Source organism: Mya arenaria, chromosome 3, assembly GCF_026914265.1.
Source record: "Mya arenaria isolate MELC-2E11 chromosome 3, ASM2691426v1".
Lineage (NCBI taxonomy): Eukaryota > Metazoa > Mollusca > Bivalvia > Myida > Myidae > Mya > Mya arenaria.
The window spans coordinates 11,516,167-11,567,752 of record NC_069124.1 but is presented as its reverse complement, the minus strand read 5'-3'; the positions used below and the strand labels follow the sequence as shown (position 1 = coordinate 11,567,752).

The 51,586-nt window shown below is 37.0% G+C and overlaps 4 protein-coding genes across 6 annotated transcripts; 1 reads left to right on the top strand and 3 right to left on the bottom strand.

Annotated features, from left to right (window-relative positions):
• Positions 1–701: 701 nt before the first annotated feature.
• On the bottom strand, positions 702–11,640 carry LOC128227488 (hsc70-interacting protein-like). 3 transcript variants are annotated; one of them, XM_052938091.1, is made up of 11 exons: positions 11,529–11,640; positions 10,837–10,974; positions 10,178–10,262; positions 9,464–9,574; positions 8,641–8,743; positions 5,838–5,954; positions 3,418–3,502; positions 3,328–3,357; positions 2,691–2,818; positions 2,239–2,473; positions 702–1,629 (listed from the first exon to the last, which is right to left on the bottom strand). In XM_052938091.1, exons 1-10 carry the CDS (start codon positions 11,620–11,622, stop codon positions 2,255–2,257), a joined length of 1,110 nt encoding a protein of 369 aa, XP_052794051.1. In that variant the 5' UTR covers positions 11,623–11,640; the 3' UTR covers positions 702–1,629; positions 2,239–2,254. The 3 variants fall into 3 exon arrangements, with proteins under 3 accessions (XP_052794051.1, XP_052794050.1, XP_052794052.1); XM_052938090.1 differs by having other exon boundaries at positions 3,328–3,502; XM_052938092.1 differs by lacking the exon at positions 3,328–3,357 and having other exon boundaries at positions 3,484–3,502.
• Positions 11,641–16,836: 5,196 nt separating this feature from the next.
• On the bottom strand, positions 16,837–23,443 carry LOC128225665 (CUB and sushi domain-containing protein 3-like). The gene is made up of 8 exons (XM_052935575.1): positions 22,878–23,443; positions 21,776–21,875; positions 21,173–21,291; positions 20,129–20,278; positions 19,150–19,243; positions 17,665–17,762; positions 17,340–17,462; positions 16,837–17,078 (listed from the first exon to the last, which is right to left on the bottom strand). The coding sequence occupies exons 1-8, from the start codon at positions 22,918–22,920 to the stop codon at positions 16,837–16,839; spliced, it is 969 nt and encodes a 322-aa protein (XP_052791535.1). The 5' UTR covers positions 22,921–23,443.
• LOC128228671 (arylacetamide deacetylase-like) lies at positions 22,421–35,193 on the top strand. The gene is made up of 7 exons (XM_052940114.1): positions 22,421–22,544; positions 27,151–27,296; positions 30,372–30,470; positions 30,737–30,857; positions 31,991–32,054; positions 32,667–32,788; positions 33,426–35,193. Exons 2-7 carry the CDS (start codon positions 27,156–27,158, stop codon positions 34,088–34,090), a joined length of 1,212 nt encoding a protein of 403 aa, XP_052796074.1. The 5' UTR covers positions 22,421–22,544; positions 27,151–27,155; the 3' UTR covers positions 34,091–35,193.
• A 12-nt stretch (positions 35,194–35,205) lies between these two features.
• On the bottom strand, positions 35,206–40,629 carry LOC128228670 (alpha-galactosidase A-like). Its single transcript, XM_052940112.1, has 8 exons — positions 40,404–40,629; positions 39,021–39,203; positions 38,583–38,757; positions 37,982–38,156; positions 37,413–37,507; positions 36,906–37,067; positions 36,310–36,507; positions 35,206–36,022 (listed from the first exon to the last, which is right to left on the bottom strand). Exons 2-8 carry the CDS (start codon positions 39,176–39,178, stop codon positions 35,762–35,764), a joined length of 1,224 nt encoding a protein of 407 aa, XP_052796072.1. The 5' UTR covers positions 39,179–39,203; positions 40,404–40,629; the 3' UTR covers positions 35,206–35,761.
• Positions 40,630–51,586: the final 10,957 nt, after the last annotated feature.

Below are 51,586 nucleotides of genomic sequence, written 5' to 3'. Positions count from 1 at the left end.
TTCATTTAAAATGGTGAAGATATAGTGAAGTTATCCTTGTTTAAAGTCTTCATCCGAAGCAATATATTGCATTATATGGTTCAATTCTTTGACTGTAAACTGTGATTTTGACTGAAGAAACTTGCCTGGAATTTAGGCACTGCATGTCCTCTAAATGTGGTGAATGTTTGACACCAGATTCATGAAAATCCTCCATTGGCTTTAGAAGATATGGAGCCACACAAGTTCTATGGCTTGAACCTTTGACCTTTACTGTGACCTTGAATTTCATGAACACTCTTCCAGGAGTTAAGGAAATATGGAGTGTACATGAAATCTATGGCTCCAATCTTTGAACTTTAATCACTCCTTGAATGTAGGCTCTGCATGATGTCTTAATGTTGTGGCCATGAAGCTATGAAGCGAACAAAGTCTACACTGTGAACCTTTCACCATGAGCTAGGTCACCTGTATTATAGGTTCTGCATGTGGTGAACATTTTACAGAGTTTCATGAAAATCCTTCAAGAAGTGTATGCAATAGTGTGGACAATAATCTGTGGCTTGACCTGTGCCTTTGATCCAGTGTACCTTCATACCATAATTACAGTCCCAACAAGATTGGACGGACATGCTGACATACACACCCTGATTCACTATTTGACAATTCTGTCATGGTCAGCACAAGCAGGATCAACAACAATACAAGTGATATTCAAACAATGACTGCATATAAGTTTTATTTTACTAGTGTAAATAAAATACAAGAAATACATTGTACAACCAATGACATCTAATGCTGTGATCAAAAAGGTTTAAAAGGTGCCAACACCCATAATAAGTTTTTACTTCAAGTGAATTTTTGAGGCTTAGTAATTTTGAGTCAAACGGATTTTTTTAATCAAGCAAAATTAAGTACATACAGATGTTTCATTCAACTAAGTTCCAAATGGTAAGTCTACAGCAGTATTAATGTGCATGAACAAACCAGCTGTACAAGTACTTGTGCATATTATGTTGGTGTGTAACAGTTAAATCATTAGCGAAGATAAAAAAGCTCTGAAAACTGAAATATTTCTATGACAAAATCTATTAAATACAATAAACTGTATGAACTGAATTAGTTCTAACATAAAAGCAATGATGATGATAGGATTGATCTGATATCAGGTAAAGCAATGATGATGATAGGATTGATCTGATATCAGGTAACAAGACTCAAGAGTCACCTTTTATTGTTTTGATCTTAACATTTCAAAGATAAATTGAACATTGTCACACGAACATAGAGCAGGAAAAATTTATCAAACATGATCAGAAAAGAAAATACATGTAATTCATGCAATATAATTCACATTAATGTGATAAAACAGAAAAAAAATTGATCCTTAAAACGCATATCATAAATTAATACAAAACAATTTCAATAACAATTTTTTTTTATGCCTTCTGACAGTTAAATAGCCACACTCAATTCCTGTTTGGAAAGATAAACATTCATACTTGAATGTTACACACTTTGCAAAATGGTATGTTTAATAATGATGACACATGGCACGACTGTCGCAGTCCACATAGAACACACATCGTCACATACACACTAGAACATCGCTTGCGTCACATGGAACTGACTGCTTCCAAAACAGAAATCCTAAAAATGTACAAATACACCTAAATACATGTAACCATTCATGAACATGATCAAGCAAGACTGCTTCAAAAACAGAAATCCTGAAAAAAAGAAGTTACACATACATCCATCTTGTTTTTGTTCCAATTGGCATATTTCTCTGAATCATGCCAGTTGATGCTTTGAGAGATACACATGGTTTTCTACCAGAGCCCAATGCGTGATACAATTCCTATCTATCCATGCTTTTTACTTTTCAAATCCATGCTTTTTTCTTTCAAATTCCTTCTTACTTAAAGAAAAAGTTTTAGTCAATATATTGATAAAGGGAACCCTTCCGACCTAAGAATCATTGTTTTTAAAAATTCTTTGGAAGAATCACCTTTAACACAGTTACAGTTTAAAAATGGAGCACTGTTAACCTTAGGCCATGGAACAGGATAACATTTCATGGCAATTTCAATGTTTCAATCAAAGGTTTTTACATAGACAATGGTACACAAGACTCATTTGATGCTTTTATGAATTAAGGTGCCAAGGACGATACATAGAAACCTGATACATTCATATACTTCATATATACCAGTACTGCACTATAATGAAAATCATCAACATGATAATAAAATTTACCATTTCCATCCTACATCTAGTCAACGCCGAGGTCAGCACCTGCAGATGGAGGTGGTTTGGGTGCCCCACCAGGTCCCCCAGGAGAGCCCCCTTCTCCACCTGCAGGAGGTGGCCCACCCCCAAACTTGGATGACATCTTTTGAATAATCTTCTGGATTTTTGGGTTGTCCTGGTACTTGGAAATGTTGGCCGGGTTCTGACTGACGTCCATGAATGCTGCTGATACCTCCGGGTCCTGATGGTACAGATATATAATACACAAGAAATCAATTCAAGTACAATCAGTCTTTTCCCAGAACAAGTCTTTTCTTTACTGTACTTTTAAAATACTTGTACTTTATCTATTCAGCTTAAATTCCTGATATGACGTGCTTATTTCAAACTGTTCTAAGAATACATCAGAAGCATCAGGTATTCAACACAGTGAAACAACCACAACCAAGTCCCCTTACCTGGAATGCGGAGAGTATTTCTGGGTCCTGTAGAAGCTGGGAGATGTCGGGGATTCCACCCATACCACCCATTCCGCCCATACCACCAGCGCCGCCACCAGCACCACCTCCAGCACCGCCTGCACCACCTAATTGGGAAATGTCAATTTAATGGAAATGTCGTTGCAAGAGTTAGAGCCCGAGTTAAAAAGGCCTGGGTAAAGCCTGGATATGATTTGTCATAGGGTCTTAGAATATTCTGTTTTTGTTTTTTTTCAAATTCCTTAAGATATATCTCTCATGCCTCAAATGTTTTACTGAACAAAAATCTTTGTTAGAATTTTAGCCCAATTTTGTTTTCAATATCATATCCAGGCTTCAGCAAAAAAAAGCATCAGCAAACAATTATACATGCATATATCAGTACTAAAACGAGCAACTACTGCAGAATAGAATCATAATTAAACCTAGCATTGAACAAGACAGCAAACATAATTTTAAATCTTATTAAGAAAATATTATCAAACAAAGGAGTTACTTGAAAAATAATGAGTCAAATGAATCAGCCACAATATGCATCACAACAGACCCTTGTATCACCTTATAAACCATTCTCATACGCCAAATTTCTATTTTTAGATATTGGCCTCATTCTCACCTGGAAATCCCCCTGGCATCCCACCTGCACCTGGGAATCCCCCTGGCATTCCCCCAGCACCAGGGAATCCCCCTGGCATTCCCCCAGCACCAGGGAATCCCCCTGGCATTCCCCCTGCTCCAGGGAAGCCCCCTGGGAAACCTCCCATGTTCTCACCTGCACGCTGACTCTGCTCCTGAAAATGTATTTCTGTTAGTTGGAGTGTCCAAGACATAACTATATTGCAGCTATTAAGTGAGATCTCAATGATTCCATGGCCCATTTTCTCGAAAATTCTTAAGCATAAGAAAGTACTATTTTCTTTATACAAATTACTTGCTGAAACTTGATTAACAAAAAAATTGGTGTTTTTTTTTTCTCTCCTTCGTTACATCTGAGAACTCTTTAAATAAGAATATGACACAAATTATACTTAAACAAAAATAGTGGACTTTAATAGCCTGATCCTGTTATTGAGGGACTTAAAATTGTTTGAGAAACTGGGACCTGGATAGGCAAAATAAGATTAGTTTCTTTTTGAGTTGTCAAGACATTTAACATAAATGTAAGCTCTGTAGAGCTAGAGCTTTATAAACACTATACAACATAGGGTAAAAATTCAACAGTAATATAATTAAATTTTGTAGATTGTATACATGGGACCTCAAGGGTAATATTAAGCCTGATACTTAAAGCTGCACTCTCAAGGATTGAACGTTTTGACAACTTTTTTTATTTTTTGTCTTGGAATGAGCCAAATTTTGCGAAAATCCATGGAAACCAGTGATATATATATATATATTGTTGACAAAAAATTAAATTGCAGATTTTTATAATTAAGTTCAAAAATTGATGTTTTATGCATTTTTCTTAAACCATTAGTAACGGTTTAAGCCATAAAACATTAATTTTTGAAGGGAAATATGAAAATCTACGATCTAATTTTCTGTCAACAATCTTATATCATTGCAGATATTTATGCAAAAAATGCTCTTTCAAAGACAAAAAATAAAAAAGTTGTCAAAACGTTCAATCTGTGAGAGTGCAGCTTTAATAAAGGCAGTTAGGCAACTTTTCCGACAGTATTTGAAAATAAAAAATTAAATAATAAATATCGGTTTATAATAATGATATCATTGATATCATTATTATATACCGGTATTCATTATTCAATTATGTTAAAAACATTAAGATATAACTCCAGTCATATCAAGCTATCATTTTAAGTTATACTGATAGACCCTTCAACTTCTTAGATATTGCTTTTAGAATTGAGATAATATATAATCCGAGAGACCAAGTGTAAACGCTAAATAAATAGTTACCTTTCTGCATCCTGCTGAACATAAGTGTATTACTGTGTACTGAACTATTCAAGTACTGTAGACACTAGACAGTAACATGAAGTTATCCATGACAATCTAAATCAAAACCTTACAATACCTTACAAAGATGCAGAATGGTTTTAGAACAGCAGAAAAACAAGAGCTGTCACAGTATGTGACGAATGCCCACGAATGTGACATTGACTTATGAACAAGGTCAGTACATAAAAAGTTGATCTTGCCTTTACGTGTCAAATACATATGGCAAGTTATTTTAAATTGCCTCTGAACATAAACCCCACCCATACTTGACAACCTACACTCTTGTGTGACCTTGACCTTAGAGGTAGGGACATGGGTCTTGCACACGACACATCGTCTTGGTATGTCGAACACATGTGGCAAGTTATTTTAAAATTTGTCCATACAAGGGAAAGTTATAGCCCGGACACGACAACCTATACTCTATGTCCTTATATGCAGCATTCCATTGTGAATAAACACTAAGTGTGACCTTGACCTAAGAGGTAGAACCACGGGTCTTGCACCCGACACGTAGTCTTGGTATGTCGAACACATGTGGCAATTTATTTTAAAATATGTCCATACAAGGGAAAGTTACAGCCCGGACACGACAACCTATACTCTATGTCCTTATATGCAGCATTCCATTGTGAATAAACACTAAGTGTGACCATGACCTTAGAGGTAGGGACATGGGTCTTGCACATGACACGTCGTCTTGGTATGTCGAACACATGTGGCAAGTTATTTTAAAATCTGTCCATACTAGAGAAAGTTACAGCCTGGACACGAGTTATTGAGCCGGACAGACAGACAGACGGACAGTGCGATTTTAATACGCCCACCTTTGGGGGCATAATAATTAATTTCAATTATGTAGTCAAACCACTTAGGTTACTCCATGAAGACACTGGCAACACACAGTGTTCAGAAAAATATGCTTTTTATTCTTGGATAAGCGGGAATATGTTTGTACATGCATCAAAGATCAAGAAAAAACAACAGGGGCATGACGCCCCCAGATACCTCAAGAAGGATGGGGTGTACATCTTATATGCTTAGCTCTTGAAAACTGAACTGCCTTAAATTATATGTGTATGTTCATTCTTGAAAATGTATTTTTTCACACTCTTTCCCACAATTTCTTTGCACCTTTGTACCTAGATAATTCAGTTCACCCACCTGTCTGGCCTTCTCCTGAGCCTCTTTGGCTTTCCTGAGCCTTTCCTTACGAGCTTTCAGTTCCTTCTCCTCGCCCTTTCTCTCATACCGACGCTTGTGTTCCTGGATCTTCAATGCCTGCACAGAGAGATACATACATGTATGTATGGTTATTCAAGTGAGATTAATCAAGGTATGAGAGGATAAAATTCTAAATAAGTTTTAATACAAATGTACCTGACAATCTCGGGGTTCAAGAAAGGTGATTTTTGGAAAATGAAATTATTTGGCAATTTTATTTAAACCAACCTTTAACTAGAGCTGTCACAGTAGTGACGAATACCCCCAAATGCCGCCTGGACACAGGAATGGCAAACCATTCCTTTGAAAAGAGGCCATAACTCCAAGGTTACTGCAAACTGCATCTTCTTTTATCATGCATGTACTGTTTTATTTAAATATGTTGAGTAATTTAGAAGTTACACTGCTGACAAGAAAAACTAGCCTTTCATGAGTTATCGTCCGGAAACTGTTTTTCTATTTTTAGTAACAGTGACCTTGACCTTGGCCCCAGCAGCCCCGATATCAAACTTGACCTGTATCTTCTGATGTTACACCTGTGTACCAAAAATTGTTCAAATCTGTCTAGCCTTTCATGAGTTATCGTCCGGAAACCGTTTTTCTATTTTTAGTAACCGTGACCTTGACCTTGGCCCCACCAGCCCCAATATCAAACTTGACCTGTATCTTCTAATGTTACACCTGTGTACCAAAAATTGTTCAAATCTGTAAGCCTTTCATGATTTATCATCCGGAAACCGTTTTTCTATTTTTAGTAACAGTGACCTTGACCTTGGCCCCACCAGCCCCAATATCGAACTTGAGCTGTATCTTCTGATGTTACACCTGTGTACCAAAAATTGTTCAAATCTGTCAGGCCTTTCATGAGTTATCGTCCGGAAACCGTTTTTCTATTTTTAGTAACAGTGACCTTGACCTTGGCCCCACCAGCCCCAATATCGAACTTGACCTATATCTTCTGATGTTACACCTGTGTACCAAACTGTATCTTCTGATGTTACACCTGTGTACCAAAAATTGTTCAAATCTGTCTAGCCTTCCATGAGTTATTGTCCGAAAACTGTTTTTCTATTTTTAGTAACAATGACCTTGACCTTGGCCCCACCAGCCCCAATATCGAACTTGACCTGTATCTTCTGATGTTACACCTGTGTACCAAAAATTGTTCAAATCTGTCTAGCCTTTCATGAGTTATCGTCCGGAAACCGTTTTTCTATTTTTAGTAACAACTAGACAAAGCTGTATAATTTTTGCCTATTTTAACTTATTCAGGGGCCATAATTGGAGACATGATCATGTGATTCCAACCACAATCACAGGGGCAAATGTTCTCACCATGGCTAAAAGTTTGAAAAAGATTCATTCAAAAATGACGAAGGAGTAGGACGAACAAAACTAATTTTACCCAATTTAACTCATTAAGGGGCCACAACTCCACTCAGGATCATGTGACTCCCACCAAATTCATGGAGGCAAAGGTTTACATCATGGCCATTAATATTTGAAAGTTTGAAAAAGATTTGCTCAATAGCTTCAAAGAAGAATCCTGGACAAAGCTAATTTTGCCCAATTTAACTCATTAAGGGGCCACAACTCCACTCAGGATCATGCGACTCTGACCAAATCCACGGAGGCACAGGTTTACATCATGGTCATTAATATTTGAAAGTTTGAAAAGATTTGTTCAATAACGACAAAGATGAATCCCGGACAAAACTAGGTTGTTTGCCCTGGCCTTAGTTATGGTATCACTAGAACGCACAAGGCAATACATTTATTTCCCACCAAATTCATGTAGGCAAAGGTTTACATCATGGCTATTAATATTTGAAAGTTTGAAAAAGATTTGTTCAATAGCTTCAAAGAAGAATCCTGGACAAAGCTAATTTTGCCCAATTTAACTCATTAAGGGGCCACAACTCCACTCAGGATCATGCGATTCTGACCAAATCCACGGAGGCACAGGTTTACATCATGGTCAATAATATTTGAAAGTTTGAAAAAGATTCGTTCAATAACGACAAAGATGAATCCCGGACAAAGCTAATTTTGCCCAATTTAACTCATTAAGGGGCCACAACTCCACTCAGGATCATGCGATTCTGACCAAATCCACAGAGGCACAGGTTTACATCATGGTCATTAATATTTGAAAGTTTGAAAAAGATTCGTTCAATAACGACAAAGATGAATCCCGGACAAAGCTAATTTTGCCCAATTTAACTCATTAAGGGGCCACAACTCCACTCAGGATCATGCGATTCTGACCAAATCCACGGAGGCACAGGTTTACATCATGGTCATTAATATTTGAAAGTTTGAAAAAGATTCGTTCAATAACGACAAAGATGAATCCCGGACAAAAAAAAGACGGACGGACAGACGGACAGACGGACAGACAGACAGACAGACAGACAGACAGACGGACAGACGGACAACCCGATTCCAGTATACCCCCCCAAACTTTGTTTTGGGGGGTATAAATAGTCATTTGAACTGTCAGCAGCCAGCAGCCATTTTTTATTGAGAAACCTGGAGTACCAGGTTTTATGTAATATATTTTGATTAAGGGTATCTTTAACAAAGCTCAGTTCAACTTTAAAAAGTTTGCATGGAAACACTATGTCCAAGGCCATGACAATGATAAAAAAACAACTACTGAGCAAACAATGACAGAATTTGTATTTGCTGTTATCAGCAGGAATAAGCTTGGCATTATTGCATATATTGCAGATGTACTTACATTGGGTTTGACCTGTTTCAGCATTTCATGTATGTCTTCATCATAGTCCAGTTTCTCTGCCATGGCCAAATCTGTGTATGCCTCCTCCCACTGGCCCAGCATTCTGCGGGTAGAGGTAGAGAAATGGTTAGCTCTAACAAGCTTATTTGGTTTTATTCCCCATTGATGCTTAATAAGCCAAAAATGAAAAATACCCCCACCCTACTCTCCTCGTCAGAGATAAGCACCAGCACCAATCAACAACTTCAGACAACAGTTCAAGGCCAAACGAAGTTAACTGGGTAAATAAAACCTAATTAAAGATTTCAATTGAAAACAAACATGACACTTTGGCAACAGGGAAAGCAGTTGACAAACTTGTGTCAAAGAAATATCTCAAAATTTCTGTTGAAAGTTTTGTCCCAAAACCGTTTTAGTAGAAGAAAAACAAACAGAACATATTTAGAATTAGAGGGATTTTTTTATCCTGCGGTATAAATAAATATGCTCTGGGGATAGGGACAATATATTCTTATATTCTCATTCGACTTAAGGACTCACACGCCCATCCAAACCTACACAATATTGCTGATTTTCCCCAATATTGTACATCTAACATTGAAGTTTGATGTGCTCTAAAACATGAATAAACTTGGTCGCTGGTAATCTGTGTTGCCTTAAAATAAATTTCAAACAAATCATACGATCCAATTTGTATTTAAAAAACAGTATGATCCGGAATTTTTTTTATAGGTGGACTTGCACCCTCACATTTCAACTTATAGTTCATCGAAAAAGTAATTTCGTAGAATTACAAGAAAGATGCATTTCAAAGGGAACTTACTTCCTGGCCTTGCCCCTGAACTTGTAGGGCTGTGCGGAGTCTTGGTTGATTTCAATAGCCTTGTCACAGTCGTGGATGGCCGCCTTCAGCTTGTTCATGCGGATGTAAGCACTAACAAAAGATGCAAAATGTGTTTACATTTATACTTACATGTTCAGACATGTATGCTGTTTTTTTTTTATTATTTACACATATATTCACAAAACATCTGTCTGTTCAGGTATGGATTAACTTTGGACTGAGGAAAGCTGGCTCAATGCAAAATCTCTAACTTGCTAAGCTAGCCAGGATCCGCATGTTGCTGTAAGTCAACAGCTTCATGTTCGAAATGTATGCCAAACTTTTTTTCAATGGTATTTAAAGCAAAATTACCATCAAGTTCAATGCATATCAATGTGTGACAAAAGTCACAGGATGCATTTAACTGTTCAACTTAAAACCGTCCAGTCATGGTATGCAGACACATGTATAGGTTTTACATTGTACCGGATGATATATGTGAAAAGGGCACCGCAGAGCCAATGCCAGGGCTCATCTGTAGTCGTCTAATGTTGTTTCCAGTCTAGCAAGGGAATTTACTAGACAATATATGTGAGTATTACCTCTGGCAACTGATCATATGCCAACTTTCATTTGAATATCTTGAAGCCTTCAAGTTGAAGGCATTATTTATGCAAAAAACAGACAAGCAAAAAATGTGGGAACCTCACATACCTTGCTCTTTTAGCATAGAATATGGCAGAATTCGGATTTATCTTGATCGCTTCTGTGAACAAACGTATGGCCTCATCCATATTTCCTGAAATTAAATAAAGTGCCTTGACAATCAATTCTCCAAATGTGCTGTATATTACATAGCTTAGATGTAAAACCTGGACCAATATACACAATAAATCACTTCTCAAACCGGATATTTTCATGTTGTTGTTTTTTTCAAAATCATTTTACAATGCACTTAGTTAAAACAATATCTATTTATTACCTTTTCAAATTCAAGACATACCCTACTAAGTTTGAGCACAGTCAAAACAATCAAATAATACATGTATGGAATATATTATATTCACAAAACAAAACAATTGTGACAGAATGAAGTAGCTTTAAATATTATACTTTCTCCCTTTTATCAAACTGTCAAGCTGGTTATACATGTAATGGTGTAAAGGCTGATGTGGTTTGTTAAATATTATGGTGAATACATTGAAAGGGTATGTAATTGAATGACAGTATTAGAAAGTAAAGATGGGCAAGGTCAGGGAATCGATTTATACATGTACTCTGCCCATCAAATGATCTAACTTCAATTATTTTGATAATTTCAAAGTATGTTAAAACTGACTGCATCCATCATATAAAGTAAAGACCTGTCTTACCATCGCCCATGGCAGACATGGCCTGGGAGCGCTTCTCATTGGCGTCATCCATCATCTCCTCAGTGACGTCAATCTCCATGTTTGGATACTCAGGCATGAAATCATCTGGATCATCAACTACACCAGTGTTGTCAAGCTCTGTAGAACACAGTTAAAGGATGATATTATCATTGTAAAGAAGATCTCAAGGTTTGATATTCTGTCGCCCAATTATTATTGCATAAACATGAAGAAAAACACAGTTTCAGAATGAAAATATCCTTGCATAAAAGGTCATCATCAGTGTTTACTTTGTAACCGATTTACTGAATTAAGGGCTGAAGTTCCGTCTCATTTTCAATGCTCAGCCCAAAAAGTGAGAAAAAAAACAAGTCCAAATATCTTTCTAGGAAAAAAAATAATTCATTAAAAAATTGAACCTTCCTACAAATATTATAATTTGTGTATTCTGTAGAAACAAGTTGATCACATTTTTCTGTCTATTTTTAAAGCATTCTTTTTCATTTCTAGGCAAAATTGGAAATTTAAGTCAAAAGGTCACATTTTTCCCAATCAGAAAAAGTCAATAAAGTGCATACAATAGATTTTGACAAAGTAACATTCTTCCATATTCCATCACCCATATATACTCCCACAATAAAATTATCTGTTATAACTTGTCAAGCCAAATGATCCATGTTCAGTTTACTCACCAACATCACTCTCCTCACTTTCTGGTTCCGGCTCTGGTTCAGGTGTAGGGGCACGGGCAGGCTTACGGGGCTGCTTGGCCTCAGCCTGCATCATAAAACAACATGAAAAAGAGCTACAGATAAGGATTGTACATGGTGTAAATCAGCTCTAGAATTACGATAAAAAATATGATTTATTATCAGTACAAATACAAAATGATTTAATGCGTATCGTTCCATTTACAACTATTTCTGGAACAACTATTTTGACCACATAAAAAATTACTTTTATCATTGTTTATGTAAAAAGCTACTTTTACTGATGCACCGGCATACATCTAAGGTTGTTTTTGATGGAAAATTGCTGAGATACTCTGATTGTCCCACAAAAGGATTTTCCTTGACAAGCCTGGTGTTTTGTAATGCACAGGATATTAGCTGCTGTTTTTGTTTTTGTTTTTTTTTAAATTGATTTCTGCATTTAGGATTATGCCTATCGTGTATGTAAAGAACATGTATGTTTCCAAGTGCCAGTTATCTTTAACAATCACCATTACATTTTATTAAATTAAACCAATGTGTACACAAGAACAAATTACATAAGGGCATAAAATACACTTAATGTAAAAAAATGTTGTTCTTAACCTTGCAATATTTTTTTTGTATTTTGACAAAATTTGGAAGTATTTTGTGTGGAGAAAGAAAAGGAAGAAATTGAACTAAAAAATATATTTCCAGCACACTTTTTAGGCCTTGAAAGATTTAAACATTATACAAGCTGGTCAATAGTAGTACAAGTAACTGAAACATCAACGTGACCACTGTTGTCGTGAGAGGCATTATACTAGCTGGTCAACTAGTAGTACAAGTAACTGAAACATCAACGTGATCACTGTGTAGGGAGAGGCATTGTACTAGCTGGTCAACTAGTAGTACAAGTAACTGAAACATCAACGTGATCACCGTGTCGTGAGAGGCATTATACTAGCTGGTCAACTAGTAGTACAAGTAACTGAAACATCAACGTGACCACTGTGTAGGGAGAGGCATTATACTAGTTGGTCAACTAGTTGTACAAGTAACTGAAACTTCAACGTAATCACTGTGTCGTGAGAGGCATTATACAAGCTGGTCAACTAGTAGTACAAGTAACTGAAACATCAACGTGATCACTGTGTCGTGAGAGGCATTATACAAGCTGGTCAACTAGTAGTACAAGTAACTGAAACATCAACGTGATCACTGTGTAGGGAGAGGCATTATACTAGCTGGTCAACTAGTAGTACAAGTAACTGAAACATCAACGTGACCACTGTGTCGTGAGAGGCATTATACTAGCTGGTCAACTAGTAGTACAAGTAACTGAAACATCAACGTGACCACTGTGTCGTGAGAGGCATTATACTAGCTGGTCAACTAGTAGTACAAGTAACTGAAACATCAACGTGACCACTGTGTAGGGAGAGGCATTATACTAGCTGGTCAACTAGTAGTACAAGTAACTGAAACATCAACGTGATCACTGTGTCGTGAGAGGCATTATACTAGCTGGTCAACTAGTAGTACAAGTAACTGAAACATCAACGTGACCACTGTGTCGTGAGAGGCATTATACTAGCTGGTCAACTAGTAGTACAAGTAACTGAAACATCAAGGTGACCACTGTGTCGTGAGAGGCATTATACTAGCTGGTCAACTAGTAGTACAAGTAACTGAAACATCAACGTGACCACTGTGTCGTGAGAGGCATTATACTAGCTGGTCAACTAGTAGTACAAGTAACTGAAACATCAACGTGATCACTGTGTCGTGAGAGGCATTATACTAGCTGGTCAACTAGTAGTACAAGTAACTGAAACTTCAACGTGATCACTGTGTCGTGAGAGGCATTATACAAGCTGGTCAACTAGTGGTACAAGTAACTGAAACATCAACGTGATCACTGTGTAGGGAGAGGCATTATACTAGCTGGTCAACTAGTAGTACAAGTAACTGAAACTTCAACGTGATCACTGTGTCGTGAGAGGCATTATACTAGCTGGTCAACTAGTAGTACAAGTAACTGAAACATCAACGTGACCACTGTGTAGGGAGAGGCATTATACTAGCTGGTCAACTAGTAGTACAAGTAACTGAAACATCAAGGTGATCACTGTGTCGTGAGAGGCATTATACAAGCTGGTCAACTAGTGGTACAAGTAACTGAAACATCAACGTGATCACTGTGTAGGGAGAGGCATTATACTAGCTGGTCAACTAGTAGTACAAGTAACTGAAACTTCAACGTGATCACTGTGTCGTGAGAGGCATTATACTAGCTGGTCAACTAGTAGTACAAGTAACTGAAACATCAACGTGATCACTGTGTCGTGAGAGGCATTATACAAGCTGGTCAACTAGTGGTACAAGTAACTGAAACATCAACGTGACCACTGTGTAGGGAGAGGCATTATACTAGCTGGTCAACTAGTAGTACAAGTAACTGAAACATCAACGTGACCACTGTGTAGGGAGAGGCATTATACTAGCTGGTCAACTAGTAGTACAAGTAACTGAAACATCAAGGTGATCACTGTGTCGTGAGAGGCATTATACTAGCTGGTCAACTAGTAGTACAAGTAACTGAAACATCAACGTGATCACTGTGTAGGGAGAGGCATTATACTAGCTGGTCAACTAGTAGTACAAGTAACTGAAACATCAACGTGATCACTGTGTCGTGAGAGGCATTATACTAGCTGGTCAACTAGTAGTACAAGTAACTGAAACATCAACGTGATCACTGTGTCGTGAGAGGCATTATACTAGCTGGTCAACTAGTAGTACAAGTAACTGAAACATCAAGGTGATCACTGTGTAGGGAGAGGCATTATACTAGCTGGTCAACTAGTAGTACAAGTAACTGAAACATCAACGTGATCACTGTGTCGTGAGAGGCATTATACTAGCTGGTCAACTAGTAGTACAAGTAACTGAAACATCAAGGTGATCACTGTGTCGTGAGAGGCATTATACTAGCTGGTCAACTAGTAGTACAAGTAACTGAAACATCAAGGTGATCACTGTGTCGTGAGAGGCATTATACTAGCTGGTCAACTAGTAGTACAAGTAACTGAAACATCAACGTGATCACTGTGTCGTGAGAGGCATTATACTAGCTGGTCAACTAGTAGTACAAGTAACTGAAACATCAACGTGATCACTGTGTCGTGAGAGGCATTATACTAGCTGGTCAACTAGTAGTACAAGTAACTGAAACATCAAGGTGATCACTGTGTAGGGAGAGGCATTATACTAGCTGGTCAACTAGTAGTACAAGTAACTGAAACATCAACGTGATCACTGTGTAGGGAGAGGCATTATACTAGCTGGTCAACTAGTAGTACAAGTAACTGAAACATCAAGGTGATCACTGTGTCGTGAGAGGCATTATACTAGCTGGTCAACTAGTAGTACAAGTAACTGAAACATCAAGGTGATCACTGTGTCGTGAGAGGCATTATACTAGCTGGTCAACTAGTAGTACTAGTAACTGAAACATCAAGGTGATCACTGTGTCGTGAGAGGCATTATACTAGCTGGTCAACTAGTAGTACTAGTAACTGAAACATCAAGGTGACCACTGTGTCGTGAGAGGCATTATACTAGCTGCTCAACTAGTAGTACAAGTAACTGAAACATCAACGTGACCACCGTGTTGTGAGAGGCATTTTACTAGCTGGTCAACTAGTAGTACAAGTAACTGAAACATCAAGGTGATCACTGTGTAGGGAGAGGCATTATACTAGCTGGTCAACTAGTAGTACAAGTAACTGAAACATCAACGTGATCACTGTGTCGTGAGAGGCATTATACAAGCTGGTCAACTAGTGGTACAAGTAACTGAAACATCAACGTGATCTCTGTGTAGGGAGAGGTATTAATAGTTGGTCAACGAATAATGCATTTATGACTAAAACATAAATATAACCATAGTGTAATGAATCGTTACTAGCTGCTAAAACACAAAGAAACCATTGTATAGTGTTACAAGCTGTGACGGTCAACTAACAAATACAGGTCACTGAAACATAAAATGGCCAATGAGTAGTGAGAGACGTTACTTATTGTGATGGATAATGAACACCGAGTAGTGAAAGGCGTTACTTATTGTGATGGATAATGAACACCGAGTAGTGAAAGGCGTTACTGATTGTGTTGGATAATGAACTCCGAGTAGTGAAAGGCGTTACTTATTGTGATGGATAATGAACACCGAGTAGTGAAAGGCGTTACTTATTGTGATGGATAATGAACACCGAGTAGTGAAAGGCGTTACTTATTGTGATGGATAATGAACACCGAGTAGTGAAAGGCGTTACTTAATGTGATGGATAATAAACACCGAGTAGTAAAAGGCGTTATTTAATGTGATGGATAATGAACACCGAGTAGTGAGAGGCGTTACTTATTGTGATGGATAATGAACACCGAGTAGTGAGAGACGTTACTTATTGTGATGGATAATGAACACCGAGTAGTGAGAGACGTTACTTATTGTGATGGATAATGAACACCGAGTAGTGAAAGGCGTTACTTATTGCGATGGATAATGAACACCGAGTAGTGAAAGGCGTTACTTATTGTGATGGATAATGAACACCGAGTAGTGAAAGGCGTTACTTATTGCCATGGATAATGAACACCGAGAAGTGAACGGCGTTACTTAAGTGGCGAAGGTCATCGGATGTTTTATCATATTATAAAAGTATCGTAGTAAAGGTTTTGACTATATGTTTACTTTGGAATACAACAGCATATGTCTTGACAATGCAGTCGAAACTCGCTATGTCGACATCTGTTATCTCAATGTTCTGGTTATGTCGACCTATTTTCAAATGAGTTGGGTTTGGTTATACATGTTTTATATGTCGGTTATAATCGAATGATCGTTAACTCGAACTAAATGATCGTTAACTTGATCGTTAACTCGAACTAAATGATCGTTAACTCGAACTAAATGATCGTGAACTCGAACTATGTTTCGAGGTCCCAACGACTTCGACATACCGAGTTTCGACTGTAAAATGTTATTCAATATATTACACTGTAGCAGGCTTTGAAAGGATATACCTTTTTATTAACCAAACATTTCAATTCATCTTTATTCTGTTATTGACTATATATAAGAGCATTTTATGTATAATTATAACGTCAAAGTCATACAGTAAAGAAGACGTCCTGACTCAAAGTCCAGTATACGTTGTATGTTGTATGTTCGAAGATATACTAACGAAAGGGTGAACGTGGTCAGTTGGTATTGGTGTCTGCTTATAAAACCCTCTCATGTTTAGTCCGTCTGGGGAACTTTCTTATGCTGACGGTACTGGGTTTTACCCAGGAGCCGAATGGACTCAACTATGAGCTTTCGTGACAATTGATGGATAAGAAATGAGTATTTATAAACGTACCTGAAGGAAGGATTAGGGTAGTTATTCGACTGCAGATAGCGGGAGGTCTGGTCTGCATATAGCTGCGATGTGTCGCACATATCCGTTACATCAAGAGATGGTGTTGTCGTCAATGTTGCATCTAGAAAATATTTTAGAAATGTTCATTTTAATATAACTTTCTCGTGTACATGTCGCTTTATGATGACTTCATATGCTGAAAAACTGGCTTACCACACTCACTGTGTGTAAACACATTTATACATTCAGTGTTTGAATCATTTAGTGTTTCACTGTCCAGAAAGTGGCAATTTTGGGATCTGTCCAAAATTATTGACACAACTTTGCTTTGTCTTTTTTTGTTAAAAAGATCCTAGTTTGAACGTCTTAGTACAAACCGCACCTGTGGTACTATAGGAAACCTCCTTATATGTCAAAATGAATGCCCCATCCAATGACGTCACTGTTGCAGTGTTTCCGGAAGTGATGTATGGACCGGAACCACTGACGTACTCGGAAGATTGACCTGGAAGAGGCAAAAATAATTTATCCGAAAATTGACTGAAGGAAAACAAAACAATTCATTATCAGACGGTGAACTCATCTAAGGACCTCGTATGTACGTGCTCTGTTTTCTTGCACTTTTTTAGAACAAAAAAGAAGAAACGCACATTAGTAATTACTTCATTTAAACGCTCTTCTGACAGTTGATGTTAAACTCGGCTTACCCAGATCCAGTAGGTACCAGTTGCTAGTTGTGTATAACGGGACGCTGATTTCAATGAATTGATTGGCGCTCGCCGTTATCGTCCATGAACAGGATTGGCTGAAATAATGTTTAAACACATGAACCGAATGTTTTAAAAAACTAACTCCAAATATGAAGAACCCATGAATGGTTTCTGGGATATTGCTCTATCGTAAAACTTCAACGTAGGCGGCAATGCCGACAGCAACGCCGAGGCGAGTTAAATCGAGCTAAAATATGACTGTGTCTGTTCTTGATGTAAATTCATTTCATGTTTACCGTAATCGAATGGGTAGGTTTTTAACCCAAGAATATCTAGGTAAAAAAATTACAAGTGTAAAATAAAGCAGACAAATATATGATAATCTAGGGCTATAAAAAGCTGCACTTTCACAGATTGGCAGTTTTTACCTTTTTTTTCTTACAGAATCAGCTGATTTTGGCCCTAATGCCTTCAATTCAGTTATACATGTATAAGATAACTCAGTATAAAACAGATCTTGATTGTTTGGAAAACGGCCGATTATTTTTAAAAAGCGTTAGTAACGCTTTTAGTCATAAAACATCAATTTTCGATTGTAGATTTGAAAATATGAGTTCTGATCTTTTGTCACCAGTCTTATAACATTGGTTTTTAGACTTTTGAACAACAACTGGCTCATTCTAAGAAAAAAAATATGTCAAAACGGTCAATCCGTGAGAGTGCAGCTATAATTATTAAAATGACCTCAGCAAAAGTAATGTTTGATCTTCAGTTCAATTTTCTAGATGTGTGGATCTTCACATGTATATGCTGCCTTCTTTTCATATTTTATGGGTGCATTTTGCTATCAAGTATGAATAATAATAATTAGATTTTTTTTTCTTTCTGCCAAGTAAGGACCTGGCGCTAAATGTAAACCTAGACGCCAGCAACCCCAGTACTTTATTCCGTCCACACGGGGTGAAACTGGGCGTAACAGTGTACCGTTTTTTTTTTCGAAAATAAGTGGTGTCGACGGTTATTTGATTGATCTATAGATGATTGAAACAGGTTTTGTCTTTTAATTCTCTTGAAGCTAAAGCTTATTTGCAAATGGTGAACATGTATCATTCACAACTTGTGTGAACTATCACAGTTTTGAAATAAAACAGAAGATAAGTGCCACCACAGATAAAAACATCGATCGTGATGTGTACATTTAGGGCTTTTTCACCTTTTGATTAAAGGGATCAAGAATAGCCTTAATAATAACCAAGAATGACTTGTATGACAGAATATAACTGAATAAATGTGAATGTGACCAAAGGAGCTGATAGCAAATGATCATTCAAGAACACAAGTAGATAAGCAATTATTATTATAAAAAACAACTTATTTCCTCTATGATCGTTTCCGTTTGTGTTTTACTTTTTCCCAATTCATGGTACAATTTATTTAGCAAATGGGCTAACGTTATTCCCTTTTTTGCTGAAAATCACTGACCTTTGTCCTGTTTGATAGAGGTATGAGGACGACGAGAAATAGTAGACGAGGTTTTGATCTGTACTGGACGCGGTCAGGGAAGAGGAGCACGGCGCTGAAATACAAGAAAGGGTGCCCTGTAAGATTGTGTTTACTATGTGTTCATACAGAGCATATTACTTGTACTACCTTGAAGTTCGCGACAACTTTCAGAATTAAGTCATTTCAAACGAATGCTGTTTCAATACTTGTATATTTTGCATGCGCGTGTTTCTTTATTCAGCTAGTAGATTTAATCTTTCTGATAAGCTTGATTATTTGCGTACATTAAACAGGCGTTATGGGTTTTGGCAACTCTTCCGTCTTGGAAAATTGAATTTAATCCACAATTAAAGCGACTCGCTCATGAATGTTTTTGGATCAAAAATTAGTTTTCCTGGTAATGCATCTGAAAAAACCTTTTTTATCATTATTTCCCTCTGTGACATCGAAATTGCAGAAAAAAAAACAGTTATAGCATAAAAAAGAATTTTGGTTTAGTGGGAATCAACCCACGCCGGTAAAATCAAGATTTTCTTTTTAGAAAACAACCTGCTTGTCAACGCGGCCTCCGGGACTTTACAAAAGGGCTGTATATGTTGACCTGTTAAGGATACATTGATAACTTCACGTGATCATGTCAATCAACCAATCACGCAACACCACAGCCGAAATAAATTTTCGATCGCGTTACAAACGCTAATGAAAATTGTGGTCTTCAAAGACGATATTTGAGCAAATATCGACATTTGCTGAAGGGTTCCAGATTTTGGTATTTTTGTTTTAAGACTCATTATGATTTGCCACACTTTATTTCGTTATTTAAAAAAGTGCTTTTACAAACCATGAGCGAGTTACTTTAAAGTCAATTATGTCCGTCTTTACCCTAATGCAAATTAATCTTACCACTTTTATATGTTTACTATATGTTGAAATTGAAACACCTCATACAACCACTTACCAATGTCGCTGTCGGAGGTTTTGACAGCCATATACATCAGGCTGAATCCCCCATACTGGATAGAGTAGTCCGAGTGAAAGACAACTTTCACATCTCCTGACTCTGTTATTCCATACAATTGGTCATAACTTTCCGAGTACCAAACGGTACCTGAAGAGAAGAGAAAACATATGATGGTTTCTTTTTAAACTTGCGGGTAATTATAAGTATCTTCCATGGCCAAGGGTGTAAGATAGGTTCATCCCGACCCGAGCGTAGTTTTTTTTGCGGAAACGAGGTTTACCGAGTTTCAGCAAAACACCCTGCGCGAGGGTTGGGATGAACCTATCGTACACGAGCGGCTATGGTAGATACTTTTTCTCCCACCTCAGTTAAACAAAATTAAGTTAAAATGTATTTTTTTTGCTGGAAGTCTTTTGTGCGTAGTGAAAATAAATGCGTATGGATATGTGATAATTCGTGGTTGTCATGGATAAGCGCGCAGTGATTCAGATTATGTTAATAGTGAAATCGGTCTTTAAATAGTTCTGAGGATAGTAAAGCATTCTTTCTTGAAAGGTGCGTGGAATCTTTTTTATGGTGACATTTGAAGCGAGAACTAACTAATAAGCATTCTAAATAATGCAACAAGACAAGGTTTCTATGATGCTACAGACGACAGTCTTCAACAAGGGAGGTAATTACAATGTGATGACCATAAAAACGGGCGTTTTATCTTTGCCCGTGGGCAAGATAAGAATTTCTAGCATGGTAACAATTTTGGATCTACTTATCTGAGATGGGAGAAAAGTTGATCATAGATTCACTAACAGCCTTTCACTATTGAATTACATTACAGCGGTCGTGACAATTTGTATCTTATTTCAATAAGTAGGTTTTATCTTTTTCATTATGTTAAATCAGTACTAGTGTGCATCTCTTTTAGTTATTACAGCATATATAATGTGCAAATATCTGTTGAGTTCTCTCTTCTTCATGAATATAATTAAATATCCGTCTTCGGCCAACTTAATTTCAGTAAATAAGAAATATTCAAGAACTCACCTCCATTGTCGACAATCGACAAGAAATCGTACCGGGCTTCCAGACTAACCATCTCAATATAGAACATAACGCGTTGGCTCGAGTCGGCGGGGCTTATATTCCATTCACAATCTTCATTCCTGGGGAAATGGAAATGGTTAATATATAAAAAAAAATCCTCGAATACTAGAAGGGTATAGGTATAAACTTCATTTTACAGGTCAACTAATAAAAACAAAGCTTAGTACTGGATCATAATACACACGAGATTCAGGCAAACAGACACAGGATTTTAGATAGGAAATACACGTGTATTATAAGTTTATAACTAATGGAATAATTTACAAATCAAGAACACAAAGAACAAAAGTAACTACGCTTAATGGCAGACGTTCAACATACTAGTGTCTATGGTGTCGGTATATGTGACATGTTTAAGTTATTTCAGAAATTAGAACTAACAGTTCGTGTTCCATGCTGGCGATGTTGTCAGTGGATTAGTTTAATTTTTAAAAATCATGGAAAGTACAACTATACACGTCAAGTTATTATTTATGTCAGTGAACAACGTAATACACTGTTGTTAATATCTATATCATGATCAAATGAAAACAAGTCACTTACGGTGGGTAGCCGGAAGGGTAACCAGGAGATTGAACGTAATTCAACGTGGTCTCGCTCGCAGCCGCCGTCGAAGACGTTGTGACGCTGCAGAAGGCCGTGGCTGAATATCAATGTTTGGATCGTTGTATTATATATTACAAGTTACGGGGTTAGTAGGTGACCCGATATGGGATATACGGGACAAAGGTAAACATATAATAAGACGCTCGCTCCCGAATATGGTTTCCTGCGCCCCATATATCCCATATCGGGTCACCTACTTACACCGTAATGCATATTTATCACGTTGACATCCTGTTTACGTTGATCAAGACGCCAAAACTATCTGGGAATAATTTATTGTACTGAAACTAGACGCCATTTTGGTATGAAATAAAGATTAGTGACCTAATATGGAAAAAATAGGGGCGGGGGGGGGGGTCGCGAGGCACACGCAATGAATTCTGACATTTTGATGTGTAAGTATAACCTGCGATAGTTAAAAACGATAGTTAAAATTACCGTTTTTCGACACAAACTGTACAGCTTTTTTCCCTTTATCTGACTACAGGCAAAAGTGACAGTATCAAGTCAGTATTAGAAAAATAATTATTACCGGATAAGGGTTCACCATCCTGACTGATATACGGGCTGCCACCTATGGCTGTACAATATGCTAGTTAGTCGAATGATAAGTGTTAAGTGCCGCCTGCCTTTGGTTTTCATACAACTATTTTAAATAGGAAGTTTGTGGCTTTTGGTATCACAGGAATTTATAAATCTAATTAAAGTAAGCATCCCTTTCTTAATTCATGCAGACACCACTTTCGTACTACTGTAGACACTGTATAACGTTAACACCATCGACGATGACTGTAATTAGCAAAGCGAAAGTAGAATGTACATGTAGATGTACATCTATTTAAACACATGAGCATGTTGCGTGTTGTACGGTTCATAATTTAGTTTCTAGTTGTTTAGTAGGCGTACACAGTCCTATTTTCCTTTATGGACATTTGCGACGAATTAGGACCGGAGTTTTGTACAAAACCACAATTTATTTGATTTTAAGAACAGGTTTAAAGGTAGCAGTCAACCCTGTTAGGCAGCTACTACTACTTACTGCGCTCAACAAGAAGCGATAGTAGAAGTGTCCAGAGATGCATGGCGTTTCTTGGTTTAAGTCCCTTCCTATGATGGAGAAACCTTGCGAGGTTAATGAAGCTTAATCCAGGAGCTTGAAGCAGGAATGGAGTCTTTATTGAGGAGTATTAAAGTATAACGTCACGATGTCATGTTTTCATCAATTCACAGCAGAAAATATTTATATAAACACTGTTTTTACTCTAAAAGTTCAATCTTATTTATAAATACAAACGTGAATTCAAGTATTAAGTTAGTGCTATCAAATTAAACAGACACTTATTTCTTTAAATCCTTCGTTAAGACGGTATCGGGCAGACATTTTGCAATAGGAACTTACAACAACCTATCGATCATTGTAATGATTTGACACAATAAACCTATAGCGACTACCATGTACACAAAAAGAAATCACACACTATATATAGCTTAACAGAGATCAATGATTTGCTTCCAGTGTGGACTCTTTATTGTATTTGAATAAATAATGTTATAGCGTTTAAGTAAATCACTTAAGGTTAAAACAGACATTCACATGTTACGAAATGGCTCATGAAAATGACTTAAAGCTTGAATGAGTTTAGTACATATTCTGTCCACAGTATTTGTTAATTCATTTATAGTATTTCAAATAACATGAAGTGTAACGCCTTTTATTTAATACGACCTAAATAAATGACGTTTAAAGGTGAACACAAGGTTCATTGATTTTGACTCCAACAGTCAGGTGTCATTAGGTTTGACCAGCGACAGTCAAAAAACAACTTCAATTTGATTTTAAATTGTTGTAATTTAAAATTTGAAGCAATTGTAAATCCTATTTCTACTGTATGGATATCTGCAGGTTCGTCCGCTATATATATAGCCATAGCAAGTAGTACGCTAAGCACATATACTCTGGATGTAGTACTCTAAACATATACACATTGCAGGTAGTACTCTACACACATACACTCTGTAGGTAGTACTCTACACACATACACTCTGTAGGCAGTACTCTACACACATACACTCTGTAGGCAGTATTCTACATACATACACCCTGTAGGTAGAACTCTACACACATACACTCTGTAGGCAGTATGCTACACACATACACTCTGTAGGCAGTATTCTACACACATACACTCTGTAGGCAGTATGCTACACACATACACTCTGTAGGCAGTATTCTACACACATACACTCTGTAGGCAGTATGCTACACACATACACTATGTAGGCAGTATTCTACACACATACACTCTGTAGGCAGTATGCTACACACATACACTCTGTAGGCAGTATTCTACACACATACACTCTGTAGGCAGTATTCTACATACATACACTCTGTAGGTAGAACTCTACACACATACACTCTGTAGGCAGTATGCTACACACATACACTCTGTAGGTAGTACTCTACACACATACACTCTGCAGGTATTACTCTACACACATACACTCTGTAGGTAGTACTCTACACACATACACTCTGTAGGTAGTACTCTACACACATACACTCTGTAGGTATTACTCTACACACATACACTCTGTAGGTAGTATTCTACACACATACACTCTGTAGGTATTACTCTACACACATACACTCTGCATGTAGTACTCTAAAACAAATACACACTGCAGGTAGTACTCTACACACATACACTCTGTAGGTAGTACTCTACACACATACACTCTGTAGGTAGTGCTCTACACACATACACTCTGTATGTAGTACGCTACACAAATACACTATGTAGGTAGTACGCTACACACATACACTCTGTAGGTAGTACGCTACACACATACACTCTGGAGGTAGTACGCTACACACATACACTCTGTAGGTAGTACGCTACACACATACACTCTGTAGGTAGTACGCTACACACATACACTCTGTAGGTAGTACGCTACACAAATACACTATGTAGGTAGTACGCTACACACATACACTCTGTAGGTAGTACGCTACACACATACACTCTGTAGGTAGTACGCTACACACATACACTCTATAGGTTGTAGTCTACACACATTCACTTTGTAGGTAGTACGCTACACACATACACTCTGTAAGTAGTACTCTACACACATACACACTGTAGGTAGTACTCTACACACATACACTCTGTAGGTAGTATTCTACACACATACACTCTGTAGGCAGTACGCTACACACATACACTCTGTAGGCAGTACTCTACACACATACACTCTGTAGGTAGTACTCTACACAGATACACTCTGTAGGTAGTACGCTACACACATACACTCTGAAGGTAGTACTCTACACACATACACTCTACATGTAGTACTCTAAAACAAATACACACTGCAGTTAGTACTATACACACATACACTCCGTAGGTAGTACGCTACAAACATACACTCTGTATGCAGTACGCTACACACATACACTCTGTTTGTAATACGCTACACAATTTCACTCTGTAGGTAATACGCTACACACGTACACTCTGTATGCAGTACGCTACACACATACACTCTGTAGGTAATACGCTACACACGTTCAATCTGTAGGTAATACGCTACACACATACACTCTGTAGGAAGTACGCTACACGCATACACTCTGTAGGTAGTACGCTACGCACACATACACTCTGTAGGTAGTACGCTACACAAATACACTCTGTAGGTAGTACGCTACGCACACATACACTCTGTAGGTAGTACGCTACACGCATACACTATGTAGGTAGTACGCTACACACATACACTCTGTAGGTAGTACGCTACACGCATACACTCTGTAGGTAGTACGCTACGCACACATACACTCTGTAGGTAGTACGCTACACAAATACACTATGTAGGTAGTACGCTACACACATACACTCTGTAGGTAGTACGCTACACGCATACACTCTGTAGGTAGTACGCTACACAAATACACTCTGTAGGTAGTACGCTACGCACACATACACTCTGTAGGTAGTACGCTACACACATACACTCTGTAGGTAGTACGCTACGCACACATACACTCTGTAGGTAGTACGCTACGCACACATACACTCTGTAGGTAGTACGCTACGCACACATACACTCTGTAGGTAGTACGCTACACGCATACACTATGTAGGTAGTACGCTACACACATACACTCTGTAGGTAGTACGCTACGCACACATACACTCTGTAGGTAGTACGCTACACAAATACACTCTGTAGGTAGTACGCTACGCACACATACACTCTGTCGGTAGTACGCTACACGCATACACTATGTAGGTAGTACGCTACACACATACACTCTGTAGGTAGTACGCTACACGCATACACTCTGTAGGTAGTACGCTACGCACACATACACTCTGTAGGTAGTACGCTACACAAATACACTATATAGGTAGTACGCTACACACATACACTCTGTAGGTAGTACGCTACACGCATACACTCTGTAGGTAGTACGCTACACAAATACACTCTGTAGGTAGTACGCTACGCACACATACACTCTGTAGGTAGTACGCTACACACATACACTCTGTAGGTAGTACGCTACGCACACATACACTCTGTAGGTAGTACGCTACGCACACATACACTCTGTAGGTAGTACGCTACACACATACACTCTGTAGGTAGTACGCTACGCACACATACACTCTGTAGGTAGTACGCTACGCACACATACACTCTGTAGGTAGTACGCTACGCACACATACACTCTGTAGGTAGTACGCTACACACAGACAATATGAGATAGTACGCTACAGACAGACACTATGTAGTTAGTACTCTACACACATGCACTATGTAGGTAGTACGCTACACACATACACTCTATGGGTAGACGCTACACACGTACACTCTGTAGGTAAACGCTACACACATACACAATGCAGGTAACACGCTACACACGTACATTCTGTATGCAGTACGCTACACACATACTCTCTGTAGGTAATACGCTACACATATACACTATGAGGTAGTACGCTACAGACAGACACAATGTAGGTAGTATTCTAAACACATACACTCTTAAGGTAGTACGCTACAGACAGACACTATGTAGGTAATACGCTACACACACACTCTGTAGATAATACGCTACCGACACTACGTGGATTGCACGTTACAAATATACACTCTGTAAATAGTAGTTTATATACATACACACTTTAGGGAGGAGGAACATAATTTACTTGTTTACTCGTTTAAGGAGTTTTTCGCACAGAACCGTTAACGAAAGTTCTGAGACTAAAACTGCATCTCTTTCCGATTGCATGCAGACGGGATGTTGCTGAAAATGGTGCTGGTGTCTGCGATCATAGTGGCCTTCACAGCCGTGTTCTTCCGTCCCAGGTTCCCGGAGACCGCCAGCAACGTAGGAACGAAAACTGCGCGTGGACTCGCCATGAAACTATTACAACTATTGGTGCGTTTGTTTCGATTCTTATACTATCTTAGACGCAACATATTACAGAAATTAACAAGAAAGAAGTTGATGCATAGCATCAAGTCGGCGCAATGAAATTAGAAGAAAACGTGCATGAAGATAACCAAAAATGGTTATTATATTAACGATAATATTTGTTTTTATGTTGGGTGTACATATGCTCGAAGGACATTATGGTTAATAATATTGTTACAATAGTTTAAGCCCGGAATTAAAGATATTCTGTTCTTTTTCCCAAGCTAATCCTCCGGTTAAAACTAAATTGTAACAAAAATATACATACGTTTCTTTGGAAGAAATAGAGTCAGTGGTCTAATACATAGATTTCAATAGAATGAAATTCACCTTTTATTTGTACCGGCATGTTATGTGAACTCCTTGCTTTATATTTTGTATTAGTTTTTTTTTCACATTTCACTCACATTTTCAAAACAAACAATTAAGCTTAAGGTTAATTTTTTAAAACTCGGCATTTTTGCCGTCACCAAGGGAGATTACTGCGTAGGAGATGAAAATCGTCCATTTTTCCGTAAATTCGTCTGTTTCCCGTTTCATTCAGCAAGTAAAACGTGTAATGGTCCATGTATATTTATAATCTACCGTTGTTACTAGTTATATTAAGAACCTTTGTTACTATCTTTATAACGGACATCGGTCACTTTCTGTATGTAGAACTTCGGTCACTATCCATATAAAGGAATTCGATCATTATATATATGAAGGACTCCGGTCAATATCTATATAACGGACATCGGTCACTATCTTTAAGAAGAACTTCGGTCATTATCTATTAAAATAATTTCGGTCATTAACATTAAATGAAGAAATTCAGTCTCTTTCGATATGAAGGATTTCGGTCAAAATCTATATGAAGAATCGTTGTCACTTTCTATATGAAGGATATCGGTCAGTATCTGTATGCATGACCTTGGTCACTATCTATATGAAGGACCTTGGTCACTATTTATTTAAGGACCTCGTATCTATATAAAGGACCTCGGTTACTTTATATATGAAGGACACTGGTCATTATCTATATGAAGAAATTCGGTCATTATTTATATAAAAAAAACCTCGGTCACTATCTATTTGAAGGACCTCGTATCTATATGAAGGACATCGCTTACTTTTTATATGAAGGACACTGGTCATTATTTATATGAAGAACCTCGGTCACTATCTATATGAAAGAGCTCGTAGCTATTTGAAGGACCTCGCTTACTTTATAAATGAAGGACACTGGTCATTATCTATATAAAGAAATTTGGTCATTATCTATATGAATAACCTCGGTCACTATCTATTTGAAGGACCTCGTATCTATATGAAGGACCTAACTTAAAACCTTGGTCATTATCTATATGAAGAACCTCGGTCACTATCTATATGAAAGACCTCGCTCACTTTTTATATGAAGGACACTGGTCATTATCTTTATAAAGAAATTAGGTCATTATCTATATGAAGAACCTCGGTCATTATCTATTTGAAGGACCTCGTATCTATATGAAGGACCTAACTTACTTTATATATGAAGGACAGTGGTCATATTCTATATGAAAAACCTCGGTCATTATCTATATGAAGAACCTCGGTCACTTTCTATATGAAGGACTTCGCTCACTTTATATATGAAGGACAGTGGTCATTTTCTATATGAAAAACTTCGGTCATTATCTATATGAAGAACCTCGGTCACTTTCTATATGAAGGACCTCGCTCACTTTATATATGAAGGACACTGGTCATTATCTATTTAAAGAAATAAATTCGGTCATTATCTATATGAAGGACCTCGGTCATTATCTATTTGAAGGACCTCGGTCACTATCTCTATGAAAGACATCGGTAACTATCTATTTGAAGGACCTCGGTCACTATCTATATGAAGGACCTCGGTCACTATTAATTTAAAGGACATCGGTAACCATCTATTTGAAGGACCTCGGTCACTATCTATATGAAGGACCTAACTTACTTTATATATGAAGGACAGTGGTCATTTTCTATATGAAAAACCTCGGTCATTATCTATATGAAAAACCTCGGTCACTATCTATATGAAGGACCTCGCTCACTTTATATATGAAGGTCTCAACGACATTGTCAACGCGAGTTGCGTCTGTATGTACATCCCCCTTTCTGCTTCCCTTCATCTTTAGTGATATTTCTTTGTTATTTTATCTGAGAACATTGAGCCACCGGGTATAATAAAACATAGAACAATCGTATTTTATTCCTTGTAAGACACTAGTTTTTCTGTGTGCGATAGGCCGAGCTAATAACAATTACTAATCAATAGTAGTCTTAACGATGTATCATAAACAGGATATTTTTGTTCTGGCTATAATCTCCTGGATATTTCAAATAAGTATGACTCGGTATAAGTATTATTTTCTCATTACTTACGCCGTTTTTATGACGAGATTTACACTCGCTGGCGAAATTGACCCCACTGGCAAATTTATCCAAGGGCAAATATGTGCATATGAACGAAAATACCCACTGTCTAGGGGTAGGGTAAATTTGCCCTCTAGGGTATTTCATGGCATATGAACGCAAAATAAGTTGATTTGCTCCCGGGTATTTCGATGTTTCCAGAGTTTTTTTTTAGTAAGATTGACCATAATTACAGGCAGACAATTGTTAGGAATACATGACTATTTATTTTAATCAAACTTAAGTCGAAATGCAAAATGTCTCTAAAACGCGACTGATACGTGATTTTGTTTTATCTGATCTCATTTGAGGCTCGCATATATTATAAGTATCAAAATGCAGTTTGGAAACCTTTGAACATGCAATATAGTAAAAGTGTATGAAATTGAGCCAAATTCAAAGTAGATGAAAACAACTACTGGTATTTATTTGATGCACCTTTCTCTATCGTTCCTGAGAATAGGGTGTTTTGGTTCCAGATCGGACTAAATTTGAAATTTTGAAACCTCAGGCTTGCCGCGTTTAATTCACCGGCGATGGATTTTACGTATGAAAGGTGATTTAGGCGTTTCGATTAAAAATACACATATATTTAATTTAAAAAAAAAAATTCAGGAATTTTGCGGAAGTTTGGTTGGGATCTCACCCGTGGTGACGAGCAGGGCATTGGCAAGCGGGCTTCTCTTCGCCGGAAAGTCAGCGCCGGATATTCAAGTAATAAGATGGTTAAATTAAAATATATATAATTTAACGATAACGTAGATGGGTAGATTGAAAACAGTTTTCAGTGGCCTTTTGAAAACTTATACAATGTACCCTCAAATGCTCTCCTTATGAAGATTTTAAGGAATTATGTTTGATTTTATATTTGCACAATACTCCGATCGCGCAAATAGACACACCTTATATTTGATTATGCAAACGACTTGCATGTTTTATATCAATCAGATGTTTATTTTGTATTTGTGGTTGAACTTCAGGAAACAACTACTGAGATTGAGGGTGTGGAGGTGCTTATATTGCGACCAACCGGACAGACGGACAAACTGCGGCCCGGCATCATACACATACACGGAGGTGGCTGGGTCTTCATGTCCCCAGGTAACGGGCCCATATGTCAACTATCTTATACTGCTTATTTACTGTCCATTTCGACGGATTAATTGATTAATTAATCTTAAAACGAGTACAATTTGTATTCATGTTTTCTTTCAGAATAATCTCGATATTTACCAGAAAATATCATCCAACAAACATTATCAGCACTCACAGGCACACCCGTTTTAAATCTATAGCGAGCACCAGCACAATATTTCTTTCATGTTCTTTTTCCTACCTTTTCCTACTTTTTGTATAAGGCTTACATTTTTCCCTACTTCTTGTCAACACCACCTGACATTGCTGCATTTAAGTAAAAAGTGATTTATATATCAGTTTTATTTATATTCGTTATTATTCCCCCGCTTCACAGAGTGAAGTGGGGACTACAAAGTAAGCACTGGCGTCGTCACGCTCGTCCGTATGTCCGTCCCGTTTTTGTCTGATACATATCCTTCTCATTTATGGTCGGATTTTAAAATTATTTATCAAAAATAATCACCATTGCATTAAGATGTGTCGCGAACAAGACTTGTGTCTATATCTTGAAGGTCAAGATCATATCAACCTCTGAACTTTGTATGTTTTGCTTAATAAGCCTTACTGATGATTTTGTGTCCGGTTCATGTCTTTGTCATACAAAGTTCCAAATATTACATTACTTGGCAGAAGTGACCATTATAGTATGAGGACGTTAAGCACAAGACCCATATCCCTACCTTCGAGGTCAAGGTCACAGCAACGTTTTGAACTTATTTGCTACATCACTGAAAATTCTATGGCATATTTACCTTCAGTGAAACACGTACCACATTTCTATAATTGTTCTATTTAGGCAGCATTTCCGACGTTTTGGCATGCAGGGGTATTAAACCCATTCTGTTATAGCTCTACTCTTTTTAACCGATTGCCTTGTGAGGTGAAGACTATTAAAACAATGTTTAGCGACCTGAGCTGGCTTGACTGCTATAACGTTTCAGTGATCATCAGCCGAGGCACTTTGTCGTTTATAATTGTTGGGGATGGGGGTGTTAGCTTATTTACCCTCGCCATCGGTATATACCCATTCGGCGAGCATAATTGTTTGGTTTTTAGTTTTGCACCTTTATAGTAAATGTGTGATCATTATTCCGCAGCCCATTACCGACCATTTACCCAGGCCCTGTCACGACAGACCGGCAGTGTAGTTATATCTATCAAGTAAGTAGGGCAATATATGATGATACTTAAATAAAATTACTTCTTTAACACTCTGTGAAAACGAAGGGATAATGTCTTTTTGACATGCATAGCCAAGTGATATCACTTATTAAAAATTTCCGTTGAAGTTAAAAATATTCCAGTGGTATATGTGTCAGCCTCTCAACAAAGTGGTTGTGGGCGAGATTACAGGTAAGGGAACGCTCCTGTAGCAACTCAAAACGGATATCAGTACTGGATTTTACCTAGGTAACGGGTTTGATCGTTCTCTTAGCTATCTGTTTAGTCACAAAAGTCTAAAATAAATGTGCCGTAGAGTTGCGTATGTCATAGTTATTGAAGGACAAAAGCGTTCGAAACCTCGACCTTTGACGTTCATCTGCCCCCCCCCCCCCACACACACACACCCCTTTATTTGCACGGATTGCTTTTCTCAAGTTTACTTTATTGCTATTTCCTAAAGTATTTTTAGATGAAATGATCATCTAATGTTTGCACGTTTACTTTACTTTAAAATAATTATTGCGGAGACAAAGATTGAAATAAGTCGTTGTCTACGTGTTGACAGGTATCTCGCTTACCAACTTACATTGTATACACTTTCTTCTGCAGCTACCGCTTGGCCCCTGAGTATCCATTTCCGATCCCGTTTGAAGACTGTCTGAAAGCTACACGCAGGATTCTAAAAAAACCTGAAAAATACGGAATCGATCCACGAAAGATCGGAATTATTGGTAAACATAAAACAATCACTTTACCTAGTTAAACATGTTTAAAAGTATTGTGAATCGACATATCACAACATGATATTATTCGGTGGCACCTTATTGTGCGAGACTGTTGTTTTGTGTTATTTTGTGTTGTGGGGGATCCGGTTTCCACACTTGTAGGGCTTGGTTTTCCACCCATCAAACTCACCTTCGCCCAGGTCGGGAATCGAATGATATGTAAAATATGTAACAAATAAAACGACGACTTCGCTCTTGATAGATACAATACATGGACATACAAAAACGAAATAAACATACATTCATCAAATATGGAAATATTAATTTCTGCATGGACATTATCGGTGTATTACTAAAAGGTATATAACTAGTAGATGGACTACGGACATATCCATGTTTATGCAGTCCGAATTATTTTAGAAACTATATGAACAGTTACTGTTTCTTTGTATGTCTGCATGGTGTATTCCCATTTTTGAGCTGTTGTGTAGCAAGGGGTTTCAAATGTATTCCGCGTATTCGGTACATAAGCGCATGAAACGCAGTGTACAGCAACTTATAATTTGGCAGTATTTGGTAAACCGACTCTCAAAATTGGTATAAACTAGTTTGGTATAACAATATTTCTGTTTCCCCTTGGTAGGTGACAGTTCTGGCGGAAACCTTGCAGCCGCCGTGTCTCTTAACATAACCAACCACGATGGTCTTCGGACGGATCACTTCCGGTTTCTAGCATTGTTATATCCGGCCCTTCAGATGACGGACTTCCAAATTCCGGCGTACCGTGACAACCAGTACGGTCCTGGCTTCCTCGACAAACACCGCATGCTCTCTTTCTGGCTCTGGTATGCGTTTGGTGACCTTGAGCATTACGATCCATTTTGGGATAACCGCCATTTTGGCGAAATTGACGAGAAACATAAGAGGATGGTCAGTGTAAAATTACTGCCGGATTTTTTACGAAAAGAAAACACTGATTCCAAGTCGCAGTTGAACTCAAAGTTTACTGACGCGAGGCTTCCAGACAATTATAAAGACATTTTGTTAAATCCAATGTTTGCCCCTTTGATGGCCTCAGATGAAGAACTTTCCATGTTTCCACCCACCTACATAGTGAACGCGGAATTTGACGTACTGCGAGATGACGGGTTCATGTTTGCGGAGCGTTTAAAACGTGTTGGTGTCAGGGTGAAGCATTCTTACCTGCCATCGGAAGAACACGGGATTCTCATGTTTCCGGAAAACGATTTAGAAGCAAAACAAGCTTTTGGTGACTTAGTTGAAAACTTAAATGAAGCTTTGAAATAGTTTTTTTTCATAAGTTATTTTGTCGTGCAACGAATAATTCGTCATCTTAATACATTATGTAAAAGCTCAGCAACTTCATTTTTAGATGCACTTATTTAGTTCTTGCACTTGGGCGACTATATGTAATCCAATCGCTTTATGTGTTCAGTTTGATTGATATTATAGAACGTAGCTATTTTTAGAATAAATGTTTAATCAGTTAGTTTTACCAAACAAGTACTAGTGACCCAAACCATTAAAATAATTAAAAATGTAGCTAAATAAAACAAACTGTTTTGCCCATTCACTGTATACCTATCTCTTTTTCTGTGTGTAATCATTTCAGACATTTATACCCCAGCATACCATTTCTTTCCATTATATCTATATTATGATACAAATGTAACTATGTAGCCGCACATGCAGTGCTTTTAATCAGAATGGCTGCTGAACCCTGCTTGTACGGGTACGTGTGCATGTGGACTTCTTTATGTATACATTGTACACATTTAGCATTCATAATTATAAATACGATAGCACGAGGATCGTTTTTTATTCGAGAAATTTAGTGTTTTAGTGTATTAGTAATTAAAAAAAAGATTCCCAATGAAGTGTTTTATTGCATAAATAATGAATGCCTAAGCGCAAATTTACGAAATTAAGTATGGCATATCATTAGGAGTGTTAAAACTAAGATACGGACGACTTGAACCCTTCAACAAATGTTGAAATAGGCTCAAGTTTTGTCGTTGGAGATCACGATTTTGAAAATCGTTACTAACGCGATTCAACAAAAAGCTGTATTGTGATTGGTTGATTAACATTATTTCGTGATGCCATAAACGTTATCCCTTCAATAAAGGTTAAAATATCCGTCAGCTTACTTTAAGCGCTTTTGGGCGAGTGTATATGGTAAAAAAATCTTAAAAATACAGCGTGGGTCTACTTCCACTAGAGCCATGTGTTTTTATACTTAACCCCTGCCTAACCCAGAGTGTCACCCTCATCCTAACCCAGATTGTCGCCCTAACCTTACCCCGCTGGTCCGGCAGTGAAAACTCAGTCTATCCGTAAATGTTCATGGGTGCTGGGAGACGTTTATTCCCGGAAGTCAGTCCGGGTAAGTGACGTCACAGTAGAATTCGAACGATTTATTTCATCATTAAAGTAGTATACACATTATTTAAACTACTATCAAAGTGTAATATCTATAAACTGATTTTATGAGACTTTAACATGTAATAGTGAATGAGTGATATTTACAGTAGTATTTTATGCATGACATGTATACAAAATAACAATTGTGAACGTGAAATACGTGGAATGTACATGGCATATACAAGTAGGTTTCCATGAAAACAAAATTCGAATACGTATATAAAAGGGCAATGGGAAGCAAAAGATTAGCGCGAGTTAAGATACATTATATAATCAATGTAAGGAAGTGGAGAAATTGGTATAGTATTATCATGAAAAGAATGAACTTTCAAAATACTATGTCCATGGATGGTAAACATACACAATGCTGCAATACGCTACTGAGATTAATGCTATACGTGTATACTTTTCATGTAATAGGCAAAACAATATGTCTATTCAATTTCTCTTACTTATCGTTTTCTATACAATATGTCTTTTCAATTTCTCTTAGTTTTCGCTTTCTATTAGTATTAAAAAAACGTCAAAGGTCTATCAGGCCATCAATATACAAACAATCATATAGGCGTCAGTCGGAAACACGCGGGTCTTTATAACTGAAGTTGGCTTGAGTACACCGAGGTTTTTTCCGGTAAACACTTCAGTCACATTGTATCCCCGGGAGTCCGTGAGTCCCAGGGAGTCAGCGGTGCTGGAGATTGGGGACCCGCTCCCGAAGTTATTGGTGTTAAGGAATGTCACGGCCAGGCTCCCCTCGGGCACTATCGGCTTCACCCACAGTTGCAGGTTGTTAAACTAAAAACAAAATAAATATGCCCAGTGATGATCATATGAGTTTCGTACTTTGTATTTGGCAATTACAGAAAAATGTATCGATATAGTTGTTTTTGTGAAACGGAAAGATGCATGGCTTTTTTCAATTTTCCCAGAACCGGTCTCTCTACTAAATATTATATTATTTTAGTATCAAGATTATAATATAAATACCAAATTAGCATGCATGAAGATTTATTTTGAAGTATACAGATCGCATATGATAACATTACTTCGTGTGTATTTCGAACTATCTCTTTATTATTTACCTCCCACAGTTTTGTAGCCATTTTGCCCATCGGATCCTGGTCGACAGCTAAGAGGAGGGGGTTAAGGAGCAGTCGACGGGCGTCTGGGGAGATGTCCCGTAGATCGTTGGACATAAACAGGGGCGCCGACAACATCGCCCACATAGACATCTGGGCTCGCTGCTGATACGAGGACATTCCGAATCCACCCGCTAAGATCTGTAAAATATAAGTCGATTGTGAGAGTGGTATAGTAGTAAACATTAAATTGTCTCTCACCAATAATGTCGTAAATGATAACCTCACAAAGGTGGATGTTCTCTTAGCCTCTCACAGTGGAAGCTATAGGCAATGGAAAACTGGTCTCTACATAGGTAAGAGACTCGAAAGTGAGTCATACCAAGGCGGCAAACAAACTATCACTTCATGCCCGTTCAGTTTTGAAACTACTAATGTTAATAATTAAGCGCGGTAATAATTGGAGCTCAATGTGCCGGGTCTGACCGGGGTTAATTTGATAAATGCATAGTAACTTACTCTAACCTATACATAGTGACTATATCAAACAAAATGAAATTTCGTAAGTCTAATACATTGACGAAAATCGTCTGTCATACCATATCCGGATCGAAGAATCCCCCTGGCCCCGAGTATTTCTGAAAGAGGGCGTTGTTCTTGCCGTAGTTGGCCACAATGCTCTTCACGCTGTCAAAGTGGTCTGAAACGTCCCAGAAGTTCCGCCAGATATTGCACGTCTCACGAACCGGACCGTAGTCAGACTGCGAAGAAAGTCTGAATTAGCGATTTTGTTTAAATAAAGACAGTGATAACAATACAAACAAGTTTGTGTTCTGAAGGCGAAAACAAAAAGTTCATGAAAACGTGGTAGCGGCACTAAATATTTAACATCAACATATATATGAACATGGAAACAACAGCGAGGCACTGTCTTGTCATTTATAAACGGCTTATGTGGGAGTTTCAGGCTGATGTCAAACAAGTCCATATATAAAAAGAAATAGTAATATTAAAGTTGGGCACATGAAAGAGAAAAGAATTAACCAAATGATGAAATCTATTTCTTTATGATGATCTCAAAGTAAGCCATCTTACTCCGTTCTTACCGACAGATTCTGTTGCAGCTCTCCGTACGGCCACTCGCATGAAAACAGTATGGGTCTTCCTGTCTGGTTCAGATACATAGACATGGCGGGGTACCCTGAAACAGGAAACACATGTACGCTGTGTAAATGTAATAGTTGGTGATACTGTTCAATAGATTGTTCTGATACGGACACGTTAGACCTCATTAAAACGCCCTTAAATGGTTCTCAGTATCGAAAATGAAGCATATACAGTTTTATTTTTTTTCTAAACTGTACAGCTGAATTTTGTAAACACCTGTAACAAAAATTAAAAAAAAATAACGCAATCAGTTAACTAATTGTTCAGAACTTTCTAAAAAAACAACGTGATTAACCACATCGTGATAGATATTTTTATGATATTTCGGTAAAAATTAAATGTTGTTAAAATACTGCATATCACATGTATATCCATGAAACTTCCAGATCTGTCAAGACTTATAAGTTAACTACGATGACGGCAACACTATTGCTAACTTAACAGTCATCCTGTTAACAACCGTCCCATTGTTACTAGAAAGTACTAAAATATGCATAAAAATATGTACCGTATTTGTTATCGTGAGCGTCCGAGTGACACGTGTCAAACTTCAGCAGGTCAATCCCCCACTCTGCAAACGTCTTGGCATCGAGTTGGAGGAAGAACTCACTTCCCGGATAACCTCCACACGTCTTCGTGCCGAAATCCTCGTAAATGCCTAGCTTCAAACCTTTCGAATGGACCTAGGGATAATAAACATACACTTTGAAACTTGTAACTTGTTTTTTTTACATGTATTTGTGGATAAAAACTTAGAATAGTATACTAAAGGCGTTTTTCATGTCGGGAGGGGCTACTGTTAAACCTTGAGTAAAAATATGAACAATGTCCTCATGTTGTAGAATGTGAAATAAATCATTAACCGATGCACCATTATATCATTATCACTGTAGATATAATACGCAAGATGAAATAAACAATACTATTATTGTTAAGAGTGGTACACATTTGCTGGTGTGACTACGTAAGATATCGCTTATCAAGTTGCAATGCTTTGGACAACGGCTTAAAACCAGTAGAATACAAGCATACTTTAGATATTATTTTCACTGAAAATAGTTTCGCTTGCGTAAGAAAGTATCGCTTTCAAATTAAGTGAAAGAACTTACATAATCCGCGAGGTACTTCATTCCATGTGGGAAGCGCCGCTTGTCCGGCTGCAGCCTGTGGAAGATGTCTCTTTCGGGCGCTAGCCAGCAATCATCGATACAGACGTACTCATACCCGGCGGCTTTGTACCCGTCCGACGCCAGACGGTCTGCCATGGACATGATCAACTTCTCACTTCCGGAATAAAAGTTAATCAAAGAATTGAGCGACGCTGGTCATACAGTGATCGACGGTGCTGTATTTTGTGAAAAATTACATTGAAAGAACCGTAAGAAAGAAAGAAACAAGCCGATTTGGTGTAATCTTAGTTAATTGTATACACAAAACGGATGAGACGTCTGTGTATAGCGATTTTGTTAACATAATTTCCTAGTTTATTCAAATATATGTCGCTTTCACTTACTTCTGCTTATTTCGAACCAAGGACACTACCTTACCTGATGCAAAAGTCGGGATCGCTGTCACAATCTATGTTACAGCCAAACCGTGTCCATGACAACCATCCCATGGGTGGGGTTCTAGCCAGTCCATTCTCCAGCCCTCGGACACTGGTTAGCAGCAGCACTACGGCAAGAACATTCGCAATGTCCAACATGGCCACTTGCAGGAAGGCGACTGATCTGTACGCATTTTCAAATAATATAATTTATTACATTTGGATTTCCAGTGAATAGGAATAAGTATGTATTTAGATGTGTATGGAAATTAATGTGAACATGTCAACGAAACTGCCACTTACGTACAGTTATTTTAAAAAAGACATATTGCAAATGAAAAACAATTTTAAAAGCCATTGTTTGATGCTACATCAACACAAGTGCCGCGACGATTGGGCAAATATGAATACTAGGTTATCATCCAAATATTTTAATGTGGTCGGGGGGGGGGGGGGGGGGGGGAGAAGAACCACGAAAACAATCGGAACAATTCTCCTTTTTTATGTAAATGTTTACATCGACACCGTCGGGCTGGTATGAATAAACGCCGTTCCCGGACAGTACCGGAAAGATGAGCAAATACAAACCCCAGTTCAACATTTTTATTTGAGTAAATGAAATTTAAGGTGTGGCTGAAAAAAGAGAGGGCGGGCTGGGATGAAAATATATAGCCTTTAATTTATAATTTCCTTAGTCAGAATCTGACATCAAACTAAAGATCTGCTACCGGTATGATGAAAAATATGACTACCCCCACCCAGTATAGAAAATAGACACAAATAACACACACACGTAGAACATAGACCCGCCCACACATAGATAAAGCTACTGCCTCTTATACTAATACAACTACTACAGCACCAACTATAGACAAAAACAACATACAATGTAACAACAAAAACCACGAACAACAAAAAAGAACAATTTCTTCTACTTCCACTGCTACTTCCTCTAATACTACTACCACTAGTACAACAAAGACATCGTCGACGAAACGACCGGTAATTTTCTAGGGGCATCATTTTTCATTTCACATGCAATTACATGTGTATGTTCTAATATTTATATTCCATACTACACACTGTTAATTTTGTAAAACTATATACAATTGCTCAAACAAGTTAGTTGAATACTTTACCATACATTACTTTAGGACGCCCAATTTTGTTTAATTGTCACTTCCCGATTGAGTTACATATATACATGTACATGTATTAAAATTATAAATTTCGAAGCCATGAGAACACGGAAGTTTAAACTTTAACTATAACTTGTTAATTCGCATTCTAATCGATAATACAATAATTCAATCGGCATTGTCTTCCTTTATAATGAAACTAGTTTATATAATTAAGAATTGGTAAATATAATATTAAATTTTACCTGTCAGTGTGTACAAATCGCCAATGTTTACACTTCACGCCATTTTGAAGTCATGTGATTTTAACAATCCGCCACGTGATCAATTGTTATTGTTTTTTTCGCCAATTCAAGTGTATTTAATATCGTTAAGCCAACCACTATAACAGATCGATATACAATACTTTAAATACATTTTATACAACTATTCTCATAGTTTTAATCCATTTAAATCACGAACATTATTACATATGACCGTGATTCAATGTATAGTGTTGTTAACTTGCATTTAATCATAACACTGTATGTGTATAGCGACCGGGGCATGCGCGTTTAAATGACTGATTGGATAACACTGTGTTCAATAGCCAGTTTCACTGCTTGACCTTTTCTTTTTTTACGTAAAGCGTTGTATTAATGATTTATTGAGTTGGTGGCATTGTCAACTCAAGAAGTTGGCGTTGGGGTGGGTGCAACTTTTGACATGTCGCCCCTATCCCAGATTGGAAAAGTATATGCGATTGTAAAGAAAATAATGACAAATTCTGCTTTTTAAATCTGAATTAGTGCATTCGGGTATATTCAATTCGAAATTTTTCTCTTCTATGTCATTAAATGATAACTTGGACAATTTTAGTGGGAGGATTCGAGGCCGGGGTCTTCTCCTGGACCGTCGCACGTGCCGCGTCCGGGATACAAATTTCAATAACTTTCCACATTAAAAAATTTCGTAGGGTCCGGTGGGGGGATTTTATTGGGGGCTTGGGTGGTGGCTCCTCGCGTGGCACCCGTGATACGCATTCCAATAATGACGTTCAAAGTTCACTTTGACAAATTAAATGATGGTAGGATAGGGGTTGGAGGTACTCTTCTGTAATACATGTTCTGAGTACCCATCTGTCATACATGTTCTAAGAACTCTTCTGTTCTACATGTACTAAGTACTCTTATGTTATACATGTATTAAGTACTCTTCTGTAATTCTTCTACTAAGTACTCATATACTGAACGCCTGCAAGTTTAAAATAATTTTGTTAGACACAAGGTGGGCCAATTTTAATCAGTTGTATACTGTACGCCTGCAAGTTAAAAAGAATTTTGTTATACACAAGGTGGGCCAATCTTAAACAGTTGTAAAATTTCTGATAGTCATGGCTTTTGGGGCATACTGATGTACTCTAAGTTCAAATTGGCAATACAATTGACATTAAATGTTCACTAAGTGTGTGGGGGAAGGTGGGGGTCGCTTGGTGAACACATATGCCCATTACCAAGTACAGAGAGTTTTGAAATAGCATACGTCCTTTGTAATATGTAAAATCTTAATTTGTTAAAAAAGAGTACTGGACTGCCTTTTGTTGCTACTTAAGAAACGTTCAATATCTGTTTTCAACCATTTTATTAAAGATTAGAAGGTTGAAACAAAACAATGATAAAAAGCAAAGCGATGTAGAAACAGTTACAGAATACAATGGAAAAGAAACAATTTTGTGTTAATGACTTAAACATTAAATTAAATCTGAATACTAGAAAACAATTATTGTATAGAAAATTGGATAATAAGTACTATCTCTTCTACCTCTGGCCTAACAAAAAAGTACTGTACTCCGAACACGTAATCTCTACAATTAAAAAAAATATGTCACATTTCATTTTGAACAGTGTTTGTAGCTGTGTACAACATCTGATAACATAATAAAACCAAGGACTTTGACTTGATAAAAAATATTACAAGTTTAAAAACATATATATCCATCGCTTTTAAATTGCAATAGTAGTGTACAGACATTTGTTTATAATGTGTGTATTCTGAACTCGAGATTTGTTTTGACTTGTGCTTTATATAAAGGGCCTTATTCATTGTGCCTATTTTTAGATGAATACCAAAATATATTAAAACAAAGGACTTTGATTTCGTAAAACAAATCACAATTTTAAAAACATTTCTTATAGTTTGCATTGAATATATATATTCAACTATTTGGTTTTGTTTTCCTTTCAAATAATGCCATGAAAGTGAATCCTCCGATGGATGTTTTTTTAAACCAAAAAATATTTGCACAACACAATGTACAATGAAATTATTTAAATTAATGTTGTATTTCAGTTATACACAAGTCAACCATAACGATGTACATTGTATGTGACAAATTAAATTACATGTAACGATTACTAATTGAGATATCTTGATTCTGAGAAGTATATCACAATGTTACTATGTAAATGTTGCTTTGTTCTCACTCGCTTTTACCCGAGTATGGTTTCCTTTGCCCCCGTTTATCCCACATCAAGGTCTCATACTTACCCCGTAACGTATATATCACGTCGACAACCTGTTTACATGTTTAAGTGTTTCATTTATTTATTGGAATAATTATCTGAATTGGAAAATAGACGCCATTGTGTGTGTGTGTGTGTGTGTGTGTGTGTGTGTGTGTGTGTGCGCGCGCGCGCGTGCGTGCGTGCGTGCGTGTGTGCGTGTTTATAGCCCTGTAAATCCATTTTCGTATTACGTCGATCCCTTCCTATTGGTATTCACATCGTCAGCAGGCCGACAACTACGCCGACGATGATTGGAATGATGCTACCACCCTCGGGCTGTGTTGATGGATTTGCGCCCGCAGTAGTGACGACCGTGGTCGTTGTCGGTTGCAGGAACGCTAGGTAATAAAACCATGTATATGACCTTTTCACTTCACAAACAAACTTTACATTGAAACTGCTAAAAATAAAATTGTTCTTTTTATCCTTTAATCTTTGTTCTGATAACAATTCTTGAACTGCAAGTGGGTTGTGGTGTGTGCTTTGATTGATAGGCACTATTTCTCATGTTGATTAAATACATTTATTTTCGATATTTTTTACAAAAAAGGTATACACAGAAAGGACAAGCTTTACTTACGACAGGTTTCTGTAAAAAAAAGAAAAAAAAAAGTTACTAATATTAAACAAAATAATTTGAGCATTTTCACAATAACCAATGGGCATTTATGCACCTATTTAACACTATTGACTTAAAAATGGTATACATCTACTTAGGGCTCATGTGTTATACATATACCAAGTACTCATCTGTCATACATATAATTAGTACTCATCTCTTATACATGTACTAAGTACAATTATGTTATATATGTATAAGGTACTCTTCTGTTATACATGTTCTAAGTACTCTCCTGTTATACATGTTCTAAGTACTCTCATGTTATACATGTTCTAAGTACATTTCTGTTATACATATACTAAGTACTCTTCTGTTATACATATACTAAGTACTCATCTGTTATACATATACTAAGTACTCATCTGTTATACATGTACTAAGTACTCATCTGTTATACATATACTAAGTACTCTTCTGTTATACATATACTAAGTACTCATCTGTTATACACGTACTAAGTACTCATCTGTTATACATGTACTAAGTACTCTTCTGTTATACACGTACTAAGTACTCATCTGTTATACACGTACTAAGTACTCATCTGTTATACATGTACTAAGTACTCATCTGCTATACATATACTAAGTACTCTTCTGTTATACATGTACTAAGTACTCTTCTGTTATACATATACTAAGTACTCATCTGTTATACATATACTAAGTACTCATCTGTTATACATGTACTAAGTACTCATCTGTTATACATATACTAAGTACTCTTCTGTTATACATATACTAAGTACTCATCTGTTATACACGTACTAAGTACTCATCTGTTATACATGTACTAAGTACTCTTCTGTTATACACGTACTAAGTACTCATCTGTTATACACGTACTAAGTACTCATCTGTTATACATGTACTAAGTACTCATCTGTTATACATATACTAAGTACTCTTCTGTTATACATGTACTAAGTACTCTTCTGTTATACATGTACTAGGTATACATGTACTAAGTACTCTTCTGTTATACATGTACTAAGTACTCATCTGTTATACATATACTAAGTACTCTTCTGTTATACACGTTCTAAGTACTCATCTGTTATACATATACTAAGTACTCCTCTGTTATACACGTACTAAGTACTCATCTGTTATACATATACTAAGTACTCTTCTGTTATACACGTACTAAGTACTCATCTGTTATACATATACTAAGTACTCATCTGTTATACATATACTAAGTACTCATCTGTTATACATATACTAAGTACTCATCTGTTATACATATACTAAGTACTCATCTGTTATACATATACTAAGTACCTTTCTGTTATACATATACTAAGTACCCTTCTGTTATACATATACTAAGTACTCATCTGTTATACATATACTAAGTACTCATCTGTTATACATGTACTAAGTACTCATCTGTTATACATATACTAAGTACTCATCTGTTATACATATACTAAGTACTCATCTGTTATACATATACTAAGTACCCTTCTGTTATACATATACTAAGTACTCATCTGTTATACATATACTAAGTACTCATCTGTTATACATGTACTAAGTACTCTTCTGTTATACATGTACTAAGTACTCATCTGTTATACATATACTAAGTACTCATCTGTTATACATATACTAAGTACTCATCTGTTATACATGTACTAAGTACTCATCTGCTATACATATACTAAGTACTCATCTGTTATACATGTACTAAGTACTCATCTGTTATACATATACTAAGTACTCATCTGCTATACATATACTAAGTACTCATCTGTTATACATATACTAAGTACTCTTCTGTTATACATGTACTAAGTACTCATCTGTTATACATATACTAAGTACTCATCTGTTATACATATACTAAGTACTCATCTGTTATACATATACTAAGTACTCATCTGTTATACATGTACTAAGTACTCATCTGCTATACATATACTAAGTACTCATCTGTTATACATATACTAAGTACCCTTCTGTTATACATGTACTAAGTACTCATCTGTTATACATATACTAAGTACTCATCTGTTATACATATACTAAGTACTCATCTGTTATACGTATACTAAGTACTCATCTGTTATACATATACTAAGTACTCTTCTGTTATACATGTACTAAGTACTCATCTGCTATACATATACTAAGTACTCATCTGTTATACATATACTAAGTACCCTTCTGTTATACATATACTAAGTACTCATCTGTTATACATGTACTAAGTACTCATCTGTTATACATATACTAAGTACTCATCTGTTATACATATACTAAGTACTCATCTGTTATACATATACTAAGTACTCATCTGTTATACATGTACTAAGTACTCATCTGTTATACATATACTAAGTACTCATCTATTATACATATACTAAGTACTCATCTGTTATACATATAGTAAGTACTCATCTGTTATACATATACTAAGTACTCATCTGTTATACATATACTAAGTACTCATCTGTTATACATATACTAAGTACTCATCTGTTATACATATACTAAGTACTCTTCTGTTATACATATACTAAGTACTCTTCTGTTATACACGTACTAAGTACTATTCTGTTATACACGTACTAAGTACTCATCTGTTATACATATACTAAGTACTCATCTGTTATACATGTACTAAGTACTCATCTGTTATACATATACTAAGTACTCATCTGTTATACATGTACTAAGTACTCTTCTGTTATACACGTACTAAGTACTCATCTGTTATACATATACTAAGTACTCATCTGTTATACATATACTAAGTACTCATCTGTTATACATATACTAAGTACTCATCTGTTATACATGTACTAAGTACTCATCTGTTATACATGTACTAAGTACTCTTCTGTTATACACGTACTAAGTACTCATCTGTTATACATGTACTAAGTACTCATTTGTTATACATATACCAAGTTATCTTCTGTCATGCATGTATTAAGTACTCTCCTGTTATATATGTGCTAAGTAATTTTCTGTAAAACCTGTATTAAGTACTCTTATGTATTAAATGTATTAAGTAATTTTCTGTAATACTTGTATTCAGAAGTACTGATATAGAATGCGCTTGCAATTGTTACATTTTATGTATTCAAAGTGGGTCCACCTTAATCAGTTGTACTTTTGCTGACCTGTAGTGGTCATGGTGACCTTGAATCCTATGTTGGTGCCGCTGGAATCCTGAGCGAACACCGTCGGCGTCTGGCTCGTCTGTCCGCACCGGCCGGAAACGAAAGTTGCCGCCTACCATTTCCTCCCCCTCAGAATATGTTTTTAGAATAATCTTTCTGCCACTTGTTCATTTCTCATTTCTAAAACAACAATAACAAGAATTAGAACGTTCCTCGATTTTGATCTCTCACAATGCTCTGAGTAATAAGCATTCAATGTATAATATATATATCATATTATGATAACGTCTCTTGATTCTGTTTTAAAGCTGCCGGGACGGTGGTGTGTATGGTCAATCTGACGTCGACATATGAATAATGTCATTACACCTACCACACACGAGAACTTTGTCACATGTTATAGTTAACATAAGCAAGCCATTACACCTACCACACACGAGAACTTTGTCACATGTTATAGTTAACATAATCAAGCCATTAAACCTACCACACACGAGAACTTTGTCACATGTTATAGTTTACATAAGCAAGCCATTACACCTACCACACACGAGAACTTTGTCACATGTTATAGTTAACATAATCAAGCCATTAAACCTACCACACACGAGAACTTTGTCACATGTTATAGTTTACATAAGCAAGCCATTACACCTACCACACACGAGAACTTTGTCACATGTTATAGTTTACATAAGCAAGCCATTACACCTACCACACACGAGAACTGTGTCACATGTTATAGTTAATATAAGCAAGCCATTACACCTACCACACACGAGAACTTTGTCACATGTTATAGTTAATATAAGCAAGCCATTACACCTACCACACACGAGAACTTTGTCACATGTTGTTCTTAATATAAGCAAGCCATTACACCTACAACACACGAGAACTTTGTCACATGTTATAGTTAATATAAGCAAGCAATTACACCTACCACACACGAGAACTTTGTCACATGCTATAGTTAACATACGCAAGCCATTACACTTACCACACACGAGAACTTTGTCACAGCCGAAGCATCAGTATTGTAAACCACGACGTATTCATATGTCGACGTCAGATTCACCATACACACCACCGTCCCAGTAGCTTTAAAACAGAATCAAAAGACGTTATCATATACATTGAATGCTTGTTACTCTGAGTTTTGTGAGAGATCAAAATTTATGAACGATCCAATTCTTGTTTTTTTTTTAGAAATGAGGAATGAACAAGTGGAAGAAAGATAATTCCAAAAAATATGTTGGAGGGTGGGGGTAGGTTAATTCGAAATAACCTCATTTAAGTTGCCTATTCTCCCGAAATATAGTCCATGCAATTAACTGATAACTCTTACTTGAATAAATCATTTCTGTAGGACATGTCGAGTAATCGAACGTCATTGCTGTTCTATCCGTGCACACGTCCCAGTTATCCGTTGACGTATCACACGTAACCGCCCCGCTGGCGTCCGTTACCGTATAATCAAACTTAGCCAGAAGAGAAGGCGGACAGTACTGTTTTGACGCCGTCTCAGACCCTGATTTAAAAAAAACAAACAATAAGAAATCAAAACTTAATACCAAATGTATATATCTAGTATATAAATCGTACACGACTCGAATACAGCCTGAATAGATCAAATCTACATTTGCAGCCAAATATCGCATTATCGTTTACACATTAACAGACATGACGTTATAAACGGGTGTCCAGCCTGCTGAACTTAGTAATAGGTAGCTGAAAGGAAGTAAGAACTTCATGAATGATTAAGAATGGGAGGAGTGAGCGTTAGTCTTAAGTTCCTTATAATAGGATCAAACTCAGCACGCTAATTGTGATTTGGTATACATTGTGTGATTTTCTCTTTTTAGAGTTTTAATGCTTTTAAAGGAAATAATATTTAGAAAATACCTCAGACATATCAGATAAACATCTTGATGTTTCATTAAATTATATTTATGTAAGTGATATTGCTAAATGAAATAAGATACTTAAGTAAGTTACTCTTAAGAATTTTCGAGGAATTGGGGCCTAGGTCATCTTACTGACTTATAATATAAACCTTATTTCCTTACACATTGTCAACGCAAAATCTGACGCAGAAGTGTGTATCGAATCAGTGGCAGTAGGCAGTATATACTCAAAAGTCGAGCTTCTAAGGATAAAGCCTAGTGCTTAATAATTGCCTATCCGCAATTTCGTTGGCTGAAAATGTAAGTTTTATTCTAAAATCAGTTCGAAAACAACCTACAATTTCGGTCAATAAAATTGCAGATAGGCTATTACTACGCTTAATCTTTTAGAATTTCAACTTTCGCGGCTGCTTAAAGGTTAGCCTACTGCCTATCATCCGATACACACTCCGTGCGTCCGATTTTGCGTTGACAATGTATCAGCCAATGCGGTTGTGTTCTAAGTCAGCTAGATTATAAGTATCTTCCATGGCCAAGAGTGTAAGATAGGTTCATCCCGACCCGAGCGCAGGGTGTTTTGCGGAAACGAGGCTTACCGAGCGCAAGGGTCGGAATGAACCTATCTTACACGAGCGGCTATGGTAGATGCTTTTTCTCCCACCTCAGTTAATCAAAATTGTGTAAAAATGTATTTTTTGCCGGAACTCTTTTGTGCGTAGTGAAAATAAATGCGTATGAATATTTGATAATTCGTGGTTGTCATGGATATGCTCGCAGGGATTCAGGTTATTTTACTAGTCAAATCGGTCTTTAAATAGTTCGGAGGAGATGGAGCATTATTTCTTGAAATATGCGTGAAAACGTTTTTATGGTGACATTTGAAGCGAGAAATAGTTAATTAGCATTCTAATTATTAATACAATTAAAAAGGAGTTCCAAACGGGCATTTTATCTTCGCCCGTGGGCAAGATAAGAATTTCTAGCAATGGTTAAATTATTGGATCTACTTATCTGAGGTGGGAGAAAACCTGAAGTACTATCTTAATGATTCAGGACTCGTGCACTACGCCCACTCTGTCCATTTTTAATAATTTACTTTTTCATGTCATCTATATTATTAATATTTATTACAAAGAATGGCTCATTATGCATGCCCTGCCCCTTTTAAACATTTTGATTTACCACAAACGTTCGAACTTTAACTTATTGTAGACGTTTAAAGGAGAAGATGTATGTACAAATAAACTGCAGTGAGAATACCGGGTCATTTTATATCATATATCATACAATAATGTGTCAAATCAAACTCGAATTACTTAACCATTAATTCGGCATAAGCCGGACACAGCCCGTCTTTGGTGCAAATGAATCGTCCGTCAAACCCATTAGCAGAAGCATGAGCGTAAACACTTAAATTGGTTTATCTTCATGAGATGAATATCACAACATTATTCGAGTAATAGTCATTATTGTTCTGTTTAAACGTCTTCTACATAAACGCATGCATCAATCAGGCTTACCTGTTTTGACCATATAGTGAAAATCATCAGTGGGCACTGCGACGGAGCCGCAAATCTCGGCGGTCGTCGTTAACAAGCCGTCGTCGGAGACCTTCACCCGCTCGTTTAGACTGGTCTCCACGGCTGAATGAGAGCATAAAAGGATTTTGACAACAGTATGACTTCAAAGCAGAAACATCATACGAAAGGTTATATCATTAATGTTGCGAAGCACTATTTGAACGTGTATTGTAAATATTTCCGCAGATCTTTTAGCGAATTCTGTCTTTATGCGTTTATGTTCCTGACATTCGAATAGACGATGTTTTGTTTTGTAAATGTCAGTACCATTGCGTTCTAAAAAAGATTGAATGAGCCGTATACCCTTCAGACGTATATTTAAAGGTTTACATGCGACTAAACATACCCAGATGGCGTAGAACTAAACATAAAGCACAAACGTACACGTAAATAGTATGTTCGCAACAACTCTACTGTACTCAAAAAGTAGTCCACAGGCACAAGTACAAGTATCGTTTCGCAACATCTCTAATATACTCAATAAATAGTCCGCACGTGCATATACCAGCATCGTTTCGCAACATCTCTATTACACTGAAAATGTAGTCCACACGTGCATATACAAGTATCTTTTCGCAACATCCTTATTATACTCAAAAGTAGTCCACACGCACATATTCAAGTATCGTTTCGCAAAATTTCATTATACTCAAAAGGTAGTCCACACGTGCATATACAAGTGTCGTTTAGCAACATCCTTATTATAATTAAAAGAAGTCCACACGTGCATATTCAAGTATCGTTTCGCAACATCCTTATTATCCTTAAAAGTAGTCCACACGTGCATATACAAGTATCTTTTCGCAACATCCTTATTATCCTTAAAAGTAGTCCACACGTGCATATACAAGTATCTTTTCGCAACATCCTTATTATCCTTAAAAGTAGTCCACACGTGCATATACAAGTATCGTTTCGCAACATCCTTATTATCCTTAAAGTAGTCCACACGTGCATATACAAGTATCTTTTCGCAACATCCTAATTATACTCAAAAGTAGTCCACACGTGCATATACAAGTATCTTTTCGCAACATCCTAATTATACTCAAAAGTAGTTTTTCGCAACATCCTAATTATACTCAAAAGTAGTTTTTCGCAACATCCTAATTATAATCAAAAGTAGTTTTTCGCAACATCCTAATTATAATCAAAAGTAGTTTTTCGCAACATCCTAATTATAATCAAATGTAGTCCACACGTGCTTATACAAGTATCGTTTCGCAACATCTCTACTGAATTGAAAATTACAGTACTTATTTGGTGAGAATAGTCTAGTGGTATAGGTGTCCGCCTCTTACCCATGAGATTGTTCGTTGGAGCCCCACCAGGGGTACTTTCTCAATGCCCTTTAAAAATGATACAGTACTGGTTTCGGCCCGGGAAGCGGATTTATTTTTACTGAATTGCAAATTATAATGTAATGTATATTCGGTTGAAAGTTGTCTAGTGCTATAAGCGCCCGCCTCTCATCCCGGATGTGTGTTCGAGCTCCACCAGGGGTATATTCTCATGGCCTATTAAAAAGGGTACTGTGCTTAATTCTGCCCAGGAAACGGACTCGAGAGTGATTCATCAGCGTATATATGTCTCTTTAATCGAGCAAAATTAGGCTAGTATAAACTAATGCCTATTTGATACGT

Bases quoted from the DNA above. Each gene is read 5' to 3' on its own strand.
- LOC128228670 (XM_052940112.1), bottom strand. From the start codon at position 39,178: ATGTTGGACATTGCGAATGTTCTTGCCGTAGTGCTGCTGCTAACCAGT. The intron at 38,758-39,020 runs GTAAGGTAGTGT...TTATTCCGGAAG, and splicing joins GATCCCGACTTTTGCATCAG to TGAGAAGTTGATCATGTCCA. The intron at 37,508-37,981 runs GTACATATTTTT...TTCCTGTTTCAG, and splicing joins CGCTCACGATAACAAATACG to GGTACCCCGCCATGTCTATG.
- LOC128228671 (XM_052940114.1), top strand. From the start codon at position 27,156: ATGTTGCTGAAAATGGTGCTGGTGTCTGCGATCATAGTGGCCTTCACA. The intron at 27,297-30,371 runs GTGCGTTTGTTT...AAAAAAATTCAG, and splicing joins TGAAACTATTACAACTATTG to GAATTTTGCGGAAGTTTGGT. The intron at 30,471-30,736 runs GTAATAAGATGG...GTTGAACTTCAG, and splicing joins AGTCAGCGCCGGATATTCAA to GAAACAACTACTGAGATTGA.
- LOC128227488 (XM_052938090.1), bottom strand. From the start codon at position 11,622: ATGATGCAGGCTGAGGCCAAGCAGCCCCGTAAGCCTGCCCGTGCCCCT. The intron at 5,955-8,640 runs GTAAGTACATCT...CTCTCTGTGCAG, and splicing joins TGAAACAGGTCAAACCCAAT to GCATTGAAGATCCAGGAACA. The intron at 2,819-3,327 runs GTGAGAATGAGG...TTTCCCAATTAG, and splicing joins GATGCCAGGGGGATTTCCAG to GTGGTGCAGGCGGTGCTGGA.
- LOC128225665 (XM_052935575.1), bottom strand. From the start codon at position 22,920: ATGCATCTCTGGACACTTCTACTATCGCTTCTTGTTGAGCGCA. The intron at 20,279-21,172 runs GTGAGTTCTTGA...TCTTCTCTTCAG, and splicing joins GTCGATTGTCGACAATGGAG to GTACCGTTTGGTACTCGGAA. The intron at 19,244-20,128 runs GTAAGTGGTTGT...CTTGTATTTCAG, and splicing joins AACCTCCGACAGCGACATTG to CGCCGTGCTCCTCTTCCCTG.